General features: G+C 42.6%; 2 protein-coding genes and 1 long non-coding RNA gene across 3 annotated transcripts in view; 1 reads left to right on the forward strand and 2 right to left on the reverse strand.

The window, feature by feature from the left end:
- Positions 1 to 5,537, reverse strand: part of LOC135213804 (large ribosomal subunit protein uL24m-like) — a 12,219-nt gene extending 6,682 nt beyond the window's left edge. The window contains 4 exon segments of the mRNA XM_064247927.1: position 2,094; positions 2,289 to 2,461; positions 5,428 to 5,471; positions 5,474 to 5,537. Of these exon segments, the coding sequence (XP_064103997.1) occupies position 2,094; positions 2,289 to 2,461; positions 5,428 to 5,471; positions 5,474 to 5,522 (267 nt within the window). The 5' untranslated portion in view covers positions 5,523 to 5,537.
- Positions 5,538 to 6,655: 1,118 nt separating this feature from the next.
- LOC135213805 (uncharacterized) lies at positions 6,656 to 11,052 on the forward strand. The gene is made up of 4 exons (XR_010314205.1): positions 6,656 to 6,727; positions 9,039 to 9,317; positions 10,278 to 10,413; positions 10,969 to 11,052. It is a non-coding gene; the product is annotated as an uncharacterized LOC135213805 (long non-coding RNA).
- A 24,650-nt stretch (positions 11,053 to 35,702) lies between these two features.
- LOC135213780 (uncharacterized) lies at positions 35,703 to 36,996 on the reverse strand. Its single transcript, XM_064247907.1, has 2 exons — positions 36,885 to 36,996; positions 35,703 to 36,778 (listed from the first exon to the last, which is right to left on the reverse strand). Exons 1-2 carry the CDS (start codon positions 36,994 to 36,996, stop codon positions 35,703 to 35,705), a joined length of 1,188 nt encoding a protein of 395 aa, XP_064103977.1.
- Between the last annotated feature and the right edge of the window lie 35,093 nt (positions 36,997 to 72,089).

A 72,089-nucleotide genomic window follows, 5' to 3' on the forward strand; every position in this document is an offset into this window, starting at 1 on the left:
GAGAAGTAGGTTCTCTAGGAGAAATGCTTCTAGTAGGGGAAGGACTAAGTACGTCAACGTCCTTACAACTAGTAGACGCTTCGCACCTGACTGGATCATGCCTAGTCGGCGCCTCGCGCTTGGTAGGCTGCTCGCGCCTGGCTGGCGCTTCATTCCTTGGAGGCGTCACGCGTCTCGCGCCTGTCAGGATCCTTGTGCCTGGATGACGCTTAGCGCAAAACTGGCGTCACTCGCCTTGCTAACGTCTCGCGCCCAGCAGAATCCTCGCGCCCTGCCTGGCGCCTCGCTCCTGGGAGGCGTCAGCGTCTGGCTGGCGTCTAGCGCCTGACAGGATCCTCGAGCCTGCTTGGCGCTCGCGTCTGGCTGACGTCTCGCGCTTGGAAGGCTCGATGCGCCTGACTGGCGACTCGCGCCTCTTAAACTCTTCGCGCCTGGCTAGCACTTCGCGTCTGGCTGGAGCTTCACGCTTGGCTGGCGCTTCGTGCTTAGAAAGCTCGACGCTCTTGTCTGCCGTCTCGCGCCTAGAAGGCTCTTCGCGTTTGGTTGGCGCCTCGCGCCTGGCTGGCGCCTTGTGCCTGACAGGAGAAAGGATCTTGCTCGGTCTATGAAAGGCTGACGAATCTGATTCCAAGTCCGAAGATGACAAATCTTGATGGCGAGTCTGACCCCTCGACAGCCTAGACTTCTTTATAGGCAGGAAAGCGTCTTTCCTTCTAGGAGGGTCTCTTGACAGAACTCCCACAAGAGAAGTGATGGAATCCTGCATGGTACGAAGGATTCTATTCGTTTCTACATTCTTGTCCACCATAGGACTAGAAGAACGGTCTTTTACCGATTCCCACAAGTCTGTGGGGGAAGGAAGCACATTCTTTGCCTTCTTAATTACCGTAGGATCCTCCTCTTGAAAACGTTCAGGACTTGATGTAATCCTGGGTTCATTCCAACATCTTTTCGGGGCGGGCGAGAAAGATCCGCAGATCTCCAACCTCTTTTAGGAGAAGAATTCTCCGAAGAGGAGAAACACTCTCGAAGAACGCTTTTTCTGTAGCGTTTCTCTGCATTCTGTGGCGAACAGAAAAAGCCGAAGGGACGTCTGACTGTTGGGGATCCTCCACAAACCTCCTTAAGGCTTTTGACATTCCTTCTCCTCTGGGCTTGGGAGCTTGAAAGAGGTCTAGGCCTGGGGAGCGTTGTGGAGACAATCAGACACTTATATATCACTATCCACAGCACTTAATTCACACTGCTTACCTTCAATGGCTGCCATTTTGGTTTCCATTTTCCGAAGAAGGGCGGCTTTTAGATTAGCAATCTCTGATGCCGAATCCGTAGGTTCTAATAAAGGAGCAGATACTACATTAGATGGGGCAGTAAAAGGAGAAGAGGGTATAACATTACTGATAACCCCGCTAGATACAGAACTAGGCAAAGGTTTGGAAGAAGACCTCCTCACCCTGTCTCTTTCCAACTTCTTCAAATATGAAGTTAGAGATTTCCATTCTTCCGCACTCAAATCCTTGCATTCATCACAAGTATTATCAAAGAACATTCATACATCCTGCATTTCTTACAAATAGTATGAGGATCAACGATGCCTTTGGCATCCTAACTTTACACCCCACATTCACACACATCACCACACTTCCAGAGAATCAGACATCATGTTGAACAATCCATATCAAATCCAATAAACGGTCCACAATCGCGTATGCCAGTACAATCAATGCAAATACGTCACCGAGAAGTCCAAACGAAGATCAATTGCGATGCAAAATACGAATCCAGCCAGAGATACCCACAACGATGTTGACCAGTATGGGCGACAGAAAAAATATGATAGAACATGGGAATGGTTCCTAGTCCTGCCACCATCAAGGAGGCAAGGTAAGTAATCACCTGACCTACCGGTAGCGTGTGCGCGAAAATTCGAATTTCTGTCGGACGACGGAGTCAAATAGCTAAGTATATATCTGACAGGTAAGTGAATGTATAAAAATATTTTTGTTGGGCAGTAACCAAAATCTAATTTTTGCCATGAATATAAATCTATTTCAATTTAATTTTCAATATGTACTTAGGTGCCACTGCACCACACTAGTTACATTGTCATTTAATAAAAGTCTTCAAGTATGCATTTAGATTTCTTTATATTCTCTGAACCACCTTGTGGTAGACATGGATATGAAATTTGTAAGCTGCATGGTCATGATGTAATCATAATGATCTTAAAATCTTAAAACATTACAGCAATGCTTTAACAAAGCGATGAAAACCAATTCTAAACTTACTTAAAAAATGTCCATTCTGCTATAGGCTCAATAAATATTTTTTTCTTGTGTCTCCCTGGCATATTCTGTTGCCTGAACTCTTGGGTCCATGGCCTATCTACTGAGAAGGTGAACTTCTTCTTTCTTAATGAAACAGGTCGGTACTGAACACCTTTAGGTGGGTTCCACTCAACCTGTAAAACAAGTAACTTTAATTAGAGAGGGCAAAGACTTACTTTGGGGATGTAAGGCCTGGACTATATACAGAAGAAACAAGGGCACTGACAAGGTAAATGCAAGAAATTTTGAAAATACGTGACTATAGCATATGAATATACCTTCTTAGGAATGAAAAATTAACAGAGGGATATGGTGTCTAAACTGGAGTAAAAAATTAAGGTAATATTTTACTTTACCCATTGTTCAATATTGGAATTTTTATGCTGTGATTGTAAGCCTCCTTAACATGACTGGTTTGAAAGCCTGCTCAAATCTATTATAAATTTACTGAGATGTTTTTATTGTCTTTGGTTTATGAATCCACCCTGATGGGGCTGGTACTGAACATGGTGCTCATGGGAGTGGTGTTGGTATTATAAAATATAGTAGAAAAGAAACGGATGTCAGAAATGTTTAAATCATGCATTAAAATGTTATAATAGTTTAAAGTAAATAGAAAAAATATGTGTATATACAATACCTGTAGGAAGGGACACGAAATGACTGAAAAAAATGATTGATGACAATTTATGTCTACACTTTTAGTGCTTTAGCAAATTTACTTAAGCACACAGTGAATATTAAACAATGCAAATGATAAAACAACCTTAATGAAGCATTAATATATGGTGAATTACACAGCATAAGATCATATCTGAGATGGGATGACTGCACATCTACAATGGTGTCAAAAGAGGACTGTAATATTTTTAAATGACGAATGAAGCTTTTGAATTCTGAGACTGAGTCATACTAATCCTTTCCAAGAGACAGTCATAAGCTAATTATTGATATTTGGACTGAAAACAGCAAATACCTATGCAGAAAATATATGTGGAGCTGATGCAGAGTAGGGAGACCGGTAGTGTGAGGAATCCGACCTTGAAAAATGGGTCAAACCTAACTTATCATAAAGCGTTGAGCCATGGCCTAAAGAGACTTTTTTTCACTTAGGGAAACAACCGACTGGACTAGCTGATCCAGTTTTCACGGCATGTGGATCCACCTCCGAAAAAGTACTTTAACACGTCCTGACACCAGAGCTGGGCACCAGTCACAAGTCATTGGTGGTGAGAGCAACAGCTCAAGACCTCTACTATCCTTTCGAAGTAAGTATTTTCTCCAAAGTTAGAAATTAAGGTCATATTTTAAGATTAAACAGAGGTTAATGAAAGTCTAGTCATGCGCAGTGCAAACATACCTCCAGGACGCTTTCAAAATTTTTACTTTTAACACTAACAATTTAGAAGATTGACGCCATTTCGATTTTTGCGGAGTCGCATGTGTCAATAAACTTTCCATTCTATGTGCTAAATCTGTACACCACTTGTACCCATAGATGCTAGGACACTTTCTTCACAACAATCATCAACAATGACACCAACCGCGGCTTATCCAAGGAAACTACGATGGATGTTTTGGTAGAAGAAGAAGAACAAGAAGCGTGCACTAGATAATTATTTAAATAAACAGTTAAAAGGCAGTATAAGGTCATGAATTGTATAATTTTTTTACATATTCATGATTATTAATTTGAAAATATTCATTGTTGAAAGAGTAAATAGATTCCTGACTCAAATATCAACAGTTTTGCTGTGAACAGTACCTACGGCGTTGTTCGCGCTCTTCTATTGTTTATCAGTGTTGCCAATTGGTATGTGTTTACCCTCCAAACTGGGTATAAGACTTACACAAAACTGGGGAAATAAGTGAAATTAGCATATCTATTTGTAGTATAAATAGTACATATTAGAGCAATTTTATCATTATTGCATTACTATGACAACTAGAATTCATGGAAACAGTTTGTAAATTCATCGGCGTATGTGTGAAGTTCCACTAAATTGGCAACGATGAGATTTTGCCGTTGTCTACTCGTATCTACTTTAGAAATATCTGTAATTTTTCGGGGTTAATTTGGTTGCAAAAAAGGGATAATAGACAACCGTGTAGTCATCTGCTGCCCGCAAAAACTTAGGTTTTGTGGAGTGAGTGCATAGTTCAAGTGCAATTTGGAGTGAATTAAGACCAAAACACGTTTAATTACAATCAAATAAGCACTGTGGAGTTTCATTTGTGATGGCAGTGAGATAAAACCACAGTTTACAAGGTAAAACTGAATTTCAGTTCAAACCATGACCCAGGGAATAAGAAGTTTCATACTTTCACTAATATAGGCAACAAAATGTTGTTTTATTGTGCTGATTACAACTGCCATCTTGAGTAAGATCAATAAACGGTACATATATACGCTAACATTGTTTAAATGAGTGCTGGGAAAGATGTTCGATCCTTTGCGGTTACGAACGGCACCTCAGTCGGTGGACGCCATATTGGATTTAAACACTGCTGTGAAAACATATTTTACGAAGACCTCACATGCCTATTTTAGTTGGTATGGCACTTTCATATATCACATTATGTTGACGAAACTTCAATCTTTAGAACGGTATGCTTAAAGATGTAATTGTATTCTTGTTTCACTAATTAAATATCGAGTGAATAAAGCTGAGCCATGCGATGATGATGGATCCAGTGCAGTGTTTCCCCCTAATTGACTTAGCCCATGGCACTGTACCCTGATGTGGCTGGATGAGGCTTTCCCCCCCCCCTCCATCCCCTGGCCCAAGTAATGCTGAATGTCAGAAACAGATTGGCAACTAAATTTCCGTTTGGAACCAAACCAAAAACACCTAACCTAACCTTTCCTACAGCATCATGCTCTGACTTAACTAGAACTTACCTTCCTAACCTCACATAGCTAGGCACTGTGCCCTGACCTGGTCAGAGGGACGTCGTTCTCCCTGGACCCCGCAAGTACCTTAGGCTACCCCTTTGTACTAAGTATAAATTTCATTAACAAAAAAAATTGTAGCTAAAAAAGTGAAGAAAACAGCCTACGACAGTGGGGGCTACGCTTGGCTGCAGGAGGCCTATTTACCTCTTGCATAGCCCTTTTGATGTAAGATTCAGGAAGATTGGACGTCTTTTCGTCATATCTGCGACGCAGCGGGCCAAACTTGTCACTCGAGGCATTTTCAGAATTATTTAACCGTAAAGACGTCACCGGAAAGAAGTAGAAGGAGCTGTACTAGTAGTAGTAATAGATGGGTAGCGTCTTTGTAATGCCTCCTCGCCATTTCGTATTTACTTGTGATTGAGCTTGTTTGAGGTTAATTTCTCTACGACAACCACATTCTCTCGATGAAATCTTTTCCTGCCATCCATTTCTTCACTTATGTATTCTGTGATGAAACTTCTTTCCTTGTTATTTATTTCGTCATGAAACACATTCTTTTGATGAACTAACTGTTTCTCTGTGGTAACATTGTTCTTTTGACTAATTATTTTCCGTCATGTATTTCCTCATTAACATATTCTTTTGATGAAATTTTCATATTATGTATTTCGTCATGAACATATTCTTTTGATGAACTCCTTCCTGTTTCTCTGTGGTAACATTGTTCTTTTGACTAATTATTTCCTGTCATGTATTTCCTCATTAACATATTCTTTGATGAGCTCTTCCCTGTTCATTGCTTCCCCATTCACTAATATTTTTCGACTAACTAGAGAAAGGAGCTGCAAAAATAAAATATTGGCCATAATTCGTCTTCATCCACTTCCTTAGCAATGGCTTCTTTTAAGCACTCAAACATGCTCTTAGTATCATATGTTAGGCTTTAATGCTTTAAATTTCTATTTAATTCTTTACATTGTAATCATTCACTGCTCTTCACCCATCAATAGTTTCCTGTTATTTCTTCTCTAATGCTCAACTTATATTTCCTATTGATATTCATGAACTTTTTGCCCGAATTGTTTATGACTGATTTAAGTTGTTTTCCTAATTAGATTTAGTTCAGACGATTTTCATGTAGTACTCTTTAATTTGCATAATCCAAGAATACATGTATGAATATATGTTTGTATTTAGTTTTTTATATACTTATCTTTGAGACCGACTGAACGGAGATGTTTGTAACGCATTTTTAATGACAATGGAAAAATATTACGTTATTATCCTCTAAATGTAATTGTAATAAAATCTATGATAAAATTTAATTTGTCATTGTTGTACATTGATTACAATTATTGTTATTATAAACAGACATAGGTAATCAGTATTTTGTTTTGAAAATAAAAGTGAAACGCGTCCATATAAACAATAGGCAATGGGTGAAACTGACTGTCATCCGAGTACACGAACAAGGTCCATATCTTTCGCCGAATATTTACAGGTATTTTCGTATTCTACAAGTGTTTATATTAATATTAGAATGAATTAAGTATATAAGGTAAGTTTCAGCCGAATTAATTAACAAATAAGGCTGTAAGTATTAAATTGGGAACTTATCTTTACGTAGCTACCTAGCTACTACCTAGGTATATACTACCTACCTAGTAGGTACCTAAGGTATGGTTGTATATATTTTTGCGAATAAAGTAATATAAAAATTAAAACAATTTTTATATCTAGGATAATTGTCCTAAGAGTAAGCATCATGTCTGAAAGAATTTAACTTTTAGATAACCTAACATAGCATTGTTGTACCTTACTAGGCTAAGTAGCCTAACCTTGTTGCACTAACCCAACCATATCGTAGCCTACCTGACCTAAACTCCACTTTTTTACCAAAAGCTCCCCTCCCCCCCTTACAATACTGCGCATTTGTCTAAATATTCTTGGCAAGCTCGTTTGAGGTAGCTATTGTTTTGCTGTGCACGCTAGCCTCAGGGTTAAGATCAACTGGGTATTTAGGAAAAGTTACGTTCCAGCAAAAAAATTGTTGGATAGTAAATTGGTGTAATATGATGAGGCAAGTAACTTTTCAGGTAGATTTCACTGTGCTGTACAACTTTAAATCTATGTAATTTGTCATTTGGAGTCGTATTTTAGGATCTGTAACTGCTTACCGCGGATATACAAACTACCCGCTATAACTTCTGAGGTAAATTCTTGGTAAGCAACCAAAATACTATGAAAAAGTAAATTTCCAAGGTAATACCCTATGAAGAGCTGTTAGGTATGTAGTTCCTACGAAGTAAGTTAAATTAAATGCTGATGTCTATTTTAATAAGATAGGTAAAAAACCGCATGGTACAGGGGTGGACCATGTACGATCAACATGTACAACCCCAAAAGAAGTACATTATAACGCGTCCTGACATCGGAGATGGGCATCAGTCGCGACTTGTTGTGGTGAGACGAAACGGAGCTAAAGACCTCTACTCCGGTGTCAGGACGCATTATAATGTATTTTTCTTGGGGTTGTACACATTGATCGTACATGGTCCACCCCTGTACCATGCGGTTTTTTTACCCTATGTCCTAGAAAAGTCATCAAATTCAGGACAAATGACTAACCATTGCTTGCTGTTACAAGGATATGAGCTTAACTTGACAAACAGACAAAATTCAACACATGGAGGCGAAATTGTTCGAATGAAAATGACATAATTTTTGTGACCACTGCATGCTGCAAATAGAACTTAACATACAGCCAAGATAAATGACAATAATTCTTTGAAGAGGAAACTTGAAGGAATTAGGCTACTCGGCCTTATCTGTGGTGAACCAAATGGCATTATCTATCTTCGGGGTCAGGCTCACCTTCCATTCAACCACTACTAACAGATGATGGTCATAGGGAAAAGGCTGAGCATTTTAATCGAGCTTTTGAAGCTATGCAATCAGCTTAGGATGTCCCTCTTGCTGATAGTACTTGTCATTCTAACCTATTCTTACAAAATATGGCATTTTCGCTCCAGCGATGTTAAGAAGCTTCTGGACAATCTTGATGGCTGGGGTGAAGATCCTGATGGTTTCTTCCCATTGTTTTTTAAAAAAAAGTTTCTAGTATGTTGTGCATCTGGAACTTTAAAAGCAAGAGAAGATGCAATGCATTGGAACCATACTGCTATTCTCCTTGCATTATAATACATTTGTATCAATTTGTTAGTTTATTTTTTCTTTTTAATAAGTTGAGATATCCTTATTCTGTATTTCCCTTTACTTTCTCTTACTTCTAAATGAGCATCATATTCTTTGGAAACTTGAATTTCAAGTCAGTAGTCCCTGTGGGCTTGTTCCATGTGAATAGTGTTCATCTTCTGAGTAATAATAGTAATAATAATATTACAGGCTATGTAGTCTAACCTAACTTAAAGGGCTACATTCTTATTGTACCCTAATTTATTATACTTATTCTAACTACAATACTCGATGGGTTGTTCAGGCCCATTTGTTATGTGTGCAAACTCATTGGTTGATCAACTGTTATTTTTATTTTTTTGTTTTTCATTTTATCTTTATTTCATAGGCTAATTTTTGGGATTGATTTAGGATTTTATTACTGTGTATATGCACCATTAAGAAACACAGAATACTGATACTTTCTAATAATGAGAAATTTTGCTCTTTGAGCCATATATAGTAGATAGGGAAGTTATTTACAGGTATTGGTGAAGCCTTAACATCAGAGGTATTGTTATTTATAGTAAGAGTCCTGTACTTACTTATTAATTTATTTTTCCAACTTCTTATTTCAGGTCAGCGAGATGGGGATGCAAATACTTCATAAAATGATTTGCACACTACTATTCATTGAGGCCAAAGCAAGTTCCACGTTGAAAGATGACCAAATCGGGTATCCGATGGTAGTGATTTGAATCGTAATTACCATTGTTCGTCAAGAGAAAAATACCATGTCATGTCATCTGTCAAATGGATGAAGAATCATGGAGGGTACTGACATCAAGACAATGTAATGACCTGGAGAAAAATGGCTTTATTTATAAGTAGGAATAAAAGACTGAGGGGTTTAAAAGGTATGTGGTATTGTGATTTATGTAGCTGATGTGTGGTTGTCTTGTTCGTGTAAAAATATATTGAATTATTTGATTTCCTGGATAACAAATCATTATCAATAACAGTTTTATGTCAGCATTTTTATTTATACAGTTAGAAATGAATCTTCTTCATTCTCATGTGTCCTGTGCACTCTGTCTGAACTCCCATGAGGTCAAGATCTTTATAGGTATATCTACTTTTCATGACTTTCCTATACCTTCTGAAAGGTCTACCTGCTAATTCCATATTGACTGTTTTGTAGACCAACTGTTTCTCATCAGCCACTTGTTTCCCGTTGGACGAGTGGACTTCGTGCTCGGCTACCAATCTGGTGGTCTGAAGTTCGATTCTCGGCTCGGCCAATGCGGAACCAGAGGAATTTATTTCTGGTGATAAAAATTAATTTCTCGACGTAATGTGGTTCGGATCCCACAATAAGCTGTAGGTCCCGTTGCTAGGTAACCAATTGGTTCCTAGCCACGTAAAAATATCTAATCCTTCGGGCCAGCCCCAGGAGAGCTGTTAATCAGCTCAGTGGTCTGGTAAAACTAAGATATACTTAACTCATCAGCCACTTGATACAAATGTTCATAGCCCCACTTTTTCAGAAACCTCTCCATTTTCTTTGTCATTGCCTATGTCTCTGTTACATGGAGCTGCAAGTACAAGACTTATATACTGAATTTTATTGCCTTTACATAATGTTCTTGACATATACTAATAATGAATAGGTCATTTATGTCTACTTCTCTTGCCTGTTTCTCATGTGTAAAAGTAAAGACCATTCAGTATTAGGAATACCAGGCAACTTTGCAACTGCTAATGCCTTGTCACTACATTAAATATTTCACTTGATTATATTGTCATTTACCTATGTTAGTTTTCTCAGCCATTCATTGTAATTATATCACAATAAGAATTTCCATTTTTTTTTTCAGGTAAAGGCCTTAAAGTAATGAGATTGATCATAGAGACTGCCGGCAAATATATTCCATCAAGAGAAGCCAAGCTCAGTCAGTGAGAGACTCCGAGCAAAAGACAACTTCTTGATTTACTATTATCCTTGATAGAGAGGTATTGGTGATTGATCTTGGGGTGCCATACAAATTAAGAATCTTAGTTTTATGTATGCTTATGGTTAGGTTAAGGGCAAATTGAATAATCATGTGAACCAGTGTTTAGTAATGAATGAATGTCCCTTAGAAGGAAATCCCTGTCTCACCTGTCAAGTGCAAAGTTTGAGTGTTGTATATACTGCTGTTAGTGTCCAGAGTTATAAGGCAACTGTATGGTAGAAGGCATGCATGTGTAAACATTCACATTTTGATATTCATTTCAGTTTCAACACTTCATTATGCGTCTGGGGGAATCTGGGTTTGTATGGATGAAATTGGCTTTGTATTTTAAAAAAAGATGCTTTGGCGAGACTTATGATGAATAGGAATTTAGACTCCTTAACCATATGAAATTACTCATAAATAGTATGGTATTATTATTAAAGAATGTCAGAATATTTGGCTTTATGAATTTAAGTAATAGTTAGTAGAATTTTCAAGGTGTGTTTTTGTACTATCAGTCATATTTAAACTTTTTGTAATAACAATGCTAAGAATCATCTTTTCTTTACAGGTTGATGACTTTGTTGTACTTTGAAGGCTAATGTTATGAATTCTGGATCTTCCAATGTCCAAGCTTGCACAAAAAGAAGAGGAACAGATTATATAAAACCAAAAACATATATTATCATCAATGTATTTTGATTATTTTGATTAGGTAATGTAACCACACCACCGAGTTAAAATCACTATTAAGGAATTCAAGACTATTGTTTTTTAAGAGGTACAGATGCCAGGAGTTTTAAGTTTTTTCATTGTGGTACTAGTGGAAAATGGAATTGTTTTGATCTTGCATTACTTTGTTAAAGTATGAACTTGACCCAATCACATTAGAACACATTCAAGATTTTATTTTTGTGGAAAGCCTCCAACTGGGTGGGGTTGGGAGCCTTTTCTTTTGAGGCCAAGGAACCTAATTTTTAACCCAACTTATCCTGCTTCTTTTGGAAATTTTGCCTCTTGCATGACTCCTCTTAATGTATGTTTTGTACCACTTTTTGGATCTGAAGTACCCATTGCATCCGTCTCATATTCCAGGTTTCGTTTTCTGCCATCTCTTGAGTAATCCTGTTTTCTAGGATTAGAACTTTATATGATGTAGGAAAGTACTGTTCAGATTCTGTATAGTAATTCCAATTACTTGTGAATTAGTTATTCATTTAATCCCATGAGTGATTGTGTATCTTTTCAATAGAAGGAAGAATACTTTAGATTCTGTAGGAATCTAAGGTTCATCTGTTGTTAGTTATCGATGAGGTCATTTGGTATGCAAATCTAGGTTCAATTGTTGTTAGTTATCAATGAGGTTCCACTGAGCATATTTATTTTTTTATGCATTTTATTGTATACAATTTGCATTAATTTCAGCTTCCTGCTAGTTACTGATGCAGTTCCATTGGTATGGTTTTTCTGATGTAGTACTTCATTGTATAGTTTGTATAATTTCAACTTCATGGCAGTTTAAGTTTGTTGTATATCATTGTTAACTAGCTGCATACATTTTACTTTTAATCTTCATTGCTTAAGGGAAAATCTAAGTAAGATTTTTGTAAAATTACTAATTTATTTCAAGTTTCTCAGTTACAGAATGAATCCTACAAGAGTTACAAGTTCAAGAAATTAGATTGTCTTTTTTCTTCCGGTTTTATTTCAATTTCAAGTAATTCTTACTAAGACTTACTTTTTGAAGCTTGTCATTAGATTCCAGTCAAAATGTTCTATTAGGCAAATGATCACATTTTAGTATCAAAGCAGTTGCTGACAATATTTTTTGCCTCTCAGTTCCTCCTTTTAAATGAAGACAAATTTGTGTCAAAATCTTGTGTTCAGCTTGTTAATGATCTTGTTAGGTAATACTACACTACAGGAGTGGCGAAACCTTTTACGTCAATTGAAAGTATTTTTATTTTTTTATTTTTTGGTGTGTGTGTTGGTGGATATAATCTCTAAAGGTTCATCCACATGGTCGAACAATGTCCGATGGACAAACATTGTTACCAATTAACAATTGTCTGCCGGTCTTTGCCTTGTGAGTGGAGTAAAACAGTGGTTTACAAACCTCATCTGGTACCACTGTTTGTTGCCAGATCTACTTCCATCGTTTCAACGCTTAGGACGTCATCCTACTTTGCCTATGATATGTTTGTCCGTCAGACATTTTCGACCGTGTGGACGCACCTTAATACTTCTGGCTGTACTGATGAGTCAAGCCCAGAGTTCAAAATTGCATCTGGTACTGACCCTTGTAACGTTACCTTGATGAATTTCTGCTCGGCAATGACTGTCAACAACCAAAAATGTCAGGAGCAATGACCCAGAATATAGTTCTCCAAGATTGTTATGGGACTTTTTAAAGACATCCATTTCAGTGAATGTTAACCAACTGGATGATTGTCCCAATGGGCAGAAAGCTTCTAGTAACGAGTCGTCACATACCACCATTTCCTATTCAGATGGAGACACACTACACATGTTAAGGGAAATTTGTTAGAACTGGTAACTTTTCTATGTTCTCTGGTAAGCAGGGCAGTAAGGGAAGGCTCCTCAGTGCACCCCCTAAAGTTTCCTGTTTTGCTTATGGACAATAGAAGAATCTTGTAGTCATTTTTTATTGGTCTTTGAGTACACATGCCATTTCATACAATGCTCTGCATAATGATGCAGTATCCTGTAATTATACCTTAAAATGTTTGCACACACAAAGCTCTATTTACAAAAAGTATTCTTGCACCTTCAAAAGCATGTTTGAAGCTCAATGTTTACATACAGAAAGGTTCAGTGGGTGTTTCTTATGCAGAAAATTGAGGATTTAAAAACGCAACTCCTACAATCCTAGAGAAATTCACAATATTTAATTTAAAAGTTGGATTGGCAATACTTTGGCAGTTAGTCCCCATCATCCCAGTTTATGACATCCTGGTTGTCTTTCAGCAATCATCCATGTTCTTCAGGATTCAGGTCTAAAGGATTTCTATTTGAGGCATTCTTCCACAAGTAGGCGATGTAGTTTGCATTTTGCACTAGGGTGACCGTTGGAGATTGACAAGGTGGTATGTCACTTAAGCCTGTCCACGACGACGGGCCTGATCAGCGGACCTCCCCTCTAACGGGCATACTTGACGGGCAAACCATCAAATTGCCTGATGGGTCTTGTAGCAAAATCACCATGGTGTGCGCGATGGCTTGAGCTTCGACCCTGGCAGACGTACATTAACCATATACATTTCTTTTTCTGTGCCATTCTTTGCACCATATTATCTTCTTCTTCTTCATCACACACAAAGCAATTATCATGCTACACAATATCTCCCTTTCTGCAGAAGGCACCATGTTTATCGTACCGCACTGAACACACTACTGGCATCGTCGGGAATGCCAGCTCTCCATCGCTTCATCCGTGTGGACACCCAATCACGGGCAAGCTCGCCAGAATTTGCCCGTCAACCCCGGAGCACACTGATCAGGCCCACTCGTGGAGGACAGGCCTTTAGTCAAGAGGTTGGACCGTTGCCTTGCTAGCAAGTGCATACTTTTGGTTAAACAGAACCTACCTGACATCACTGACTTTAGAGAGCTTTGGCATCAAATACATGCAGCACATGAACTTTGTCACTACTGCCCTAGGGAGAAAGTGTCACTCCTGCCCAGGGAGGCAAAAGTACTAACAAATCGTTGATTCTTCTTCATCAGGTCAAGTGGTCTCACATCTTTCACTTGTCTATGAAGGTGGCTGTGTAGTCAAATCCAGTGTAGGCAAGGAAAGCAAGACTTCCTTGTCAAAATGATCAACCAGCTGGGAGACATTGATTGTGTGCCTTGTGCTGTTGGCACTCATAGACCAACATCCATCCACATCAATGGTTTAGTGGTATTATCCACCCACATTTGTGAGATGTGATATAACAGGAGTACAAAAACATCTGTATCGGAACACTGCACAGCAACGGTGGGGTTGTCATTTGTGAACAGGCTTGCCTGATGAAACACATCCGTGTCCACTTCCTCATAAATGAGCCGAGCCTTGCTGGACGTAATGATGACACACATCAATCTACTACTAGGTATGCATGGTGGCCAGCAATTGTGTTAGGATCTGCATGGCTAGCCAATTCTTTATTTATGGCGTTTTGAATGCTGGTGATTTAAGGGCCATCTACCATTCTTTTGGTAGTTTGTTGGCCAGACCTGGTGATGGAGTAGGCAGTCTCATCATCTGATCATCTGGTGTGTTCAAGATCCTTAATGGATGGATTCTTGTAAACATCACATATATCCATTCGGGCTGACATTTCACTTAGTATTCGGAGATTCAGTCAAGCCACTTATCCAAAAGGTGACTTCAACAGAACTTTTAGTGTGTGCTGTGCAGTTCATTCTCAAGCTTGTGCAGAAGTCTACACTTGTCTTGTTGAGGCTGCCATCAATGTGGGCCAAAAAAAGAGGCACAAGTGTCAAGGAAATGAAACTTTAAGATCATAGTTGTACTTTGAGCTGAGGTTGAGAAAGCATCCAAACAGCTCTCATTGTCCTTGCAGCTCCGCGCTCCACCACCTTCTTATTGCTCTTCACACAGGCCTTGACAGCAACTGAGGTAAAAGTTTCTTCACCTTACCTCTTGGAATTGCCTTCTCAAATCTTGCAGGATCTAGTTGATGTCCATCTTTAAACTCCTGGCACCATGCTTCTTTAGTTCTTGGTAGTGCAGTAGGTCAGTCTTGATGTCATTTTGGTACACTCTTCCCCTCTTGATAAACTGTACAGGTTGCCATCTGCCTCAATTTGGAAGGGTTTGGTTTGTATGGTGTTTTACGTTGCATGGAAAAACCAGTGGTTATTCAGCAACGGGACCAACGGCTTTACGTGACTTCCGAACCACGTCGAGAGTGAATTTCTATCACCAGAAATACACATCTCTCACACAATGGAATGACCGAGAATCGAACTCGCGGCCACCGAGGTGGCAGGCAAAGACCATACCAATCGCGCCACTGAGGCGCCCTCAATTTGGAAGGGGTTTTCATGTGGGCCATGATGGTGTCAAGTACCTTGCTCGTGTCTTCATAGCTCTTTCTTATTCTATGATCTTGCAGGTTTCTGATGCATTCATCTGGGGCTTCAAGCTTGTTTTCTCCCCAATGGACCCGATGATGGCACTCTGGCAGACGTATGACAAGTCATCTACATCTTGCGTAGCCGAGGTTGTGAAGGACGATATGCTGGTCTGCCTTGATACAGTTAAAATCTGCAGCAGTTCTTGAGAACTCCTTGTCCTGCTAACTGTGAATGCCATTCTCTTTGATATTCCTCAGCCACGCAATGTTAAACACTGTGGGCGATATCGTGCATCACATTCGCATTATTACACCTCAGCAAAACTTACCATGCAGTACTGAAATATTAATGGGCAAGATACGAACATACCACTACATATGAAAACAAAATGGCTAGTTGATACTTTGTGTGGTAACTTCTGAAACAAAATACTTTTGCTATCATTTAGTTTAATAGTTTATTCAGATACTTTGAGCTTATTTAAACCTTAAGGGACGGCTAAATATTATATATTATGTACAAACCCAGACTGGGCAAACTTTAAGGTTGGCCAATTTAAGAAACGATGCACATGGTGTAAAGAAGAAAAATTCTGTAAATTTTCTTACCCTACCATGGTTAGTTGCAAAAATGAACATTTACAACCCTGTGCAGGGCCCCTTTTCCAAGACACACTTACGTTTTCTCTAATAATTTATTTTATTTTGTAAAATAATAATTACATCTCGCACACTTATGTTTTTTCTAATAATTTTATTTTATTTTGTAAAAGAATAATTACATCTCGCACAATATCATACCAGATAACTAAAATCAATAACAAATTGAGTATATTTACTGTAAAATATTCACAAGATTTACCGAGATGGGGAGATGCAGTAACTTTTTTGAGTTTACATTGTTTCTATTATTTCTTTGCACTTTTTTTTTTTTTTTTGGAAAATCATAATTATAACTGACATACTATCATAAAGGATAACTACCTAAATCCAACAGCAATCCCTAGGTATAAGTCTCAAGGCTTACTGATCGCCCACCCTCTGTCCTGTGCTGAGCTACTACAGTCACACCGTCAGTCATTTATGGACCGTTGAAATGAAATGAACCCCTTTCCTGCAAATTCATCCAAATCATATGGCACATAATATTAATACTCATAATGAGTTAGCCCATCCATCACTCAAAACTGTATGGTGATGCCTGTCCATTAAGGGTTAAACAATTAAACTTAAATTAATATCATTCTTTTTCTGCATTATTCATTTAAATAGTATTAGACAATGGAATTAAATAATATTAGGTTACTTAGGTCTGTCCACACTAGAGGGCACTACCTGACTGGCAAACAGTTCCCATAACCTGTTCCACTATACTGACCAACCGAGTATGTAGCTAGAATGATGCAACTGTCTAGTAAAACTGCTTCAGAGTCGAGAGAAAATGTAAACAGCTAGATGTGCCCAACAAGTATGCCTGCTAGTGTGGATAAACCTTAAACCATCAGATAGTCAGATGGACTCTTGGACTGTGCTGTATGTCTACATTAGACATAAAAACGAGGAAGAACACTGAACAATGACATTGATTCACACTAATATAGTGAATTAATAGCAACCAACAGGTATACAAACAACAGATTTAAAATCATTTTAAAAAACTCCATTGAGAATGTTGGCATTACATTATGGTCAGGTACTGGAATTGTCAAAAGAGAAACCTTGCGTTTAGATTGGCGGCAAATTAGGGGGTTATAAAAATTTTTTAAGAGCAAAAAAAGTCAATTTGAAAAAGCACCATAAATTTATCATTGGAAGTCCACCAATTTCCTCAGTTTATATGGATTTAGGCTCAATGCTCATGTGAAACCAATCCCAAACAAACCTGAAAAAGAGATGAGCAGGTACCCAACAATTTTCTGCAAAAGAAACACCAAAACCTTGGTTCAAAAAACATAAATGAACCCCAATACCTCTGAGACTATATGGTTTAAGCTTAGTGTTGAGACTAGTATATGTTTTAAGCTTAGTGTTTACTTACAAAAAGTACACATACAATAAATGTTGAAGCTTAACGTTGACATACAAAAAGTACTCTTATAAACAATGTTTGAAGTGCATAACTGCACAAAATGTGTATTACTCCACTCCCTAAACATGTAAAGACTGGATCATGGGAGCTATTATCAAACTACCTGTGTCAAACAAATGCATGTAACGTAAAGGTGAAATTAACAAACTTGCTTCTGTATAGTAGCCCTATTTGACAAAATAAAATAGTAAAACTAGGCTGCAGACAGAAGGATTTTCTTTAAATACTTGAACCAAAAGACTTAATGATCTCGTTTAAATACCTGAAATAACGTTCACTTCTTTGATAAATCCATACATACCAAAATCATTTAAGAGAAAATACATACTCCCAAAAACTATGTTGCTAAAAAGAATGTGCTACTTGAAACATTTATATGAAACTGAAATCTGTTAATAGAATGTGCTACTTGAAACATTTTTATGAAACTGAAATCTGTTAAGTACTTGAATATGTTACCTAAGCATACTACTTGGCATGTTTAATAAAAAATTTCTTTACAAAATATTGGGAGGTAGCCTCTTATACAAATTTGAAGTATTTTCAAAATACAATATCTCTGGTAAGTACTTCATACCTTTTGAGTGTACAGTATTACTAGAATCTAGCGACTGTTGTGTTCAAGCACCCTTCAGATGTGACCAGGTAGGTGGGATAGCCTAAAGGTGTAGACCTAGTCTTGGGTGACCCCATAGAGTTTGAGTATAAAAATGATATGTACCAAGTCTGCCAGCCATTCGTTACAATATATATATATATATATAATATATATATCTATATATATATAATATATATACATAATTATATATATATATATATATATATATATATATATATATATTATATAAAACAAGTAGGCTTGGTTCTTCAGTCTTGTGAAGAGATTGACTTGCCAATTTAGCGGCTTCTATTATCTTTAAAAAAAAAAAAAAAGAGATGTCTTGGATCCCTCATCACAAAAAATTTCACTTAAAGGATCTGAAATATAGGAAACAAAATGTCAAAACTGTTACCTACTAGTTCACTTCAAGTTTGACAACTAACTACCTTATTACTGTATCACTTATTAATCGTAATTAAGTATGCATTATAGTGTCTGTCTAATTTTAAATGAGAAGAAAAGTGACAAAGCAGACAATAGTGATGATTAAAGATAAAGATTAAAGTAACAGATAACTCAACAAACATATGAATAAACACAAATATGTAGTGATAATAACCGAGACTCGTCAACATCTGCAAAACTACGTTTTTCTCTAGCACCCATTCTAGGATTGCTAACTTGTATATCCATTAAGGCTCAACTGATTGTCAGTTGTGCGTTCCTTTAAACTGTAGAACAACTTTATGTATCCTTTTCTAAGTACTGCATACATAAACATTTTTTAATCATTATAATAATTCTAAGCCTCTTGAAAATTTTTAAATATCATGTATAGTACCTTAAAATTTGTGGTTCATAAATATTTAAAATTTTCACTTCAACAATTGTTAACCCAGGGCATTATGAGGTTATTTGTTGAATCTTATGACATACCCTAAGACAGAAATAAAAGCTCACACACCCAACTGCACAGCAGCCTGTTACTCAGAAATTCTACTGTGCTGTCCTCTCACTGCATCTACAAATCTTTCTGAGACATACCTTAAACCTATAACTCCCCGTAGGGGGGTAGTGCCGTCAGTGGACCTCATGTGGTGCACTGTAGGCATTATTTAAGGTTCTTTGCAGCGTGCCTTCGGCCCCTACCTGCACCCACTTTTGTTCCTTTTACTGTACCTCTTTTCACTTTCTCTCTTCATCTGACTCTCCACCCTCTCCTTACACTTGATTCATAGTGCAACTGTGAGGTTTTCCTCCTGTTACGCCTTTCAAACCTTTTACTGTCAATTTCCATTTCGGCGCTGAATGACCTCATAGATCCCAGTGCTTGGCCTTTGGCCTAATATAACAAATTTTTTAAGACAATTAGTATTTTTCATAGCTACAAACCTGAGGTCTTAACAATAGGATAATTTCTAGCTCCTAGCTGGATCCGGTTAAAAAGCAGATGAAAGCAAGGAATCTTGTGATATCTGGCAACACATGCGTAGATCGGGCGAAGAATGGTCGAAGACAATTCACCTACAACAACGCGTCAGTCTTTCCCAACTTAGGATGACTTAACAAATAGAGGGGCGGCTAGAGGTGGGCAGTATAACGTTAATGTGATGACAATAAAACACTTGGCTGCAGCCTCCCAAGCTTTACTCAACTTAAACCATTACTACAGTCTGAAACAAATACAAATTCCTTCCTTAATAATCTACTTCAGTATATTTACAATGACAACAGTAAATGACAATATCCCTTACAATGCTAGTAATCCTTACCCTATAATGTTCCTAATAATTACCTAACAGATATGTTGGTATGGTGTATTGACCACCATTGTCTCTCAGAGTCCCGTATGTAAACAAAGTGAGATAATGCTTCTTGATGGGACAACTCTCGTATTAAACTAGGATTACAAAACAGAGAAGGAGAAGGCAGGAGCAAACATAGTACATCCTTAAATAATAATATACCATATTCTCCACTCCTAGAATAAAACACAGAATAGGAACTAATAAAGTCTAGTCCCAGCCATAGCGCATAAGGGTCTAGAAGCACGAGTAGACCTTCTCAGTTCAGGCCCAAGATCATTGTTCATTTGTTCTGGGTGAGTTGAATCTGCTACAGTCTGCTCCTGTGACACTGGTTCTGGTGGAGCCTTGATTGTAGATTCTTCAGCAGTGTCAAGATGAACACACTTGTTCCTTCAGTTGATGGGTGATGGGAGAGATGACCTTCAGGACAAGGAGCTAGGTCACGAACAGACACAGTAGATTCTCTTCCATCAGGGTACCTTATATTGGCACAAGTTGAATTACTATTCACAAGTTCGACCTCATCTACCAAACTCATTCTTATTTCGTACAAACCTTCTTAACAATACAAGTCCAGGATCAATTAGCCAAGAAGGTAAGGAGCTTCCATGACTAGAACGACGCTGACATAAAGAAACCGCTCATGAGGGGTGGTATTCTTAGACTGACAACAGCAGCGACCTTTAAGAATGTAGTGCTTCTGGAACTTGACTAGTTCCCATTGACTATCAGGCAAGTTCCGGGACCTGAGAGGTAGCTTGACTGCCTTCCATATGATGCCATTGAATCTCTCTACCTGGCCATTTCCTGCTGGGTGATACAAAGTTGTACGGCTTGTTGCTACCCCTTATTACGAAAGAAACGCCTTAAGATATTTTGACATACAAGATGCACCTTGGTCTGAGTGGATATAACCTGGCATCCACACAAGCTAAAAATCAGCTCCAGGCATCTGATTACAGTCTCGGTACTCACGTTAGGACATGCAAAAGCAAATGGAAACCGTGAATACTTGTCAACAGCTGTAAGCATGTATGGATTACGTGAAGCAGTAGGTAGAGGTCCCTTAAAGTCTATACGTACTGAGTCTCTCCATTGGTTGAGTGGCCTTTATGAGAGTACCTGCTGGAGGCTGGCAGTACCGAGGCTTTAACTCTGCACAAATCCTACAAGAAGCAGAGGCCCTCTTGACATTATCTGTAGAAAACGGGAGGTTCTTTGATCTTACAAAGTGCAAGTCGGGTAACCCAAGGATGGCAAAGTGTAGAAGTGGAGAAGGTTGAGCAGCAGGAGGCTCGGGAAAGGGCATCATTAACCACATTCTCCTTCCCTGGGCGATAGTGTATTGTATAGCTGTAAGCTGCAAATTCCACCCTTCACTCATGTATCTTGTTATTTATCTTAGTACGCTTTCTATTGTCAAACATGAATGCTACAGCCTGCTGATCAGTTATTATCAATAGCGTCTCGTAGCTAAAATTAGAGGTGCTGCTCCAGAAAACATTTAGCCTTTGTTTTAATATTGTGTAAAAGGAAACGAACAGACATAAAAAGAAAATTTATTCAAAAACCTAATTGTTACACTTCAGGCTTTATTTGGGCTGGGCTGTTCTTCAGCAAGGAGTGCCCCTTCTGACATATTTCTGGGTAAAACTCAGCGATGCAGAGCAGTGCCGGAGTGGAGCACTTGTTCTCCCTTGACAAGTATTGTTCCCAAGTCTTATCTTAACAGTAAATGCTTGACTTTCTCAGGGCAGGCTTACGCTATTTGAAAAGGAAGTCCATTCTCCTGTTCTTGTTTTGTGCAAACAGATCAATAACTTTTTCATTTAGACCTGGCATATTACCGATAGAAATCTTCTCTATTGAAATCATAGCAAGTGCATTTAGCCTCTCCTGCTTCATAGTGCTCCTTAAGAAAGTTTTAACCCTCTTCAGTGTTGAAAAACAACGTTCGGGCTTTGCTGTAGTCATTGGAATTGTCAAAAGAATTTTTATAAGTTTTGTCATTTCACAGGGTACACCAAAGTTATTTTCATTCACAATCTTCAATAGTTCACTCAATTTGGAAAACTCTTGCAAATCACATCTATCATAGAATGCTTTAAGTTCAGTCAAAAGTCTTTCTTTGGCAATCATTGGGTAAGCTTCAGTGGCTACTTCAACTTCTTCTAAAGTAACTTTTTGCTTGAAGTTAGTGAAACAGTCTTTAATGAACAGTTTAGCAGCTACTAATTGTTTAGTGAAAGAAAATCTCTCGGCTATGTCAGCACACACCCAGTCACACACTTCTTTAGCTTCAGCCATGAGTGTTTCTGTGGGATTTTCACAGTATTTGGAATTTCTTATTTCAGAAATGGCCCTTTTGAAGTTTGTAATGAACTCGTGTGCTTTAGTCACATCAATGTCTCTACACTGCATTTGGTGAAAAATCACTTCTACACGAGGCATTCATTACCTGGTGGAAAAGCTCCAACCAAAACTTAAAACTTTCATCTTTCAGGGTGTTCAGAATACCTGTTGCTTCTCGTATGGTTATAGTAGCATTTGATGTACTCTGTATTTCCTCCATGCATTTTTTTAAGGGTTCAAAATGTTCATAAACCTTGTTGACAGTGCGACTATGAAAGTTCCACCTTGTAGAAGATGGGCGTGGAATTCGGCTAGTCATGTGCTTTGTAAGAACATTTAAACGTAGAGGCGACCTTGAAAAAAATGCTGCTATGCCCGAAAGGTTAGAGAAAAATATTCGTGAACCCAGTGTAACACTTGCAGCATTTTGCATAATAAGATTAAGTTGGTGGGCATAACAGTGAATGAAGTGGGCGTTATTGTACACTGATTTTAGCCTGAACCCCACCCTTCTTACCTTTCATAACACTTGCACCATCGAATGTTTGAGCAATCAGTTTCTCTGCATTCCCTTCAAGGACTGTGTTTAACTAATCGAGGATGCATTTCGATAACCCATCTGCTGTTCGATTTTCGGGAGTAAAAAATCTCCAAAATCTCTCAACAACCTCTTCACCTATCAAGCATCTTAGAACAATAACCATTTGAGTGTGTTCTGAAACGTCTGTAGTGTCGTCTGCCATAACAGCAACAAAGGGAGCTTCTTTAGTTTCTATTCTGATCTGATCATGATATATTTGCAGCAGACAGTCGAGAATTTCATTCTGAATAGTCTTGGAGACACCTTTGAAGACAGCATTACTTTTCTAATGGGCCCGCCAAGTCTGGTATCTAATTGTGATGCATGATTTATCAGTCCTTTAAATATACCTGGATTAGCAGTCATCAGTTTCATCATGTACACGCAAAGGTAGCTCAAAATGTCCCAAAAATTTCATGCAGTCTATAATCTTGGACAAAATTTCACGATTCTTGGTAACCTTATTATGTGCATTCACTGAAAGTCTGTATGCCTCACTAAGTCTTTGTTTAATATTTACACTCCCAAGAACAGATAGAGAAATGACATTATCTATATGTTTCCTGGAATTCTCGTGTTTCTCTGTTTTTTCTTTTAAGTTCTTTATGTATGCAAAACCATCTTTGGACCATACTGAATCGCCTCCAAACAACAGACATGGAAAGCAAAATAGTGCATTCTTAACTTCACATCCACAAAGCCATGTTTTCCTTTGGTACCAATCACAATTAAAACTGCGAATATACTTTTTGTTGTGGCTTACTCCTTCTTGAACAATTTTAATTTCTGGTAATGGGCGACCTGCTTGTTTAATTGCTACCTTCTCTTTAAGTGTTAACCGTGAAAAAATGACAATTTGTCGAAAATTGCATTTTTCCTAACTATACAAACCTGAGGTCCTTTAACAATAGGAAGGTAACTAGCGGCAGCTGGGACGGTCGTAAGCTTCGAACAAGGGGAGAATGGTAGTTAACTGCTTGTCCGATCGTGCGCGCGGGCCCGAGAGGTGAAGAATCACTTTTGCTTTAGGCCCATGCAAAAAGTTGCAGAGTGAGGGGTGGCATGAGGTGGGACTATATGTAAAGGACCTCAGGTTTGTATAGTTAGGAAAAATGCAATTTTCGATAAATTGTCATTTGTTCCGATACGTAATACAAACCCTCGGTCCTTTAACAATAGGAAGACTCACTTCTTGGTGGGAGGAATCTGAGTCTTTTTGGTGAACAGACTGGTGTTCGTCCAACCCTGGAGTGCCTCCCTGGTCGTAAGAGCAAGGGAGGGATCCAAACCTCTGTCCAATTGATCGGGGTGTGCACCGCAGGATCAATGGTCAGACCTCTGGGCCAAGTACTAAGAGAGAGGCAAGCGATCTCTTCGTACCAGCAAGCAAGAACTTGTTCCTGTTTGCAAGAGACAATCATAAAATGATGGGTTTGTCTCAAGTTGGCATCCACTTCCTCCCCCTTGTTGGAGGAAGTGGTGGATATTTACTCCTATCCCTACTGAAAGGGATAGGATGGTGCTCTATTGAGTAGCTCACCTGCATCTCGTCCTTACCCAGCAGGGTGACGACCGTGTCCCTCTACCCAGAGGTAGAGGGAAGAAAAAGATGGGAAGAGGAGCCAGTCACACTCTCATTCACTCATCCATTCTTACGGTCACACCAGACTCGATGCTGTTCAGCCTGAGAGGGTCTGGGTTAACTACACAACGTGTTGAGCAACCACCCAACGGTTCCCAAGGAAAAAAGATTCCAAGGTACTGTGGGCAAATCCCGAAGGTAGAAGGAGGTGCATGCGGTCCCGGTTGGACCAGGTCCCTGCCTTCACTACCTGCGCCATGGTGAAGTTCTTGCGGAACGCGAGAGAATGATGAAGAGGCGTCCACTCATCCTGGGTGTCGAGTTTCTTCAGAACAGCTCCGTCGCGCCTTCACAGGACAAAGCAGCATAGCCTTCGTATTGGAGGCGGTGAAGTCCATTAGGGAGGGTATTGTGAAGGACTCGAACCAATCGTCAGTTACCGAAGGGTTCTGAGTCTTCGCTACGAAGATCGGTACGAAATCGAGCGTCACAAATCCCCATCCCTTTGTGCTTGACTTCTCAAGAGAAGTCATGCAGTTACCTAAGACGAAAAGAAGGGAATAGTCGTATGACCTATCCCTCTTCTCGACTTTGGTTATGTACAGTACTCATACTGACAAGCTATTAAGACGAAGTAATGATTGCTCTGGAACAACCGAACTAAGTCCACAGCATAGTTCGTAAACTGACTCGGGCGCTCTGACAGCTGCCGACTGACTGGTTCGGAATCGGTAGAGGCAAGTTGTCCAAGCATCCGGGTAAGTCACGTGACCTTCGCCCTTTAAAGAGTTATGCTGAGAGACCAAACAAATAATATATTTGTTAGTCACCGATGCCGGACGGCGCGGTGATGATTCTCTTAATGCATAAGCTCAAAAGGCGAAAGTCATAGACGTTGAATCTCAGTTTAAGGAGAAACAACACTATGTGACGTTGAAGACGAAGGTAGGCAATGAATGCAACCTACGTCTTCCAGCTGAATCGAGAGAAGTTATCTCAAGATTCTAAACCTGTGTTTACAAATGACTGAAAACGCTAACCGCTATTTCATTGCTGTCCGGTGTGCAATGAAAGCGGGGCGTTCTTCAGTAATGAAACACAGGGGAGAGCCGCCTGAAGAACTGCTTCTCATGGGCTGAACGTTTGGAAGTAGAGCTGGCAGGTGTGGGAGTAGGCGATGTCTTTCAATACATCTGCTAATCCGGGGTGAACAATGAACAATTGCACACCTCCGAATACAAGATATTTTGAGGACAAACTCAGATTCCGCAACAATCATTAGCAATACGAGATACGATGCAGTAAGAGACTATTACAGAATTCTGTTACCGTGCGGTAAACAGAAAGATGAGAGTCGAATAGATATCTCTGTTTAAAATTCTCGCAATACCGAAGACGATGAATACTAGCGTCACAGCAGTAGATGGTCATTCATGTATGCGAGAATCCCCGTTAATCAGAGACTTAAGTCCGTGATTGTTGGGCAGAGATATGGTTGGTATTCAATCAAAGCAGGTGAGAAAGACATAGCCAACCGTGCATCTCGAAGCGCCAGCTGGTACTGAAATGCCTCGGGCAATTCGATACGCAGTAGCTGTCGCTGACTCGTCATCCTGAGTTGCCAAGTAATCCTTTCCACGAAGGAATGCGTTCGGCTAGAACCACCGAGCATAAAAAGATATGCTCGAGCAATTATATTTATGCGAAACGAATTTCGGTAATATAAAAGCTTAAATGGTGTTGTTGTGACACACCCATCAAGTATATAAAATTGAAACTGGAAACTCCTGGGAGGTTGCAGGCAACCCCGAGTTGTAGTTCAATTAGAATACTCAGTCTAAGTCGCAATCCGTAGAGTAACTAGGATATGCGCCTACCCCTCGGACAATTCAACTGCTTAGCAGAATCATGTCGCGAGGTTAATATACGTAGTATATTTGTAGGATTCTGAACAACGATCTCCCATCCTAAATTCTTTCCTTCAAGAAAACAAAATAAGGATTGGAGATCGACCTCCTTCGATCTCTATCAAAGAGAGTAAAGAAGTCTTCCTCGAAGGAAAGCTTCAATGGTGAACAGAATACTAAGACATAGTTCAAGCTCCTGCCCGTTCTTCTCTATTCCAGGTTGGTCGCCTACTGTGAGATAGTCTTCTTTCAGCAGCAGTCTTCTTCCTAATGCTAGAAATTCCAGGAATTCGAGCATAGGCGAGGTTCCCGATTATCGTGTAACATATCGGGGATTCTCGTCTCGCTCACTTTGGACCGTGGTCTCGCCTAAGTGTTTGGAGATCGTAAAAAACTCTAACACTCTGAATGCGCTAGAAATTCCGTAGAATTCTAAGCAGTCTGCGAAACCCCCACCGAATCGTCAAACGACATCGGCTGGTGGTCCTCTCGATTCCCGTAGAAATTGAGAATGGGAATTGAATTTATAAAATTTGTGGCCATTTGCCACGCGCCGGAGCCAAAGGCCATTCAGCGCATATATATCAACGGGATATATTTACTAATAGAAGATACACTTATATAATTAAATCAATGATTAAACCAAATTCAAATTAAAATACTCGATTAAATATCATAAAAACAAATGGATTTCCTTAAGAAATTTAAAAATCTCCTCTGTGGGAGCACCCTCTCCTAAAATATCTGACAAGGTTTGTTGGTGAAACCAAACCGACGTCTATGATTAAAATAAAGAGGACAGTCAATATATGCCTCACTGTAATGCCAACATTACAATTGGAGCATTGAGGAACCTGCCTCTCTGCTCCACTAGTTAAAAGATACCGGTGAGTTAAAAAAGTATGCCCTATACGCAGGCGTGTTAAAACTATACTAGATCTTCTATCCATCCCAACAGAAGGGGACCAGGGATGAACAGAAGGTCTGATCAATTTCAGCTTTAAATTACTATTCAAGTTGGGACCAGTGATTCTGCCACTTAGTCCTACAAAATGATTTAATAAAAAGTTTAAAATCTTCACAGGGAACCCTCACAGAGTGGAAGCCCGGGAGGATGCTGCCTGCTTAGCGGCTGTATCAGCCAGCTCATTACCACGAATTCCCACATGCGAGGGAACCCAACAAAACTTCACACTGATGTGTTTTCGAGAATGCAGGAGGACCAGCCAATCCTGCACCTCTTGAATTATTGATTATTAATGGCATCAACTTCTGTAGTGCAGATAGAGAACTCTGGGAATCACAATAAATAATATATGAGTCCCCAGTGTGGCTACCTGTACTAAAAATAAATTTTAAAAACACTAAAAATAGCATAAATCTCAGCATTAAAAATTGAGAAGTTAATAGGGAGGCTTTTTTAAATTGTTCTCTCACCGATGATGACAGAACATCCAACTCCATTTGCTGATTTTGACCCATCTGTATATACAGCAATCGAGTTACTATGCTCAGAAACATGGGCCAAGAAGCTACTTTTAAGCTGAACACTTGAGCTGATCTTTTGTGTCTCTAATTGGCTATATCTAAAGGAGGCCTACACCATGGAGGGAATTTAGAAAATGTTGTTTCCATAACCAGTGGAGGAATAAGGCCTACCTCTCTCGCACTGATGTTTAATCTAACTTCAAGGGCTTAGGTAATGTAGGTTTAGTTGGTGCTCTGTCAACAGGATGTTTTATATACTTAAAATTTGGATTAGACTGAGAGGTTAGTGCTCGTGACAAATATCGGAGACCCTGTTCCTCCCTCCGAATGAAGATAGGAGGAAAACCAGAATCTACATAAAGGCTCTCAACAGGAGAAGTTTTAAAAGCACCTGTACAAATACGCAATGCCATATTGTGTACTACATCCAGCTTGCCTAACAAGGTCTTACATGCCGGACCATAAATCTGAGATCCATAATCATCTTACTCAAGCATAGGGCCTGATAAATTCTTAATAAAGTAGTACGTCAGCTCCAAATTCAGGTTACTAACAACTTTAAGAATATTGCACCGTTGTTTAACATTAACTGCAGTCTCATTTATATGTTCAGCAAAAGTCAATTTTTTGTCAAAAATAATTCCTAAATATTTGACTTCATCTTCATACAACAAAATACAACCTTCTAAAAATAAGGTTGGAATCTCTTCCCCCCTTCTACGTGTTCTACAAAAACGTATAGCTTTAGTTTTCTCAGCAGAAAATTTGAAACCTTTACTATTAAGCCCAGGTAGTAGCAGCATTAATTGCAATCTGAATTTTAGTACAAGCTTCAACTGCAGTAGCTCTACTACACAAAATAACAATATCATCGCGAATGCTTGACCAGTTACTCCAACAGGGAGATGTCAAGTAAACCATTAATGGCAATAAATTTAAAAAAGGTTGGACTAAGCACACTCCCCTGTGGAATGCCTTCTTCCTGAAGATACTCTGATGAGAAGGTAGACCCAATTCTTACTTTAAGGTACCGGTCAGACAGGAAGTCTTTGGCAAAATTAAACATATTGCCACCAATACGCCATTCAACCAGCTGCATTAAAATACCTGCCCTCCAGGTAGTATCAAACGCTTTTTCCAGATCAAAGAACACTGCAATGGTTTTGATTTTGGACAGCAAAAGCATTCTGAATCTCACGTGTGACATAATAAGGGATCCAAAGTACTACGATTCTTGCGGAAGCCAAATGCCTCTTCGACAACAGGCTCTTTGTTTCTAATAACCATATCAGACGAAAAATTCACCATTCGTTCGTAAATCTTGAAGACACAGCTGGTAAGAGCAATAGGCCTATAACTTTTGGGATGACTAGGGTCCTTTCCGGGTTTTAAAAAAGGAACTATGACAGAGTTTTTCCACAACTTGTATGAAGTCCCTGAGCACCAGAATTCATTTAAAACATCGACAAAGAATTTTTTTGACTCCAGAGGTAAATGAGAAAATCATGGCATAAATAATATCATCTTCTCCAGGTGATGTTGGAGAGGACAAAGATAAGGCATATTCGAATTCGACAATACTAAATAGGAAAGTTATATGCCTCAGAGTTAGAACAAACAGGCGGATTAACTATAGTCATGTTTCTAATATTGCGAAATTCAGGGGAGTAGTGACTGGGGCTTGAAATGCTGGAAAAGTGCCGAGCAAAAGCCTCTGCCACCTCTCTTGCATCCGATATAACTACCAAGTTGATTTTCAAAATCGGTAAAGGGGAAGGGGAAAATTTGCCCTAGTAATTTACGGATTCTATCCCAAACCAGAGAAAGTGGCGAGTTATACTTTAATTCTGATATGTACTTGATGAAGGATTCCCTCCTTGCTTCTTTAAAGACTTGCTTTTGTTTGGCGAGGTTTCTCTTGTATATTATTCTATTAACTAAGACAGGACGCCTTCGATAATCACGCTTGTAACTGGCTCTTGCAATTTTCCTACTCAAGGCACATTTACTATTCACCAAGGTACCAGTGGACGACGGGGTTTCCACCCTGATGTTTTAGGAATTGACATCATTGCCCCTCCAATCATTATACTAGCAAGATATTCGTAGGCAGCTGAGGGGCAAGGAAATTCATTGGCCTTACGATTGACTTGGGTAGATTTTTCATACAGCTGCCAATCTGCCTCCTTTATCTTCCACTTGGGTAAAGATGGGGAGGGTATATTTTGTACATACTTAAGATGGATGGGATAGTGGTCGCTTCCATAGAGATTTTCATCCACTGACCACTTATAATCTAATCGTAATGACGACGAACATATTGTAAGATCAATTGCTGAACTAGAGTTATGGGCTACATCAAACCTTGTAGGAGAACCGTTGTTCATTAAAACTACATCATTGCAATCTATTAATCTTTCAATTATAAGTCCACGGTGATCACACCTACCTTCCCCCCCACAGCATGTTTTGCATTAAAATCCCCCATCAGAATGAAAGGCTGAGGTAGTTGGTCTAAAAGTGATTGCATATTCAACCTCTAATTGTCTTGGATTGCCAGCTCTGTCCACCATCGAGTTTCTAGGCCAGGTTCTAGATAAAGAGAGCACAGAGTGACCCATTTATTGATGAAAATCTGTGTTGCACAAGCTTGCAGTATGGAGTCTAATTTGATAACTTTTTGTGGTAATGACTTGGCCGCAATAATACATGTACCACCATGAGAACGTTCACCTACAGGTGGTGGAGATCTGTGAAAAATAAAGTTCTGTCCACAGTTAGGAGAAACATTACCAAGTTTAGTCTCTTGCAAACAAAGGGCAGCTAAATTATGCTCCTTGAAAAGGACCCGGACCTGTTCTCTGTTTGAATGGAAACCTCGTATGATCCACTGACATAGAGCCATTATTTACTATTAGATTTTTTTTTTTTTTTTACTTTTTGGACTTGGATTGGGCTGGTCTGGAAAGACTTGGTCTTGGTCTTTGTTTCATAGAAGAACTTGGCAGATCCTCAAGAGACCTGCTATTTCCTCTCTTGGGAACCCTACTATGGTGTGGGGATATAGGTGGAGATGATGAAGGAGTGCGGGGTCTCTTATTTCTAAGAGGCACCGTCTCTGCAGCGTGCACCTGAGCCTTATGAGGTGCACTGATCAAGGTGTCATTCTGGGACATACCCAGATCAGGCAGTGAAGCTGCCTGTGAGGCTTTCTACATCAGAAGCCCGAGAGACCCCTCCCAGAAGCCCAGAGGAGGGGACAAGGGGCCTCTTGGGTGAAGGCGGAGATGCTGAACGTACTTCGAGCTCAGAAGGGGATAGCTGAAGCTTTGGCTTTGAAGTTGGCATCCTAGTTTGATCATTTTTATTCGATTTTCCAATTTTCACTACATCACTATATTGAGGTCTTGGGAACAAAAGTCTTTTTGCCAGGCCAATACTTAGATGTTCAGCATGAGCTTTCTCTATGGCTGCCACTTCTTTTTTAAATGACTCACATTCCTTATGCCTTGCATTGATGATTTCCCTTACAATTTATACATAATATTGGATTAGAAACATTCGCCTTCATGCTTTTGTAAAGAGCAGGCAGCACATAAACTGGTTTCGAGTACACACCTTTGACGAGTGGCCATATCCAAAACATATGAAGCATTGGAGTGGTCTATGCTTAAAAGGTCTAACATGAAATCTCTCCTTGTCAACATATACATAATCAGGAACTTCATCATTAGTGAAGTGAAAATAATCATTCTTGACCTTGGAACCTTGAAAATGCTTCCACACTTTATCATCACACATTTCCAGCAATTCCTCGTCAGACAGTTCATATAGGTCTTTGACTAAAAACCACTCCCTTAGCATAACTAAAACAAAAACTATAGTGTGGTTTGACCTCTTTTATCATATTAGTATTTTTCAGTTTAGAGATCATGTGGCCTTGTCTATAAGACTTTGCATGGACCAAAAAACTGTTCTTTTATTTCAAATCTAGTAATATCTGAGTTGGTCATTGCTCCTACCAATGTTCTTAAATGTTTCCTGAAGTGGAAAAGATTACAAAAGTCTGATTTTGTTGAAACAATCAGCCACCTGGCAGGTAGAGGTGTCCTCACCTTACGTTTCCCATCTGAAGTTTCCTGACTGACTCTAGCTGGATAAAAGGAATCTACTTCAATATTCTGGGGCATTTATGTATTAATACACACTTTAATTTTTCCTTATGTGAACACTTGAAAGCATTCATGGCATTTCTTATGAGTAGTAAACTCAATCCAAACCCTCCAATATGCAAATCTTCAGTTTCACAATACTTAATAACTTTTAATTTCACCATATCTTCCAAACATTTCCATAAATGCAACACAATTTAAATCTGAGGAGAGAGAATCAACATAGAGGATTCTCTCACCACTACTAGAACTTTCCATAGCCACATCCAAGGTCTTGCCATGGGTCGTCTTCTGTACAATTGAATTTTCTATAGGATTGTCCTTGTCCGTGCCAGAGGTCGAAGAGGAGGGTAGTGTCAGGAGGTCGCATTGTCCTGGGGAGTTTATCATAGGGTCGTTATTCATTAATCCTTAAGCAGAAATTTGAAAAACCTACTGCAAATCAGGCAGAAAACCAGGCCCCCCCGCATCAACCCCTCTCTCACCAAAGACACTCAGCAGAGACTGACTCCCATATGTCCACTCCCTACCCTACCCGAAGAAGGGATAGCTCTACCATAACATGAGTGGCTCAAGTGTAAGCAAAACCCGCTTGATAGGACTGAGGGCATAACTAGTATGCAATCATCCCCATTCATGTTACAATAGAGGGCACAGCGGAAGAATGCCGAGAGTCCTACCGTAGAGACTATACCTCCCCGGATTCCGCAGGCAAAGTCCCCCATAGGTAGTTCCGCCCCGATGGATATTGCTATGAAATCATATCAACATCCTCAGGGTCCAAACATACTCGAGAGGCGGACCAAACCTCTACAGTCTCTGCCATTTGGATCAAGAAAGAGCCAATGCGCAAGAGCCCAGCCCCTGCCCAACCCATAAGAAGGTTTTAGTGAAGAAGGGGGGGACAGCTAGGTTGAGCAACTGAGTTAAAGATAGTAGAGAGAGGAAACAAATTTAAGTAAGAGGAAAATTGAGACTTTTGGATTCGAACTGGGAGATATTTCTCCCAGTTCGAAAGCCCTCTTGCCCGCTATGCATTTTCAGCAGTCAGCTGAAAATGCATAACTTCGTCAAGGCAGTCTCAAATCAAGAGGGAATTGAGAATGGGGCAGGATCCCTCCTCAATGACCGGGGCTTACGTCAGGTAGGACCCGAAGGTCCCCACGGTAGCGCAGTCCCCAACATGGGATCCTACAGAGAAATCTCTGTAGGATCCCTCCCCTTTTCCTCGTAGCCGTAAGGAGAGAGGGAATGGGGGAGGAATTGGATACTCGCTCGCCTTCCCAGTGGAACTAGCAGTTGGAGAAGAGTAGGAGCAGCCATCGCCTTGCGGCGATGGCCTCTCAGAGTCTGGGAAAACGTATCGTTAGGAGAAAACGTTTTCCCGAGGAGGGTTACGAATTCTCAATGTAGGGTAAGGGTCCTGCTGCCGACTGTGAACGTACTCTGGGTGGGGCTGATCGACACCTGACAGGAGAGAGCCGATACCATCCTCCGACTCATTCCAGTCCTCGTCGAGGTCGAAACCTCTCAGGAGGACCGAAGGAGTATTTAAATACGGTGTCCGAAGACGTAGAAACCCCGCTGTCGCAGTAGAGGAGGTGGAAGTAGCTTGATCGACGGCCAGAACTGAGAGAGTGCGCCCGCCCTCGGCACCGAGACATAATTCAAGTCAATTTCATGAAAAGAGCGGAAATCGCCGCATCTACGGCGATAGCTCCATGTTGATTCATAATTAGGTAATGAAAATGAAAACAGTGTACTTACAGTTTCATTTTCAAGGCAAACAAACCATTAGTAGAAAACACAATATAAACAAAGCATACGACGATGAAGCGGGCAGAGAGCGATGACGAACACGTCCTTCACACCCGCGGCCGAAAGCAAAAGTGGTTCTTCACCTCTCGGGCGCGCGCACGATCGGACAAGCAGTTAACTACCGTTCTCCCCTTGTTCGAAGCTTACGACCGTCCCAGCTGCCGCTAGTTACCTTCCTATTGTTAAAGGACCGAGGGTTTGTATTACATATCGGAACAATTTAGTTCTTTCAGTGCAGAAAAAAAAAGCCGTCTTTGCTTCTTGTGCCATTTTGCAAATAATGAAAACTAATGCTAGGCCAACCTGTGAAAACAAGAAAAAATTACTATTTTATACTGTTTCTGGGATTTTTACACCATATATGATAATTAAAATTGAGCACAAGCCATCACTGATCAATATTTTAAAATCATCCCTGGCAAATTGAAAAACACTATCGAAAATAAGAGCGACGCAAGAACGCTCACCCATTCACAACAACAGCTGAGACAAGACTGCGTTGGCGGCAGTCCACGCTCTCCTTTCCGCCCTCCCCCCTTTCTCTCCGCATTCGTATAATTATGTTGCATTTGTTTCACTGTGTAATGTCAAGTTCAGCACTCTGACGCAGTGATGAGTTTCTTCACATGCATGTCCATGTGTTTGTTTGTGTTATGACGTTATGTGTGGCTGGCGTCTGATGGGGGGGCTGCAGTCTCTCAGTCCCTATTGACAAGACGCCACTGGTTATTATAGTAAAAAGACGCCGGGCTGCTTCTATGACAGCAGTAGCTTCTTTCTCAACAATGTGGTAGCGAAGTTCACTCCCTTGCAGTGTTCTGGACATAAAAGCAACAGGTCTACCACCCTGGTTTAGAACTGCAGAGACAGCGACATCAGATGCGTCACACTCAACTTCAAAAGGCACGTTTTCATCAACTGAATACAGGGTGGCATTTTCAAGTTCCATTTTGAGTTAGTTAAAGGCATTGAGAGCTTTTGCATCTAGAGGAAACTTCTTTGTAGCTGCAAAGGGCTGAATTTTATTTGAAAAATCTTGAATCCATTTGGATAGTAAGCAAACATACCTAGAGTTCTCCTTAGGGATCCCAGATCTGTTGGAGGAGATAGTTCCTGCAGTGGACGAAGTCTCTCAGGATCTGGTTGTATATGTCCATTCCCCACACAGTAACCTAGAACTTTTATGGAGCGCACTGATTTGATGGTTTTGCATTCATTTAGAGTTAGCAGCCTTTGTTCCACAACCTTTAGAAAATTATCTACATTGCCATCATGCTCTTCTTGTGTAGTTCCAGCAATTGTGATGTTGTCAAGATAAGGAAAAGCACCCTGCAAACCTTCTTCCTTTACTAATTTGTCCATTGCTCACTGGAAAGCAGCTACTCCATTCGTTACTCCAAATGGAATCCTGCAGAATTGATACAGACCACCATTTGCCTCAAAAGCAGGGTACTTCCTGTCTGACTCTTTAATTGGTATCTGATGATATGCACTTTTCAAGTCAAATGTAGAGAACACATGGTACTTAGCAAGATTATTCACCATGTCATCAATCCTTGGTAATGGGTATGCATCCAGCTCAGTATACTGGTTAATTGTCTGTGAGTAGTCAACACACATTCTCTTCTTATTCTGATACCTGGGTTTTTCACGATAACAACTTGGGCTCGCCATGAAGATAAACTTGGTTCAATTACGCCCTCACGGAGTAGCCTATTTACTTCCTTTCCTATAAAGTCTTGGTCATCCTTACTGTAACGTCTGGATTTGGTAGAAATTGGTCGGCAATTAGGTAATAAACTATGAAAGAGTGATGGTTCCTCTAGTGCTGCAGCTGTAAGAACACAAGTTATTGCTGTTTTTCAAAATTAACTGAGATTTATGCCCACCAAATTCAAATGTTACACTTAGATGCTGTCTCTGGAAATCTAGCCCAAGAATTATGTCTGCACACAGGTCCCTCAGTACACCAAGATGTGTATCAGGATAAGATTGATTGTCAAGTCCCAGCATGAGGTCGGCGACAACATATCCGGGAGAACTAGTATTTAAAGATTTCTGAGCCATACTAATTCCCTTACTACTTGGATGCACTTTCAGTTCTAATTCTTGAACAACTTTCTCACTTATATAACTCTCAGTACTATATGAATCTATTAGGGCACTCAACTTCTTGCCTTTAACTGTTACGACAGTAGCAGCCTGTGAAAGTCCATGAGGAACATTTGTCACTGTAGTCATAATATGAGAAATAAACACAGTTGCTATGGACGCTTTTGTAGATTTAGACTGGCAAACTCGAGCAAAATGTCCCTTCTTAGAACATTTATGACAGGTAGCTTCACGTGCTGGGCATGTACTTCTAGCATGATATGGTCCTCCGCAAAAGTAGCATTTCTTTCGTACATTGTAGAAAGTGGCAACTGCTGACTTTTCAGAAGCATCAGGTGAGCTGTGCATGGCATCTTCTTCCGAAGACTTGAGGTTTACCACTGCAGTTGAGTGAAGAACTTGTGATGTCAGTGGATTCTGAGGGGTAACAGTAACAGCAGTGTGTGCAGTCAGAGAAGCGTAGGCTTCAGCATTCCTTTGTGCAAGATCCAAGGAAGCAGCTTGATTGTAGGCACCTTGTAAGTCAAGCATGTTGTTCTCTAGGAGGCGTTGGTGTATGTGAGCTGAAGAAAGACCATTGATGAAGGTATCCTGAATTAATTCCTCACGATATTGATCAGCACTGACAGCTTTTAAATTACAGTCTTTACTTAACTTCCTTAATTCTCTCATGAATTCGTCAAGTGATTCACCTGGCTTCTGCTGCCTTGTTGCAAGTAAATGCCTAGCAAAAATCTCATTTGGTATTTTCACATACAGTCTTTCTAGTATAGTTATAGCAGACTCAAAGTTTGCACACTCTTCAATATACTCAAACACTGTATGACACGCAATTTACAAGTGTCCTGAATTTGTTAGGTGCATTCTCACCACACTCCTCGATGAAGTTCACAAAGGTCCTATGCCAATGTCGCCACTCCTTCGCTGCTGTTGGGGAACTTGGGTCGACATCCAGATGAGCAGGTTTTAGCACCCTCTCCATGGTTGTGGTTAAGTTGAGTAAACTGTGATGACAATAAAACACTTGGCTGCAGCTTCCCAAGCTTTACTCAACTTAAACCATTACTACGGTCTGAAAAAAATACAGATTCCTTCCTTAATAATCTACTACAGTATATTTACAATGACAACAATAAATGATAATATCCCTTACAATGCTAGTAATCCTTACCCTATAATATTACTAATAATTACCTAACAGATATGTTGGTATGTTGTATTGAACACCATTGTCTCTCAGAGTCCCGTATGTAAACAAAGTGAGATAATGCTTCTTGATGGGACAACACTCGTATTAAACTAGGGTTACAAAACAGAGAAGGAGAACGCAGAAGCAAAACATACTACATCCTTAAATAATAATATACCACAGTTAAGACCTCAGGTTTGTAGCAATGAAAAATACAAATTGTCTCAGAAAATTTGTCATTTGTTCATATGCGAACAAACCTTCGATCTTAACAATAGGATACTCATACTTGGAGGGAGGTATAAGACATCCTAGACCGGCTGGGGGCCTACCCACCAGTCCAGCTCTCAAAAGAAATGGTTCTTGGAGAGGGACTAAAGCCCTGAGTGACGTACAATATATGGGATAACCATTGTATAGGGAACCAGAGAAACTTTGACTGTCCAATAACAAACCAAGACACCAGGGTTTGTATTACTCCCAACTCCTTGCCAAGGAGTGGAGCATATGCTACCAAATAGCGGGTAAGATATTGCATGACCACACTACCAGTATGACTACCTTACTCACCTGTATCAGACCAGTCCAGCAAATGACGTGTCTATTCCTTAAACCACCCGAAGGAAGAAGGAAAGGTACAAGAGAAAGAAGGAGCACCAGTCAACTGACTCATTCTCTCATCCACACAATCAATCATCTTAAGGAAGATACAAAGGTGCCCTGTTAAGGGCAACTATGAGTTACATAACTTGTTGGGCAGCCACCACAGGATCCAGGGAAAACGTGTCCGTAGATCTGTGGGCAACATCCTTAAGATAGGAGGTGAACGTGGAATGGTGTAACCAAGTACCAGTGCTCAGCACTATGTACAGCCAAGTTCTTTTTGAAAGCCAGAGAGGGACCAATACCTCTGATGTCATGCGCTCTAGCCTGCACAGACGTGGTGGTGAAATCATCAAGAGTCAAGTATGCCTGTCTGATGGTTTTCCGTATCCAAGAAGAGATAGAATTCTTAGACACCTCTTTCTTTGTACGGCCTGTGCTAACAAAAAGTCTGCGGCAGCCTGGGCTAAGGTGCCGAGTCCTTTTAAGATAGCAACGCAGGGCCCGGACAGGGCACAACAAAAGCTCTTGAGCATCACCACCCACAAAGTCAGTAAGTGATGGAACGGAAAACGAAGTGAACCCATACACCGAGGGATTTTGGGTCTTGGCCACGAATTCCGGGACAAATAGGACATCGACCCCCAACCCCTGGTGTGCTTCACCTCATAGCTCAGGCCATGGAGCTCTCCTACCCTCTTGGAAGATGCCAAAAGGAAAACTGTCTATGAGCGTCCGGTTTCTGTCAGATACGCAACGCAAGGACTCATATGGACTCTTAGTGAAGCCCTTAAGAACCAAGGAAACATCCCACATTGGGGGCTTGAGCCCTCTAGGAGAACTCGACTGCTCAAACCCCTTAAATAGCAGGGAAAGTTCCCAGGAAGAGATGTTGATACCCATAAGGCGTAACACCAAACTCAGTGCCGCCCTGTAGCCTCTAAGGCCGGCCACACACGTGCAGTTTTAACTGACAGTTACGACTGTTCAGTTATAACTGACACAGTTTAAACTGACGTCAGTTAAAAATGAAATGCACACACACACACAGTTCAATCCCTCAGTTTTTACCATGGATTCCGAGGAGTATGATCTTGCCGCTCTTGGTGTATTCTTTGTAATGCTACAAACAAATAGAAAAAATAAAAATAAAAAACGTAAACAGTGGTGCAAAAAGTGGTTACTAAGGCGAAATTAATGTTCTGATATTAAATTATTAAAGGAATTAAGTGAAGAACCAATTGATTTTCTCAATTATTTGCGCAAGGTTCAGATCGATAGAGTTCAATGAATTCAACAATCACTTCGTTTTGTTTACGTGCCATCTCAACAAACTGCACTCACCGCTACCACTTGTAGAAATGAGAAGTTGAGAACTGTACAGTTACGAATCCCCACACACGCTCAGTTCAGTTACTCCTATCAGTTAAAAATATGGAACATTTCATTTGTCTCAGTTTAACTGCAGTTTTGTTGAACTGACGAGATGAGCAACTGAGATACCCACACACCTGCAGTTTTAACTGTCAGTTAAAACTACATGTGTGTGGCCGGCTTAATAGCAGAAATGGACAAACGTTTCTCGTCTCTGAGGAAGGTTAAAAAGCCTGCTTTTCGCTGAATAGAGGTTGCGAGAAGAGAAAAACCCCATTTAGATTAGATTAGATTATAAAATTTTTGGCACATAGCCAAGCGCCGGAGCCGAGGGGCCATTCAGCGCATATATATCTTTAGGAATAAAAAAGTCAGTCGTACAAACAAACATACACACAACCAATCTAACATACAAAAAAACCAAACAAGAAACCTAAAACAATTAAGAGAAAATTACAATTCATAAAAAAGACCAATATTTTTTAAAAATGTCATAATTTGCTCTGCTGAGCACCTTCACCTAAAAATTCCGGCAAGAGACTTATTTGCCAGCAAACAAGCTCTACGTTTGTTTTTCAAAATGAGGGCACTCCACCAAAATATGCACCACAGTCAAATCCACATGACAAGTGGAACAGCGAGGAACCTACCTATCCGCTCCACTCATCATTAGATACCTGTGAGTATATTTAGTGTGGCCAATACGTAATCTAGCTAAAACTATCTCAGACCTTCTATCCATCCGGCTATGAGGCCAAGGATGAACAGAAGGCCTAATAGACTTTAATTTAAGATTATTATCTAAAGTAGACCATGGGTGCTGCCACTGGTCTCTACAATAAAATCGAATGGTACACTGGTCTCTACAATAAAATCGAATGGTACTTTTAAAATCGGATACAGGGACGCCCATGTTGGAAATGTGCCTAAGCCTAGTTGCAGCCTTAGCAGCAGCGTCTGCTCGCTCATTCCCAACAATTCCAACATGGGATGGAGCCCAACAAAACCTAACAGAAAATCCTCTTCTATTTATTAAAAGATAAAATGAAGTTTTTATGATAAAACAAAGTTTCAATGTATACTTACCCTGGCAGGTATATATATAGCTATATTCTCTGTTCCACTGGCAGAAATTTTCAAGACTCGCGGCAAACGCTAGTAACCTATTGGTAGTTCAGGCAACCACCACCCCGTTACCGTGGCGCTAGTGCTAGGAACCATTCCCATTTACATCAGATTTTCTCTGAACCCTGTCCTCCTGAGGGAGGAGGGTGGGAATTTAATTATATATACCTGCCAGGTAAGTTATACATTAAACTTGTTTTTTTATCATAATAACTTCATTTTAATGTATGACACTTACCTGGCAGGTATATATATAGCTAATTGACACATTTGGAGGTGGGTCAAAGACAGCAACATTGTTAGAGTACAAATAATTAAAACATTATTATATTACCCTAAGTTTCTTACCTGCTAAGGTAGCTGACTTCATAGGTCCTGCCTCTGAGCCTGCTTAAACCTTAAGAGCTCTCAACTAGGAAGTGTCCTGTATGTTGAAGAAGCTAAAACCGGGTCTGACAACTGGGCGTGACCAAGGTGTTGACAGAAACCCCAAAGCCCTCTATGATGCCACGGCATTCAAGCTAGGAATTGCTCATTCACTTGAACTACACACACACCACAAAAAGAAAACCACAAAAAGGTAAAAAGACTGAAAAAGTAACAAAACCAACCTTTCTCAGACGACCACACCATCACCTGATAAAAATTACCTCGCATATTAGAAGGTTTATGTGGTAACTCCTTTGCCCAATACTGTACCAGAGGACACGTATGGACCCAATGTCTGACAATTGTCAAAGGTTGTCTTAATATCTGAGATAATGAGGTGCAAATACTGAATTCATTCTCCAATATGTAGTCTCAATAATCTCTTTGAGGGCTAAATTCTTCTTAAATGCTAAGGAAGTCGCTACTGCCCTGACTTCGTGAGCCTTAACTTTCAGAACTCCGAAACTGTTCTTGGCACAGCATATGCACTTCTCTAATCAATTCTCTCATAGAGAAAGCTAGAGCATTCTTTGTCATGGGCCTACTGGGGTCTTTGACTGAACACCAAAGAGAATCGGAAGTCCCTCTGATACCTCTTGTTCTTTCAATATAAAAGCGTAAAGCTCTCACTGGGCAGAGAACTCTTTCCTGTTCATGCCCCACTAAATCAGACAGACCCACGACATCAAAGGATCTTGGCCAAGGATTAGAAGGGTTCTCATTCTTGGCCAAAAAACCTTCCTGAAAAGAACACACTGCGTTGCCATGTCTCCAGCCCACTGTCTTAGATATGGCCTGAAGCTCACTAGCTCTTTTAGCCGTTGCCAAGGCGACTAAAAAGACAGCCTTCTTTGAAATGTCTCTTAACGAAGCTTTATCTAAAGGTTCAAACTTACTAGAAGTTAGATGCTTCAAAACGACGTCCAGATTCCCAAAGCAGGGGGTCTGCATTGAGGCTGCTTCTTGGTACCAAATGATCTAACAAGATCTCTAAGGTCCAGATTATTAGAAATATCCAAACCTCTGTGTCTGAACACCGAGGTCAACATACTCCTATAACCCTTAATCGTAGAAATCGACAATCCTACCTCCTTCCTAAAATAAAGGAGGAAGTTTTGCGATTTGTTTGGGTCACAGAGGTACTGGATGAAGACCTTTCCTCTTCTTACACCACTTCTGGAAGTTCTCCCACTTCGACTGGTACACCGTAATTGTGGAGGTTCTTCTAGCTCTAGCCACTGCACTGGCCACCTCTCTAGAATATCCCCTTGCTCTGACAGACTTTCGTAGTCTGACACAGTCAGACCCAGAGCGAGGGTATTCTTGTGAAACCTGTTCGAAGTGGGGTTGTCTGAGTAAATCTACTCTTAGGGGCAGTGTTCTTGGTGTATCCACTGTCCATTCCAGTACCTCTGTGAACCAACTTTGGGCCGGCCAATACAGAGCTATTAGAGTCATCCTCGTTCCTTGACTCTCTCTGAACTTTTTCATCACTTTCCCAAGACCTTGAATGATAGGAAAAGCGTAAGCGTCCAGGCCTGTCCAATCCATCAGGAAGGCATCCACTGCGACTGCTTCCTGGTCTGGAACTGGAGAGCAGTAGTTTTGGTAGTCTTTTTGTTTTGGCGGTCGCAAAAAGATCAACTACTGGACGGCCCCACAAATTTCCACAGGCTCTGGCATACCTCTAGATGCAAAGTCCACTCTGTCGGAAGAAGTTGCCCATTCCCTGCTCAACAGGTCGCTCTGACATTCTTCTCCCCTGGATGAACCTGGTGAGCAGAGAAATCGTTTTCCTTTCTTCGCCGCCCAAAGCAGAACTTCTTTCGCCAGCATGTAAAGTGAATGAGTTCCTCTTGCTTGCGGATGTATGCCAGAGCCGTGGTGTTGTCCGAGTTGATCTGCACTGTCTTGTCGCGTCCACCAACTCCCTGAAAGACTTCAAGGCCAAGAAAATCGCCATCAGTTCCTTCCTGTTTATGTACCAACATGCTTCGTCTTCGTTCCAAAGATCCGACACCTCTTGAGGGCCTAATGTCGCTCCCCAACCTGCGTCCGACGCGTCGGAGAACAAGATGAGGTCTGGGTTCTTCTGCTGGAGCGACATACCTCTGCTAACCTGCCTGACATCAGCCACCAACTCAATTCCTCCTTCACCTTGGTCAGAATTTGAAACTGGAAGGAATCTGGTTGCGATTTTCTTGGCCATGCTTCTTTCAGGAAAAACTGTAGAGGTCTCATGTGCAGTCTTCCTAGAGAAATGAACCTCTCTAGCGAGGAGAGCGTGCCCAGTAGACTCATCTACTCTCTTGCCGAGCATCGGTCTTTCTCTAGAAAGTCCTGCACCTTCCGAAGGCATAGGGCTTGCCTGTCGGGGGAAGGAAAAACCCGAAAAGTCGCTGACGATATCTCAATCCCCAAATAGATTATCTGTTGATTGGGGTTCAGCAGAGACTTTTCCAGGTTCACCAAAGACCTAATTCTTTTGCTAAATCTAACGTCTGTTTCAGTCCTCCAGACATTGACGTCTTGACTGGGATCTTATCAGCAGGTCGTCCAAGTAAAAAAGATACTCTGATCCCTAGTAATTTGTAACCATCTTGCTACGTTGGAGGCATCATCCTCGTGAACACTTGGGGCTGTGCAAAGGCCGAAGCACAGGGCCTTGAACTGAAAGACCCTGTTCTGGATCACGAACCTTAGGTACTTCCTGCTTCCTGGATGAATTGGAATATGAAAGTACGCGTCTTGTAGATCCAGGGTAACCATCCAGTCCCCTGGACGTACCGCTGCCAGTACTGACTCATTCGTCTCCATGGTGAATTTGGTTTTCTCCACGAACACGTTTAGTTGACTTACGTCACAGTACTGTCTTCCAAACCTCCCGAGATTTCGCAACCAGAAGAGCCGATTGTAAAACCCCGGAGATTCGTGATCCAGAACAGGTTCTATAGCTCCTTTCTCTAGCATGGAAGAGACTTGATCCCAACAGGGTGCCCCCTTCTCTTTCACTAAATCATCGTATGTGCCCCTAGGGCTCTCGGAGATGTTACGAGAGGAGGTTTCCTTAAGAAGGGGATTTTGTATCCTCTAAACATGCCACCTGTATCTGACATATCCAAAGAATAATCAAAAGCGAATGCCAAGCCAACGTTCCAAGTACAATACCAAATAATCCGTCCAAAATCAGCAAAAACAAAAAGTCGGCAACGAGATCGAAAATCTTAGCATGGGAACCACCACAATGTTGCCGGGGGGGAGTTCGGCTGGCAGAGAAAATCTGACGTAAATGGGAATGGTTCCTAGCGCTAGCACCACGGTAACGGGGTGTGGTTGGTTTTGCCTGAACTACGAATAGGATTACTAGCGTTTGCCGCGGAGAGAAAATTTCTGCCAGTGGAACAGAGAATATAGCATATTATATACCTGACAGGTAAGTGTCATACATTAAAACCAATCTTGTACTTCTTGCACTAAAGGGTGGCAAGAGACTAGGCTTTTTAGAGAAGATAAAACACTCAAAGAGTCGGTAAAAATGGTAAAAACCTTGTTCGTACAAGAACTATAAAAAATATATTTAAGAGCAGTCAAAACTGCCAGCAGTTCAGCTGTAAAAACAGAAGAATTAGAAGGAAGCTTCTTTTTAATGATATTTACCACTAGTCACTACAAGAGCAACCAACACCATCAGAAAACCCTTCGAGCCATCAGTATATATATGATGAGAATCTCCATGTTCGGAAGCATGGTTCAAGAAACTTGCCCTCAACTGATCCCCAGAGCTGTTGCTCCTGCTGTCCCTAATTGGGCAGATTTCTAGGCATGGCCTATTCCAAGGAGGACACTTTGAGGGCGAAATTTCAGCTACTGCAGGGGGTAGTAATCCCACCTCCCTGGCAGAGCTTGCTAGTCGAACTTCAAGCGGCTTTGGTAGTCTAGGTCTATTTGGGGCTCTATCAGTTGGTTCTCTAACGTACTTATAGTTGGGGTTCAGCTTTGACATAAATACTCTTGATATGACTCTAAAGCCTAATTCCTCCCTACGGATACATAGTGGGGGAAAACCTGACTCAACATATAGGCTTTCTACTGGTGAAGTTCTATAGGCTCCCGTACAAATACGTAAAGCCATATTATGGACATCATCTAATTTCTGCAGTGTTGTCTTGCACGCACAACCATAAACTTGGCAACCATAATCAATTTTGCTTAGGCATAAAACCTGATACATCTTCAAAAGGGTGATTCGATCTGGCCCCCAATTAAAATTAGACACGACTTTAAGAATATTAAGACCAAGCTTCACGTTACATACAACATCATTAACATGTTGAGTAAAAGTTAATTTTTTGTCAAATGTAACACCTAGATACTTAATGCTATCTTCATAAGGTAAAATCGAATCGCTTAAAAACAGTCCCCATTTACGACGCCAATCACAGTAGATCACCCATTTGCCTTGGTAAACTGCGGAGGTCGACTTTTCAAGACTGCTGGACATGTGCTCAGCTGTTCTGAGAAAAGCCTCTCGCTCGGAGGAGATACTTGATAGCCTCCAACCGTGAAGAGACGGGGATTCTACTGACTGGTGGAACTTTTCTGCATGGGGCTGACACAGATATCGCCAAGGGGGAATCTCCCTCGGAACCTCTGACAACAACGACAGTAGATCTGGAAACCATTCCGCCTGAGGCCACAGAGGGGTTACCAAAGACATCCTGAGACCTTGTGAACTCATCAGCCTGTTCAGAACCTGACGGATCAAACAAAACGGAGGGAAGGCATACACCTCCAGGTTGCCTCAGGGATGTTGGAATACGTCCTCTGCCAATGCTAAAGGATCTGGAACCACTGAAAAGAACACCTCCAGCTTCCTGTTGAAGCGTGTCGAGAAAAGGTCCAGCGTGGGTATCCCCCAAATCACGAAAAGCTTGTCTGCCACCACTTGATGAAGGGACCACTCTGTGCCTAGGATCCAATTCCGGTGACTGAGTTTGTCTGCGACCACATTCAGTTTCCCTGGGATATACCTGGCTGAGAGTTCTACCAAATTGCTGACCACCCACTGGTGAAGCTCGATTGCCGAGGCGTGAATTTGATGTGAAACCAGGGCTCCCTGTTTGTTCACATAGGCTACCACCGTGGTGTTGTTCGACATGAGAATGACAGAATGACCCTCTACCTTCCCCCAAAACTCCTTCACACGCTAGGGGGCGTCCGAGAACAGAAGGAAGTCCTGTGGGAGAGAACGCAGAGGGACATCTTCAACAGATTCTGGTCGTCCAACCACCAACAAAGGTCTTCTCTCACTTCCAGAGACAGAGGAACCTCAAACAGGGGAGAGTCCCCCGCCGGAGACCAGAATACTCCCAGTCTCCATTGCAGAGACCAAAGATGAAGACACCCATGAGGGACCAGCTTCTCCAGGGAAGATAACTCCCACAAGAACCTGCCGCTGATGAGCTGACTGATGTGACTTTGACAGGAAGTTGCGCGCTACCGTCCACAACTTTTCCAATCTCTGATTTGACGGGAAAACCTTGTAACTGTCGTATCGATGACCATGCCCAGGTAGAGAATCCATTGAGTGGGTACGAGGTTCGACTTTTCCTGGTTGACTAATATACCCAGGTCAACACAGAACCGAAGTAGATGACCCATCCTGCCGCAGCTTCTCCCTGGAAACTGCCAAGACTAACCAATCGTCGAAGTACCTCGGCAAACAGATCCCGAGCATGGGCCCAACTTGACACGAGAGAGAACACCCTTGTGAACACTTGATGGGCTTTCGTCAGCCCGAAGAGAGAAGCGAAGGAACTTCCGGGAGATGGGATGAACAGGGATTCGGAAGTATGCGTCCCTAAAGTCTATCGACAGCATGAAGTCGCCTTCCCTCATGGCTGCCAACACTGAGCACGGGATCTCCATCTTGAACCGTGTCTTCCTGATGAAGTGATTCAAGGTGGATAAGTCGATCACAGGTCCAGCATTTTCTGCACTTCCTCCTGAAGAGCCAAGAACTTCAGAGAATCTGGAGGATATGCCTTCCTGAGCTGCGGCTTGTCCGACAGAGGAGGAGAGAAGTTGAATGGTAGTAGGTAACCCACCCGAAGGACATCTACCCCCTAACTGCCACTTGGCCCAATGGCCAGCCAGGCAGCCCCCCAACCCGTGCCACAGGAGAGGGAGAGGCGCCTAACCTACCGACGGCCCCTTTTACCTCTGCCCCTTGAGCCTTTTCTTGGCTTAAAGGAACCAGAGTGAAAGGGGCGTTGATCTTCAGGCTTAGGCTGTGTCGAACGGGAAGGCCCAGCCGAACTCAAGGTCCTCGATGGCCTACCAGGCAACGATCTCCTCGACTGCTGCTGGAGAGATTTTTCCAGTGTCAATCATTGACAACTCAGCCTATGAGATGAGGTAAACTTTCTAAGACGATATCTCCTTGGCATGTAGAAATCCATCATTGTTGACTTGCTGCAAGTCATCTGCAAATATGGCAATTTGTCAAAAATTGCATTTTTCCTAACTATACAAACCTGAGGTCCTTTTACAATAGGAAGGCAACTAGCGGCAGCTGGAACGGTCGTAAGCTTCGAACAAGGGAGTTCGGTAGTTAACTACTTGTCCGAAAGTGTGCACGCCGCGCGACTGGGAGGTGAAGAATCACTTTTGCTTTAGGCCCAGGAAAAACACAGAGTGAGGGGTGGCATGAGGTGGGACTATATGTAAAGGACCTCAGGTTTGTATAGTAAGGAAAAACGCAATTTTCGACAAGTTGCCATTTGTTCCGATACGAAATACAAACCATCGGTTCTTTTACAATAGGAAGACTCACTTCTCGGTGGGAGGAATCTGAGTCTTAAGAACAGACTGGTGTTCGCCCAACCTTGGATTCCCTCCCTGGTCGTAAGAGCAGAGGGGAGGGATCCTAGCCTCTGACCAACTGATCGGGGTATGTACCGCAGGATCAATGGTCAGACCTCTGGACCCAAGTAATAAGAGGGAGGCAAGTGTACCTCTTAAAACTTAGCAAGCAAGAACTTGTTCTATTGCAAGAGGCAATATGAAGTCATGGGTTGTCTCTTGTTGGCCTCCACTTTCCCCCCACCCCCCCCTTGTTGGGGGAAGTGGTGGATAATCACTCCTATCCCTACTGAAAGGGATATGATAGGGCTCGGTCGAGTAGCTTACCTGCATCGCCTCCTGATCCAGCGTAGTGATGACCACGTCCCTCTGCCCACAGGTAGAGGGAGAGAAAAAGATGGGGAAGAGAAGGCCAGTCACATTCTCATTCACCTCACCCTTCAATGCAGTCCAGTCACACCATAGCGCCCTCACAGGACAAAGCAGCATCTCATCCGCCTCGATGTCGGTGAAGTCCATTAGGGAGGGGATTGTGAAAGACTCGAACCGATCGGCAGGGACCGAAGGATTCTGAGTCTTTGCTACGAAGTTCGGTATGAAATCGAGCGTCACAGATCCCCATCCCCTGGATGCTTGATGTCAAAGGAAAAGCCATGCAGTTCCCCTACTCGGATGGAAAGAAGGGAATAGTTGTGATGACCTATCCCTCTTCTCGACATAATCTTCGGTGATGTCCAGTACCTATATGTACTGGTCTATCCGTCTGCAGCGAAGTGTCTCGCATTCTCGTATCCCATTGCAGCTAAGTCTCTCGCGGTCTCGTACCCCACTGCGGCGAAGTCTCTCCGTCTCCGTAGTGGATAGGACACCGACACTCCATGGGTGTCGATGGTATGGGTACTGGAACCAGCTAGTAGGACGAGTAATGGTTTGATCTGGAACAACCGAACTAAGTCCCACACCGTAGGTCGTAACGGACTTGGACGCTTCGACAGCTGCCGACTGACTGCGTTCGGTTGTGTAAGGCGAGCTGTCCAAGCATCCGAGCATAGTCACTTGACCCTCACCTTTAAAGGGGGATGCCGAGAGAACATACAAATTGTCTATTGTTGCTACCGATGTCAAAAGGCGAGGTGATGATTCTCCCAAGGCATGTGCCCAAAAGGCGAAAGTCAATTGCCTTCTAGAGACCGAGGTCCCTGATGGCAAGACAGAAGTTCTCATAGTAGTTGAATCTCAGCTAAGGAGAAACAACACTATGCGCCGCTGAAGACACGAAGGTGGAAGGTGAATGCAGACCTACGTCTTCCAACCGAATCGAGAGAAGCAATTCTCAAGATTCTGAACCTGTGCTTACAAAGGACTGAAAACGCTAAACCGCTATTTCATTGCTGTTCGGTGAGGAGTCGTAGTTGCAATGAAAGCGGAGTGCTTTTCAGTAATGAAAACACAGGGATGTACTGCCTGAAGAACCAACTGCTTCTCATGGGCTGAATCATATCTTCTTCTTTCAGGTTATCCAGGGAGGACATACGTATATAGTATACTTAGAAGTAGAGCTGGCAGGGCGGGGAACAGGCGATGTCTTCCATTATACATCTATAATTCGGGGTGAACAATGAACAATTGCACACCTACGAATACGATATATATTTAGAAGACAAACTCAGATGTCTGAAGAAATCATTCCACATTATCGCACAGCGGCAGGTGCGATGCAATGGGAGACTAGGCTACAGACTTCTGTTACCGTGTGGTAAATAGAATGATGATAGAGTCTATTGAGATATCTGTGTCTGAAAATTCTCGCCATGTTCAGGCAATGCAGTGGAGATGGTCATTCACGTATGCGAGAATCCCAATCAACCAGAGACCTAAGTCTGTGATTGTCGGGCAGAGATACGTTTTGGTAATTAAACAATGGAGGGGGAGAGAGACTTAAACGAACGGGCATTCCGGAGGAGCAGCCTGTACTGGGCTGCGGCAGGCAGCCCAATACACCGACAGCTCGCACATCACTCGTCATCCTGAGTTGCCAGGTAATCCATTCCAAGAAGGAATGTGTTCGGCTAGAACCATCGAGCAAAAAAAACAAATAAATAATAAAAAAAATAAAATAAAAAAATTGCTCGATGCATTTGCATTTAAACGAAACGGATTTCGGTGAATACAAAAGCTGAGGTGGTGTTGTCGAAACAATACCATAGTATCTCAAAATTGAAACTGTAACTCCTGGGAGGTTACAGGCAGTCCCGAGTTTGCAGTTCAATTAAGAAGATACTATTCGTCTCGGTCACAATCCGTAGAGTTAGCTATGGTATGTGCCTACACCTCGGACAATTCAACTGATTAACCCCCAAAAGAACGAGGAGCCACTTTTCTGGCTTTCCAACTCCCGACGTCTGGGCCACTTTAGTGGCCCGATTTGAACCGCGCGCCAATACTTTCAGAGACAGATGTTTCTTACACCAGTACTGTGCTCTCTGATGGCCGTATCATACTTCAGTGTCATTGGCTAATGTTATTACATCACAATGACATCATTAGAATCCCGTTACTTAATTGGTTAAAATGGTGTATGACGTGGAAAAAAGCAAAAATGTCCCAGGGAAAACTTCAGTCTCGGCGTTGGTTTTGAGTGTTTCGTAACGGCCTCTCGATAACTCTTATCTTTTATCGTTATTTTTGTAATTATTACAGGTTAATATGGGATAAAGACATGATAGAATGATGATATAAGTTTTTAGTGATAACAGGAATTACCAGTAATGGAATAATTCGTATATCGTATAAGTGAATTCGTAGCAAAAGCTAATATTTTTTTGAATGAACATTGAGATATCATGGTTGGCGTCTTGGTTTCGAGTGATAATCTTTATCATAATTCTTATTTTTCGTTATTATTGCATGCTGATATTGGATAAAAAACTAGATATAGAGAAAATGGAGTTAATACGAGCTGTAAGTTATGTAATACATCGCATATCAGTAGTTGCAAAATGTTTTTTACCTTATTTATTTTAGGTTGAAAGTTATGGCGTCCCCTTCAGTTTCAAACGAAATCACTGACATTTCATTTTATGAAACAAGTGATGAGGAACTTTCAGATTCTGATGATACTGATAGTGAAATTGAAAGCGACAGTGATGAGGATGACGGATCATCTTCAGAAAGTGAAACAATACATGTGTATCAGGTGGTGTGTGGGTGCCTCTCATTGTGAGGAACGCTGGCCCTATTCCAGTGCCATTTAGTGCCACCCCAGGACTATGCAATTCTCCACAGGCCGACGCCCCCACCCCCCAATTGCTTATTTCAATTTATTTTTCCTGATTCCTTTATGCAGACTATAGTCAATGAAATAAATAGGTACAGTGATTCATTTGTATCTAATAGAGGGAGTATTTGCAGTGCCATCCACGAGCAGCCGTTCATAACTTGGATAACAGATGGGCACACTAACATCAAAGAAATGAGAGCTTTTATTGGCATAGCTCTCATATGGGAATTGTGAGATTACCAGAGATAAAACGATTACTGGGACACTTGCCATAAACCAATCTCCCAAACTTGGTTTCGGAACATTTGCCAGAGACAGGTTCAAACTCCTCTTGAAATTTTTGCACTTTGCAAACAATGAAGAAATGCCTGCCCAAGACTCTCAAGATTATGATCCGCTTTATAAGATCAAAACAGTTATTGATCATTTTGCACATGTCTTCAAAAGACATTTTCATCCCTCGCAAAACATTGCCATAGATGAAAGTATGGTAGGTTTTAGAGGTCGCACACCTCGTCTTCGACAGTACATGCCGCAAAAAAGGCATGCAAGGTTTTGGTGTCAAGCTGTGGTGCCTTTGTGATACTGAAACTGGCTATACTCATACCTTTGAGGTGTATAAGGGGGTCAGGTCAGGAAGATAGGAGGGTGTGGAGGGTTTCACTTACAATTTAGTGATGCGTTTGATGAGCAGGCTGACCTTTCCATATCAAGGTACCATCTAGGACTTGATAATTATTTTACCTCTCCCCAGCTATTCCAGGACCTGTACAACATGAAAACTACTGCTACTGGGTACAGTAAGAAAAAGTAGGAAGGGGCTTCCAAAGAATTGCGTAAATGCCTCCTTGGCAAACCAGAAAGTGTGTGAAAGGAGGAGGGACCTACTTTTGTGTGTTGCATTCAAGGATGGTAAAAACCCAACCAATTTTTTCTTTCAACAAAATCAAAGGGGGGTTTATTCTGACTATACAAATAGCAGGGGAAGGTGGTAACAAAACCCATTGTTTCATTGATTATAACAAATATGGGGGCGTCGACCTCAAAGACTCAAAGCTGTACAAGTATTTGGCTGAGAGGCGCACAGGTCAAATGGACAACAAAGTGGCCTTTGCTCTTTTTGGACTGCTGTTCTAAACAGTTATATACTGTACATAGCATACAAGCTCCCAGAACAGAATGCCACGAAAGCACTACATGCTTTCAATAATTGAGGCTTTGGTTGAGGACTACAGACCGAAAAGGCCATCACACAAAAGAAGAAGCAATGCAGAGATTGCTGCAAGCAGGGAAGCTCGAATTGAGCCACCTTCACATGAGATTGCAGTTCCTGAAGATGTTTCATGAGTTACATAAATTGCCCAAAGGTAAGCTGAGAATGTGTCGCTGGGCATGAAGCAGGAGTACTCTACTGGGGAATGCCAAAAGTGTGATGTTGGGCTTTGTGCTGCATGCTTTGCTTCATATCATAAGAAGAACTAAGAGTAATTACCGACTTATGGATGTACATAATTTTTCCTTTCTTTTGTTTAGTATACTGTATCACATGTATATATATGAAATGAACATGTTCATGCACTCACGTTCTTATATATATATATATATATATATATATATATATATATATATATACCAATGCTTGTTTGTGCTGTGTTACTGAACAAGGCATATTTCACATACGTTCAGAGGTGTTTTGCGTTGAGTGCCAGTGTGTTGAGTAGTTATGAATTATACTCTAAAAATGTTCCGAAAATGTTGATATCCATCTGCTTTTGCTTTCCCCTGATGACAAGTAAATTTGGAATATTATAGCAATGAGTTTACGTAAATTGATCAAGCAGTAATTGTTTATGAAATTAGGATACAAAATTTGTCTTCACTAACGCTGGGAATATTGACCAAATTTTGGGATAATAAGGAAAATCTAGAAAAAATATAGAGAAGGGAATAATACAATTTAAAAGGTGTCCATTTCATATAGAAAGGTTTCTGTCTTGAACTTGCAATTTATTTGAAGTGAAAATAGTAAGTAATAAAGATATTAACAATAAACTACAAATAATGAACTGTGCGTAACCTGTGCGGATCAGCGTATCAATTTTAGCTACGTACGTACCACCCGCCGTTCAAATTTTACCGCGTCTTGCGGGGGTTAACAGTCATGTCGCGAGGGCAATATACGTAGTATATTTGTAGGTTCCTGTACAAAGACCTCCATCCTAAATTCTTTTCCATTCGAGGAATGAGAATAAGATTGGAAGCCGACACCTTTCATTTTTCTAATGAAGAGAAGTGAAGAGAATTTTCCCCGAAGGAAGACTTCAATGGCGATAACAGGATACCGAAGACGATAGTTCAAGCCAAACTGGATGTTCCCACCCGTTCTTCTCTATCCCAGGGTTGGCCTACTGTGATATTTTCTTCATTCAGCAGCAGTGCTTCTTCCAAACGTTAGAAATTCCAGGAATTCGAGCATTCGGCGAGATTCCCGATTATCGTAGTAACAATTATCTGGGATTCTCGTCTACCCACCCCTCTTGGACCGTGGTTCGCCCAAGTGTTTATAGATCGTAGAAAACCAAACACTGAGAGTGCTACAAATTCCGGGAGAATTCTAAGCGCTCGGCGAAACCCCCACTGAATTCGTCAGGCGATCATCGGTTGGTGGTCCTCCTGATTCCCGTAGAAATCGAGGATGGGGCAGGATCCTTCCTCAACGACGGGGACTTACATGCGGTAGGACCAGAAGGTCCCCCAAGGAATGCAGTCCCCAACGTGGAATCCTACGGGGAACCCTCTGCAGGATCCCATCCCTCCCCTTTCCTTCGTAGCCGTAGGGAGAGAGGGAATGGGGGAGGAAGATTGGATACTTGCTCGCCTTCCCAGAGGAACTAGCAGTTGGAGAAGCGAGTACGAGCAGCCATCACCGCAGCCGCTCAGAGTCTGGGAAAACGTTTTCCCGAGGAGGGTTACGAACTCGTACTGTAGGCTAAGCGTCTGCCGCCACCGTGACTGTCGTTTGGGTGGGGCTGAGTGAGCACCTGACAAGAGAGAGCCGATACCGTCCTCCAACATGTCCCAGTCCTCGTCGAGGCCGAAACCTCTCAAGAGGACTGAAGGGGGAGCGCGCCCTGTTCACTTGAGTGCGTGGTCCAGACGGACCGTCACGTGAACAGCGGTGATGGTCCCTCCCAGAGTCTGGGAGGTGTCATTCGTCCTTGCCAGCCCCCCCAGGATCTTCTCCAACCACTTGAGGGAGGATCTGTTGATCCCAAGACCGAACCAGGCTCGTGGCCGTATTGTGAAAAGAGCATTCCTCACGGTCACTCCTGTTCGCCTCGTTCCTCCTGGTGTAGCCTGAGGAAGTTGAAGGGACAGGTGAGGGAGAACTGATGCTCCTACCCTGCCTACTAGCAGAACTAGTAGGCTGGGAGGACTGCAGGCGGGTGGCAATCGAGCTGCAGGTCTGGACCAGCGGCTTCTTGCGGAGAAATGCTGGACCAAAGAACGGGTTAACCTGTTGGGCGGCATCGGATCCTCGGATGGCACATAGAATTTCTCTCTGTCGCAGTAGAGGAGGAGGAAGTGGCTAGACGACCTGCCAGACCGAAGCGAACCCTCCTGTCCGGGGACGAGCGAGTTCATCTGGCCTAGCACTGAGTTGGCCAGTTGTGATCGCGGCAGACCCACCGTCACCCTGGGTTCCTTTTTAGGCCCCCAGAATGACTCGAGCCGGGACATGGGCTCAGAAGGTGGGCGCGGCGATCTTTCCCCGAGGTCGTTGTGCTGACGAATCAGCGCAATGACCTCAGCAAAATTCCTCTGGATCTCAGGAGTGACCGCATCTTGAGGAGTAGGACCGTCAAGCCCCTCCAGCAAGAACGGCTCCCGAGACTCTCCTCCTTCAGAAGGCTGAACAGCGACAGACCCCTCCCGGTCTCCTCCTGCCACTTGCACATACGACCTGGTCAATCAGAGGACCGTGCCTGGCACGTAGGATGTCGTGGTGGGATCAACGATCACTCCTTGTTGTCTCGCCCTTCCCGGTGTAACCCGAGGAAGTTGAAGGAACAGGAGAGGAAGACCTGATGCTCCCCCCTCGCTCACCGGCAGAACCGGTGTGCTTGGGGGCCTGCAGGCGATCGCCAACCCGGGGTGGCGATTGAGCTGCAGGCCTGGTCGTGCCACTCCCCTGGAGCGAGCGGCTGGACTGAGAACAGCAGCCCCAGTCCCGTGTGTCAGAGGAGCTACTGCTGGTGCCTGTTCTCACGGCGCATCGAACCGCTGGGCTGGTTCCTGCGATCGAGGGGACCTCTTACCAGCCTCAGCCCGTGGCCGGTCTGGGACCGTCACGGTAACCCTGGTAACCAGCTGTTCGCTACGAGAGCGATCGCTGGCCTGGAGAGTCCCCTGAGTGGCTCTCACCAGCCTTCCGCTCCGTGCCTTGGTCCTGGCGCCAAGGGAACTCTGACGCCTGAGCCTTGGCTGCACGGTCGCCCTCGGGAGTCCGTACACTCGGTACCTCTCGCGAACGAGAGGCCAAGCTGGAACCTGGTGTAGCGGCAGCCGCCCCCAGCACCAGGCGAGGAAGTACCGGTGTTAGCTGGTACCCCTCTGGTCCCCGTCTTCTTCTTCCTTGCGGAAGGAGAGACGGGGCCCTGCTCCCAAAGGAGCAGGAGACCAGAACGGAAGAAACCCCCTTCCCACCGAAGTGAGACGGGCCCTTAGAAGTTCCCGAAGGAGCCTTCTTAGAGGGGAAGGAGGCAGCCTTCCTCTTCCTCGGCTTGGAAGCCTGGAAGTCGAAGGGGAAGAGGCGGCAGCAGGCGATGAAGAAGACACGACGACACCTTCCTTTTCTTCTTCTTCATTAGCTCCCTCAGGACAGACATCAGGTCCTCCATCCAGGATGGAGCCAGGGCTGCTGTTACCGAAGCAACAGGGCTGGCTGCACCTGTCCGGAAGGACCAGCGTCTGGGGCAGCAACACAGTGGGCTGGAACGACGTCGGCAGGTGCGGGAACAGCAGGAACAGCAGCAGGTACGGCAGACAGGGCAGGTACTCCAGGAGCGGGGCAGCAGCCAGTGACATCGTGGGTACCGGCGGCAGGTCAGGGGCAAGCTCTTCGAGCAACGGAAGACCGAGCTGGCCGCACGAAGAACCCGGAGGGGGAGGCACGCCCCTCCTCGGCGTACCCTGGAGACGAGATTGTGTAGTGGTGGTCATCGCTCCCATGGGTGACCGGCACAGCTCCTGCCAGATGCTGGAGCAGCCCTGGACGCTCGGCGTGCCCTGAAGTCCAGTGACATCCACACCTGGCCCAGGTCATCCCCCGCAGCAGGAGCCCTGAGGAAGCATAGAGGAAGTTAGGGGGGGGGTCCCCCTCGCACGGGGGAGGAGCCCTACCCCAAGCGAACGGAAGACCCCGAATACAAATGCACGTCAGGTAACGAGCGCCCTCCTCTACGCTCGACGGATCGGGCAAAGAGAAGGACCTCAAAAACCAACTCCCCCCACCCCCCCCACCCCCCCCAAGGGGAAGGCACCATATGTGGGAGCTGAGCCAGGGGGGGGGGGGGGGAAGAAGACGAAGTATCGGTTACCAAGGGAGTCGCGGGAGAGCTTTCCGACGACTCCTTGGCAGGCCTTCGTTTCTCTTCCCGCCCTCGTACACCCACTGTACCTCCGACCAATTAGAACAATGAAATATTGTTATAATACAATAAAGCTTGTTCATACTTACCTGGCAGATATATATATAGCTGTATTCTCTGAAGTCCGACAGAATTTCTAAAACTACGACACATAGTGGGAGTTAGGTGGTTAGTACCCATTCCCGCTGCTGGGAGCGGGTTATCAGGAACCATTCCCATTTTCTATTCCAGATTCTCTATTCCCACTGTCTCCTGAGGGAAGTGGGTGTGTACTTTAAATATATATATCTGCCAGGTAAGTATGAACAAACTTTATTGTATCATAACAATATCATTTTTGTTCATGAAACTTACCTGTCAGATATATATATAGCTGAATCCCACCTTTGGGGGTGGGAGAGACAGAATAGGATTGTTTTAGGAAACTTATACATGCAGATGATTGACATCTTGGTTCCTTACCTGTTAGCATAGCTGACTTCGTGATTACTGTCACCCAAGTCTGCCTCTGCTTTACTAGAGTTGCCTGCAAGGTAGTGACCTATGTAGCTGGTGTTTCGCTCTAGATGATCTGTCAACGGGGACGTGACCACAATGTGACTAGACCATGACCATACTTATGAGGGCAACGAAGCAAAAACCACCACCTGAACTAGCCTAACAAAATTAAATCCCACATATTTAGGCTAACGGAAGGGAAGTCCGCCTTAGGCGGTCGACCCTACAACCAAAAACACAATACAAAATATTAAAAAACTCACCTACCCTTTTCTATGGGAAAGGATGAGTGCTACTTCCCTGCCCCAAAATAGTGTCTGCGGCGACGTATGGCCCTAGCGAATAACAGTTCTTGTACGTCGTCCTCACCTCCCGCAGGTAGTGTGAAGCGAACACAGACTTGCTCCACCAAAAGGTGGCACTCAAAATGTTGTTGAGAGCCATGTTTTTTCTGGAAGGCTACCGAGGTCGAAATACCTCTCACTTCGTGGCGTTCACCTTTAACAGTTTCAAGTCACTGCCATTGCATGATGAGTGCGCCTCCTTGATGGTGTCCCTCAAGAAGAATGCCACGAGCATTCTTCGACAACGGCATATCCGGTCTCTTGACTGAACACCACAAGTTCTCAGAAGGACCTTTACATTCCTTCGTTTTCCGCAAGTAGGTTTTTAGAGCCCTGACAGGACACAGGACTCTTTCTGGCTCCCAACCAATGATCTCAGCCATACCCTTAATTTCAAAAGACTTAGGCCAAGGGTTGGAGGGATTTTCGTTCTTTGCCAGGAACGTCGTACACAAACAAAGAACAAACTGCATTATGTCCCTTGAAACCGACGTGTTTGCTGATAGCTTGTATTTCGCTAACTCTCTTCGCCGTCGCCAGAGCAGTTAGGAAAATAGTCTTTCTTGTTATGTCTCTTAGAGACGCAGCGTGAAGTGGTTCAAAGCGGCCCGACATCAGAAACTTAAGGACCACGTCTAAGTTCCAAGAAGGCAACTTAGGGTGAGGCACCTTGGTAGTCTCAAACGATCTCAAAAGATTGTTGAAGATCCTTGTTATTGCCAAATTCCAGCCTCTGTTACAAAAGACTACAGACAGCACGCTTCTGTATCCCTTAAATCGTCGGGACTGCTAACTTTAATTCTTGTCTCAGGTAAAGAAGAAAGTCGGCGATCTGGCTCACAGAGGTCGTGGTGGAGGAAATGCCATTCTTCTTGCACTAACTCCTAAAAGCTGCCCACAGCAAGTGAGGAAGCCCTCCTTGCGTTGGCAATAGCTCTTGCCACAGGTCTTAAAAAGCCTCTCGCTCTGGCCAACTTCTGGATAGTCTGAACGCAGTCAGACTCAGAGCAGGGAGGTTTTTGTGGTACCTCTTGATGTCGGGCTGTTTGAGTAGATCTCTCCTTGACGGAAGCGTCCTCGGAAAGTCTACTATGAAGGACATGACCTCTGTGAACCAGTCTGCCGCGGGCCAACGTTAACCTCGTTCCTTCCGAAGCTGCGAACTTTCTTAGCACTTCTCCTAGGATCTTGAACAGGGGAAAGGCGTACAGATCCAGACCCGTCCAGTCCCAGAGAAGGGAGTCTATTGCCACTCCTCCTGGATCCAGAACAGGGGAGCAATAAAGCGGAAGTCTCCTCGTCCTTGACGTCGCAAAGATGTCTACTAGAGGACGTACCCAAAGACTCCACAGCTCCTTGGCATAACCTCCTGGTAGAGGGTCCATTCTGTAGGCAGCAGTTGCCCTTGCCGACTGAGGAGGTCTGCACGGACGTTCTCAACTCCAGCGACGAACCTTGTTAGGATCGTGACTTCCTGTGCTTTCGCCCATAAAAGAATCTCCTTTGCAAGAGCAAACAGGGACTGAGAGTGCGTTCCTCCTTGCTTCTTTAAGTATGCCAGGGCTGTGGTGTTGTCAGAGTTGACCTGGACTATGCGACGAGAGACTTTGTCCCGGAAGAACTGGAGCGCTAACTGGATGGCTGCCAGCTCTTTGAGGTTATACAGCCAGGTACCTGTTTCCCCTCTCCAGGTGCCTGACACTTCTTCCCCCCTAATGTTGCTACCCCACCCCGTGGTGGACGCGTCGGAGAACAACACTAGGTCGGGGCTCTGAAGCTTGAGGGAAAGTCCCTCTGACAGCTTCAGCGGATCAAGCCACCATCTTAGAAGGCTTTTTACCTCCTCCGAGACCCTTAGGATCATATTCAGGTCGTTCTTGTCTGTCCAGCTGTCCGACAGGAAGAACTGAAGAGGTCTGAGGTGCAGCCTCCCCAGGGAAACAAACTTCTCCAACGAGGAAATAGTCCCCAGCAGACTCATCCATTCCCTCACCGAGCATGAATCTTTCCCTAGAAAAGCTGATACCTTAAGCCTTGCTGCTGACGTTCCTGGGACGGAAAAGCTCGAAAAGTCACTGAATCCATCTGAATCCCCAGGTACACGATGGACTGTGTTGGGGTCAGTTGTGACTTTTCGAAGTTTACCAGAAGTCCCAGGGACGTAGCTAAGGTCAAAGTCGTGTGCAGGTCCTCCAGGCACCGGGTTTGCGAAGAAGCTCGTATGAGCCGTCATCTAGGTAGAGAGATATTCTGATGTTTGTTGAGATGGAGCCACCTCGCCACATTCTTCATCAAGAGGGTGAAAACCAAAGGGGCCGTGCTCATCCGAAACAAGAGCCCTGAACTTGAAATAACTTCCCTTTCAGGATGAACCGAAGGTACTTCATTGATTGGGGATGTATCGGGACGTGAAAATAAGCGTCCTGAAGGTCGAGTGATACCATCCAATCTCCAGGTCTTAAGGCCCCAAGGACTGACTGAGGTGTCTCCATCTTGAACCTCTGTTTCTCCACAAAGAGGTTCAGACGACTTACATCTAATACTGGCCGCCAACCTCCCGACTGCTTTGGCACCAGGAACAATCTGTTGTAAAAGCCTGGTGACTCCAGGTCCAAGACCTGTTCTACTGCTCCCTTCTTGAGCATCTGCTCGAGCAGATCGAAAAGGATTCGCCGTTTCTCCTGACGATAAGAGGGCGACAAATCCCTGGGAGTCGTGCACAGCGGGGGCGGCTTCAGGAAAGGGATCTTGTATCCTTTCTCTAAGATGTTGAGAGACCAGCTGTCCGCCTCTCTCTCTCTCCAGGCTTCCACGAATAAACGTAGCCTGGCTCCTACCGGCGACTGAAGGACAGGGTTCTCATTTCTTGCCCCTGGACTTAGCAGGGGCTCTTCCTCTGGGAGGTTCCGCCTCGAAAGGGCTTCTGTCTCTTAACAGACTGAGGTCCCGAAGACGTTTGAAGGACCTTGCAGACGTCGTGAAAGATTTGGGCCAAGGTCCTGTGTGGCCTTTTCTTGCGGACTGACAGCAAGATCTTTTCACCATAGCCTGGGGGAAGATATGGCTCGAAAAAGGAGCAAACAACAGTTCCACCCTCTGCGAGAGAGAAACAGACTTTGCTGTGAAGTTACAAAACAGCGCTCTCTTCTTCAATAGCCCTGTGCAGAAATGAGAGGCTAACTCCTCCGAACCATCTCTGATGGCCTTGTCCATACATGCCAAGACAGCTTCCCCAGGCTAATCGAATCCGGCTTACGCGACTGGTTGTCAAGAACGCCCAAGCACCAGTCCAAGAAGTTGAATACCTCTAAAGAACGGAAGAGGCCCTTCAGATGGTGATCGAGTTCTGAAGGCTTCCATGTCACTTTTGCCGAAGCAAGGAGTGACCTTCTAGGTGCAGTCCACCAGACTGGCGAAGTCCCCTTGTGCAGAAGCAGGAACTTACAGACCCACGTCTTCTCCTGTTTCATACCACATACCTGCCTTGCCGCTAAGTCTCGACGGAGGCAGGGCAAAGGTGTTCTTTCCTTGAGCTTTCCTTGACTCCATCCATTCGTGAACTTTACGGAAAGCTCTCTTGGTTGAAAGAGAGGTCCTCATCTTGACGAAACCCGAGGTCTTGCTGGCTTTCGAAGACGAAAATTGCGAAGGCAGAGATGGAGGAGCAGAGGGTTGAAAAGTATCACCGAACGAGTCACGGAGAAGGTGAGCTAGGACTTGATAATCCGAAGAAGCTGAAGTCGCAGGTTGCTCTTCGTTAACATCATCCGAAGAACAGCTCAATTCCCCTTCTTCCTTGTTAGACTGAACCACCGAAGGAAGAGGCAAAAGACCTTTAGGTCCAAGTCTCATAGAAGAACGATGCCGAGACGACGAAGGCAAAGCACTAGAGAGAGCATCCTCTAAAGGCATTCCAGCAGGTTCAGGAACCGAATCAACGACTTCCCGAAGTGAAGAAAGACGAGGTGCTCCTTGCGGGAGAGAAGCGTCACGAGCGGCATCGGGAAGAGCGTCCGAGCGTCGACGAGCGTCCGTGTCAGCGTCCATCCGAGCGTCTCTACGAGCGTCCAGCGAAGCGTCACGCCCCGCGTTCTGACGAGTGTCCAGCCGAGAAGTCCGAGGCGCAGCAGAATGGCAAGAGTCCATCTTGGTAGCTTGCGGGGCAACATGCTTAGCAGCACGAGAAGCAACCTTAACAGAGTGAGAAACCTGAAGGCGATGTACACTACTGCGCGAAGCAGCTTGTACTGAAGCAGACTCAACAGGAGCAACGTCCTCGTTAGCAGAAGAGCGAACGTCATGGTCGGAATACCGAGCATCACACAGCAAAGAGAGAGGAGCGTCCAAAGGAGCCGGAAAACAGTCCTTGCCCCGAAAGCGGTGATGTTGCTCTCTCTCAATGGAAGAACGTGCAGCAAGACGTTCATCGTCACCTCTAGAAAGGCGCTGGGGAGCAGAACGAAATCTAGAGGGCGACAAAACAGGAGAGAGAGACGAGCGAGGCGAAGGCGAGGGAGACTGTCTGGTCCTCTTAATCGGCAGTCTGTCATCCTTCCTCCGACGTCGGGGCACTGCCTCTTCCTGAGCAAGCAATGCAGCAAGCTGTTGCTGCATAGAGCGGATGATCTTCTCGGTATGAGAAGACTCCTTCCTAGGAGAAGGGCTTTGCTGTGAGAAGACGAGGGGCGAGGGGACGCCTTCTTCCTTCTCACAGGAACTTGCCTAAATCTAGAGTGACTGGGGCGCTCGAAGGCGTCATCGTCGGATGACGTCTTAGTCCTCTTCTGCGGCGGAAATGCGGCGAAGCTCTCTGGCGAAGACCGCAGATCAGACGCAACAGGACGTGAAGCGTCCTGTTCTCGGAAACTCCTCTTCAAAGGTCGCGAATCCGAACGAGACTCCCGCACGAGCACGCTCCTTAGCAGCCTGGGAAGCGTCTACAGGTACTGCTGAAGGGACGTCAGATCGGTGGGGGTTCCCCGTAACCCTCCTTCGGCCTTCGACATGCCCTCTCCCTGAGTCCTGGGAGTCCGACAGAGGTCCCAGCCTAGAGGCGCTATAGGGCCGATCTGACGCCCCCTCCACTTCCCACACTAGGGGCACTATCACTGCAACTATCCTTATTCTCCAAGGCGAGCACTTTGGATTCAAGATTACGAAGCGAATCCAAAATTATAGAAAGAGCATTACCCTCCGCAGACACCACTTGAGGGCCTGAAGGCAACACTACAGGATTAGGGGTTGCAAACGCTACAGGAGGGTTAGCAGGAGAAACATTACTGCCCTGTCTACTGACTAACCTGCTCCTGGAGGAAGACCTCCTTATCCTATCACGCTCCAACTTTCGAACGTAGGATTCATACACCTTCAGTCAGACTTTCACACTCCTTGCAACGATTATCATACATACACAATTGTCCCCTGCAACTCTTACATATCTAAGTCTTATCGCTTGGCGATAGACTTTTTGTTTTCTCCTTACGACTGTCATTCGTAAGTAATTTTTGGTTCCTCTCATCTCCCTTGGATATCTTAGTAGAGAGGTTCTTCCTTGACCTAGAGATGTGAATTCAAACAGGCAAGTTGACAAGATAACAACTTTATTCTGTAACTCCATACTAGGAGATGCAGCTCGGTCGGACGACCGATATTTTTGATCGTTGCGTGGAACTGCCATTCTAAAGCATCGCGTCGATAGCGAACATTAGCTATCTCAGCAATTCATATAAAAACACATACGTAGTCCGCCGGCTCGGAAGTTACAAGTTTCCGGCGTAGGTTAACAGGTCAACCGCTTCCCATGGAAGTTGTTGTGCAAAGTTATCATAAACATAAAAATGTTGACAAAGCTTTGAGATAGATCAGGCTACTGCAGACAGCGCATAGCGTAATCTAGGTCTGCTTTGGTCACGTAGAACCCTCCTAATGCCATGACGCCAGGTCATTGGTTTATATTTACAGATCTTGTAAATTATATATATATGTATTATTACATTAGGCTCGGACTGCTACCTATTCAAGCCTTGAATAACAAAAAAAAAAAATTTACTTTAAACATTGTTCATAGGAGCGTGCTCGTAACATACGTCCTAAGTATACATAATAAGTGATTAAATGCATAAAAAGGTTCTGTTACATACCCTTGTTGACATATTCATAAACAAGATAAATGCATGGAAAATATAGATCCATGTTTGGTAATAATAATGATTATGTACCCAAAAAATAATAAAAAGGTAAAAATCAAACATGTATACATGATTAATATGAGAACAGGTAACCTGATTAAGAATAATGGTTTACTAAATAATGATTATAGCAGATCATGGATAATTGTTAAAGAGTACTTGACACTCTTTGTAATAGATAAATATAATTATAATAGTATAACAATGTAATTCTGCAGAAAATTCAATATATAGGGCTGATATTTTATTAGGTGCCCGAAAAATACCTTTAGAATATATTAATGTATCAATGATTGGGCTATAATGCTTTATTAGGCGCCCTGGAGATACTTTAACTGTTTCAAATGCAAAGGCGTGAGTCTTTCTTGTCCTACATTTTTGCCAGCATACGGACCGCTTTTCACACACACACAATTCCAGACAATTCCCTAGGCACGAACTGAAGTGGCCAAGTTCAGGCGGCCCTAAACGCAAACGACTTGAGTTTAACGGGTACGTCATCTAGACGGGCCAGTACGTTCCCTTGGAGATCCTTCTGTTTAACGCCTCAGCCTACGCCAAGCAAAGATGTTTGACGGCGATAACCAATATGGCCGTCACGCTGAACACGGCTAGCAGAATGTAGTAGCGAAGATTTTCTCCACCTGCATAAGTCGATGACGCGTGGGTCATCTCAGCCAGTTGCGTCAGACGATGAGCTACTCGCGCGTTGTATGGGAGAGGTAGCGATGGGACGATTGTGGAAGCCCACCGTGTAGTTCGCGAAATACGCCTTCTCACTATTATCGTGTTGACCCCTCTGACGGTATAGTTTGTAGTTGTCCCCGTACAACCATCGGCTGCTACGAAGATAGGGGCATGGGCGGTGGTACTGTCCTGGACACACGACGTCGAATCCGGTCCTTATCATAACGGATCCAAGACATATTCATCCTGTAATTGAATTTATTACCGTAAAATGGGATAAAGTTTCCTTTCCCCAGACCAACCTTCGCTTGTATGAGAGAGAGAGCCGTTTAGCACTATGTCTAACTCACATGAATCCGTTGATATAGGATAGAATTCAAAGAGTCAGCTGTACAAATTTTATTATTCATGGCTTCTGAACAGTGAGTGAGTTTATCTAAGTCTTTAATGACTGTAAATGATTTCTTATCAGAAGAAATCAGTACATGCCCCGTTAATTGGATATTACTGGATTTGAGTTATTCGTCATGAAAGTAGAAACGGTGCTATTTTGTATGATTGCCAAGCATCGGAAGAATCAAAAGGAATCGTGATCATAATTCTATAATTTTCAACGCTGACTGATATTAGGCTATAATAGAATTCTACTTTATGGGCATCTAATAAGGAATATAACCTAGCTTCTCCCGTCCGTTTTCCAAAGTTAACGTCAGATCTTTAATAGGCATGAGGTGAGGAGATAACACACCCTTTGTTGCTAACGTAATTGCTTCTACGTAATCTTTTGACTTTTCAATAAAATGTGATATTTTCACACGGATATGATCTATTTTTCGAACTATAGTAAGCTAAAGTAGCCAGCAAATGTTGAACTTCCATGACCCGATCGATATTATTTGAATGTTCATTAACGATATTCATTATTTGATTGATCGAAGATAACTGGCTGCGAAGTTCAAGAATAAGGCCAGTTCTGTTTTGTGTTGCAAAAACTCAATTCTTTTATTTTGATTATTTATCTTGAGGCGATTTGAGATTCCGAAGCCTAGATTTGCACTGATCCTAATAATGTTTAGTCCAGCCTAGAATAAGCGGGTTGCGGCGTTCAAGAGTTATGCCGCACAGACCACATCAGCAGGTCACGAGCGAGTTCTTCTGCCTCGGCTGGTTTTATTTTGTATGTCATAAGACAACATTCCGCGACGCTTAGTGTTTGAGCTAGTGAAATCTCTGAGTTAGCATGAAAATTACGTTCGTGCATTTCCTTAAGGGAAATACCAAACCTCATCAGGTCATTCTTTAGTTAAGGACGTCATCTTCAGGTAAGAAAATAGCATGCATATCTACTTCTATACAATATTACTTGACGAATACATCATCGATTCTCTCGATAATCGAGCCATGATTAATTCTATTTCTTTCGTCCTAGCGCTCTTCCATACAACAAAGATGTCTGAATACACAATATCACTCCTAACTCATTTGAAACCTGCAATGAGTAAAACATATGTAATAACTCGCGTAAAAGAATAGGTTTACATACAATATGATTAATAGATATATATATCTATATATAAATTATTATACAAGTTTCATAAATACAACCATTTTTTCCCTCACTTCATTTCTACCCTTCTTTAGATTCTGATATGTGCCAATGGGACTATTCTCACCATCAGTGGGTTTGGATACATTTTGAACCCTAACTCTATTGGCCGTTAAATTTTCTAAAATGTTAAACGGGTCCTTCAAACTTAGGTGTCAGTTTATAATTTAAACTCTACGTACGTATACTTGTATGTATACCTGATCGCCCACGGCATATGTTTCTAGTTGGCTTAGCTATTTTATCATGATTTTTTTTCATTATGATCTGTGCTTCTTCTAAATTCTTACGAATTATATTTATATCGACTTATGCTTGCATCCATAACATCCTTTAGAGGATTTGATAAAAAATTAGTTGTAGGCTTTAAGATGTGGAAAGGCGTTCGGGCCGGGATACCGTACAGTGCCTCGTGCGGTGTCATTTTAATAGACACATGATACGAGTGATTAAGTGTTGCTTAGTAGCCGCAGGTATGCAATGTCCCAGTTGGGATCTGCCCCCCCTAAGGTGACCCTTAAAATGTTTAAACCTTACGATTTGCCCTTTCCACTAGCCCATTAGACTCTGGGTGATAGATCATGGTATTTGATTTTCTTTATACAAAGGAATTCGCACAAGGAGTTAAGGAAATGATTATTGAACTCCCCGCCCGAGTCTGAGATTTTTAAAATGATTGTGTGGAATTCCAATGTTTCATGTCCCTCGGTAAACAATCCTGCGCCACTCGACCGCGGTGTTTTAAGGCTATAAAGTTCTGTATATCGAGTCAGCTCTAATTACTAGGAGGTTGCCTTATTCCTCTGTCTGACTCGTAAAAAGTCCTGTTAATATCTAAACTGTACTCTTTCCAAAGGGGTGATTTGGCACGGTTTTTAAGCCCCCTTTTTAGGCTGACTGTCTAGATAATGAATGTGAATTCATGTTTACATGTACACTCGTACGTTCCTAGCGCACTCGACCGCGGTTTTTGTTTTAGCGCTAATAATTCTGTATATCGGTCCAGGCGTCTATAATTTACCTAGAGGTGCTGTCTATGTCTGACTCGTAAAATCCTGTTAATAAATCTAAATGTACTCTTTCAAAGGGGTGATTTGGCACGGGGTAAGCCCCTAGGCTGACAGGTGGTCTTCGTGTGCCCTTTGTATTCTGACAAGTGCGACAATTTGCTATGTGCTTTTTTATATCTGTAGCCATCGTATCCAATAAAATAGGATTTGGCTTTCTGTGACAAGCAGGTATGTAACCCGGGTGTGCCCTTTGTCGCAGTGGATTTTCATGCAACACCACTTTGAAGACAGTGTATGAGTGAGATAGGCACCACCACCTGGTTGTTATTCAACTGCGGTGTGTTGCGGGTTTTCCTCGTCACGGATCTACACAGGATATTGTCCTGTAGGATATAATTCTGCTGCTTATACTTTAGGTATTCTTTTTCCTTCGGATTTCCGTTTAAACGCAATGATGATTTTTTCTATTCGCGGATCTTTTCTTTGTTCCGTCTGTAATAGTTCAGCACTCCAGCCCAGATCTTCCTGTTCAGATATAGTTTTAACAATGGGCGTGGAGGTTGAGATATCTATTAATTGAGCTAATGGCTCTGTACAAGATGAAGAGGGTTGCGTGATAATGCGTCAGCAATGATATTTGCTTTCCCAGGTAAATACCCTATCCTCGCGCCAAAGTCCTGAATGATCATGTGCCACCCGAGTTTTCGCTTGGGGCTGTGACTAAAGCCTTTAAAGAAGTCGGTTAGGGGCTTATGATCAGTGAGAACCTTGACGGGGTAACCGTATAATTATGAATTTAAAGTGCACGAGTGAATTAACAATAGCGAGCCCTTCCTTGTCTATTACTGCATATTTACTTTCGGAAGGTCTCAGTTTTACGTGAATAAAAAGCTATAGGGAAAAACTGTTTATCATATTGTTGAAGCATACCCCACCTACTCCTAGATCTGAGGCGTCTGTTGCTATGAAAAATTCCTTACCGAAGTCAGGAAATTTCAAGATAGGAGAACTACACAGTTCATCTTTCAATTTATCGAACGCCTGTTGATGATTTCAGACCATACGAAATCTACGCCCTTTTTTATAAGATCGTTAGGAGCGGCTATGATTGAGTAGTTTGCGGATGAAGCGGCGATAGTATCGCGCTGCATCCTAAAAATTGCTGTATTTCCCTTGACGTTAGTAGGTATCCGGAAAGTTTACGGATAGCCGACACCTTATCGTGGACGACTTTAAGACCTTCACTAGAAACCGTGAAACCTAGATAGACTAGTTCTGTTTTAAAAAAATTCACACTTACTTATCTTTACCCTTAAATTATGCTGCCTTAACCTTTGTAACACTAAACTCCAATTTACGTAAATGTTCTTCTAATGTGTTGGAAAAGATTACTAAGTCATCCATGTAGCATGTAGGATATCTCCCAACAAGTCTCCAAACACGACGTTTATCATACGAGTAAAAGTTATAGGAGCACAACGTAAACCAAAAGGCATACGCAAAAAATTCTATGTTCCCCTGGCTGTGCTGAGGCAGTGTATGGGATACTCTCTTGTTCCAACGGAATCTGATGAAATCCTTTTAGTAAGTCTAGGCTTGTGAAATATTTATTCTGGCCTAGTAAAGATAGGATATCATCGGTACATGGTACTGGGAATCTGTCAGGGATTGTTTCTTCATTTAAACGACGAAAATCTACGCATATCCGCCAAGTTCGATCTTTTTTCGGTACTACTATTACGGAAAATTATAAGGGCTGTTTGATTTCCTAATGACTCCTTCTTTAACATTTTAACCTACTTCCTCTGTTATCTCATTCTGAAATTTCATAGGAAGTCGGATACGAAGGTACATAGATTACTTTCTGTTTGTCCTTGAGCCTTATTTTGATGCTCGATGACATCCGTTTTTCCTAAGGTTCCATCCGTAGTTGGAAAAAACATCATGATATTTAGTTTAACAAGATTCAAAAATTTCTGCTGAATTTCTTCTTCTTGAATGTCCTTATTGATTTTGTTCTTTATAGATTGCAACAGGGGTTCATCCGCGACTGATTAGCGTGATTTAATCTCAGCTACGGTAAGAATGCGATGTTTATAAACTCGGCATCCAAGATATGTTGATTTTTGTGGATTACTAAAGTGGTATTCGAATGATTACAGACTTCGATGTTACATTGTTGTTGTGAGCCGACGGTATAAACGGCTTGTGACGGATAATCCGTGTGTTTTCAGAGTTTTCGGAAAGGATTAATGTTTCAGATCCTGGCAAGGTTCTCTTTACACGCACTAATATATTTGAAGTTACGTTAGCTCGAGAGTTTTGCGTGCAAGCTGATATTACGGGTGAGCGAGAGTTCTGTTGGGTTGCCTGTATTATTTCTTTGGTTCATGAGACAGGTGATTGGTTCCGTAATGTAAGTGACAACTCTGTCTGTCTCTTTATTATCTAAAATAAACTGATTTTAGGGTATTAGAGACCTATAGAATTTCCCTTTGATATACAGCGTGTTTTGCAGGTGCTAAGAGATAATATTTTGAGTGCCCATAGACGGGTATCCGATAATTACTGCGGGATACATATTAAGTTTTGTACAACGACAAAGGTATCAGCAAACGTGCGCTTACGACCTTGTACTGTACATGAGTTACGCCCACAACATTTAATTCATTATTCCCAATGCCTGAGAGCCTTATTCCGGACTTTTCTATAGGGAAATTTGAAAAAGAGTAAATGATGAGTCCTTAAATCCATTATATTACGTGGACTACCAGAATCAAAGAACAAAGTGAATGACTTATGGTCCAATTTACTGCATGTAGGTTGGTCGCAACTCGTTTTGACTAATAATTGCATGAATTTGTTGCAAATCTACGGAACCTGCACAGATTTTTTTGATTCGGCCGTGTGTTTCATAGGAAAATCAATTGTCTCACATGATCTGATAAATGATTAAACTGATTATTTGATACAAAGATGTTGATATTGATGACCCTAACATCGCCCCTCTCCCCCCTTGGAGTGAACTACGTGGTATTTGTTTGTTTATCACACCCTGAAAATTCGCTTGCCCTTGCGAGTTCTGGCTAGACGGCCCAGGAACAGAGGTACCTGAAGCACGATTTGTTTGTTTCTGCTGTTGTGCAGAATTTCCGTTTGGTTGTTTCTTCTTATAGTACTGAGGACCCTTCTTTTTATTTGCACTGGCAACTGGTTGCGCGTTTGTAGCGTTCTGCTGTTGATTCCTCGAGTAGCAACGGTTATATGAATGAGTTGAACTATTGTGTATTGAACAAAACGCGTCCGACAGTCTGAAATCATGTGACCTGGTCGTTTACAGTTATAACAAACCATCCCTGCAACTTGATTATTATTATGTACCACATTTACTTGTTGTGGCTTGTTCTCATTTTTTTGCAAAAACTTGAATGAGCGAAGGATCTAGGTCGGTACATTTAGACATGTGTTTTTTTGATTTGTTTATACACATCTAATTCCGTACTGTCGGGCTGCAATTTTTTATCAAACACCGTACTAACGCTTCAGGCAACATTGCAGTGATAGACGTAAGGTAGATCAAACGATGAAAATCTTTCACTTTGATTTTAGCACCCGCAACCCACCCGGAGTTACTTAAACTATCCTGATATTCATTTAGCCTGTCGGCAATTAGCGCCGCCCGCGCATCACAACATTGAGCTGAGTCATGGAGGCTTGGTTAAGGATGATTTCTCAATGCCAATACTACATCTAAGCCTCTTCACCCCCATACACGGCACGTAATCTAATTTTGAACTCGTCCCATGTAAGCGCCTCTTGGAAAGAAACGCCCCCCTTAGATACGCACACTTGCGTCTCCTTTCGCAAAGTCATGAAGCTCTTGGCCTCCTGTAATTGTACTGCTGGGTCTGTGATGCTTTTTGCATTTAAATGAGCGTCTACAGATGAGATCCATGCCTCAACATTTTTGAGGCAGGAACCCATTGACCCGACCTTGAAAAGGGACTATCGCTGACCTCGCGCTAACAGAGTCACCACGTTGGGGTTGCCAGCCGGAGTAGTTGCCATTTCGGCTTTCACTTTTTTCTTATCACTTCTATTCCTTGCAATCCTATCAAAATATCTATAGAGTACACTCGACCACTACGTAAACGCATAAGCAATGTACTGTATAAGTGTGTTATAATAATAGGAAAAATCCCCAAAGATACAAAAATACAGATAATATGATAAAATATATACGAAATTCTGCAAGAAACGGTTTAATGACAACGAAAAAGGAAAAAAAACGAAAAAAAAAATTAATCTGCGGGCGAGAACCTCGTAGTTGAAGATTGGTTCTGTAATGAAGGAAGATTAATATGGCGAACAACTCACCCCCAGAATACTGGACGATCGACTCTTGATGAACAACACTTCACTGAGGAAAAGACCTGAATAGATAAAAATGGTACTTAGCTCCAGATTATATTGCGAAGGATTGTTGACATGGGATGACGTTCTCAGTTCCTGTCTACGTCTCGCGTCGGAAGTCGTGATGACGTCACGGTCTTCTCTCGGTGCACGATGCGCGGGTAAGTCCAAGATTGATGACGTCACAGCCTCCGTCCTCGCTCGTGATCGGGTGATGTTCCCTGTGTTTGTTTTCTTCTTTCCGTTGATGTTCGATGCTGCCCTCGTCCGGTGTAGATTCTCGAAGATAAGTGACAACAGTTTGCTCAAACGTCAGTGTTAAATGCTTGTATTCCTCTCGATGAAGGACATAGTTGCGTCTTCATAAACTGTTGCGTTGATTGAAGATCCCGTTTCCTTTCCTCTGTTTTAGTTTGATGTGGAAGGTGGAAGTTAGTTCTTGTAGACCTTCGGTCGGCTGAATATGGGTCTTGTTAATTATATTTTCCGTTATCGCTGCCACCACATCTAGTCTTATCGCTTGGCGATAGACTTTTTGTTTTCTCCTTACGACTGTCATTCGTAAGTAATTTTTTGGTTCCTCTCATCTCCTTGGATATCTTAGTAGAGAGGTTCTTCCTTGACTAGAGGAGATGATTCAAACAGGCAAGTTGACAAGATAACAACTTTATTCTGTAACTCCATACGAGGAGATGCAGCTCGGTCCGGACGACCGATATGTTTTGATCGTTGGCGTGGAACTGCCATTCTAAAGCATCGCGTCGATAGCGGAACATTAGCTATCTCAGCAATTCATATAAAACACATACGTAGT

Source organism: Macrobrachium nipponense, chromosome 43, assembly GCF_015104395.2.
Source record: "Macrobrachium nipponense isolate FS-2020 chromosome 43, ASM1510439v2, whole genome shotgun sequence".
NCBI lineage: Eukaryota > Metazoa > Arthropoda > Malacostraca > Decapoda > Palaemonidae > Macrobrachium > Macrobrachium nipponense.

Excerpts from the sequence above, each read along its gene's own strand:
- LOC135213780 (XM_064247907.1), bottom strand. The coding sequence starts at position 36,996 with ATGGAGAGGGTGCTAAAACCTGCTCATCTGGATGTCGACCCAAGTTCC. Across the intron at positions 36,779-36,884 it reads GAACTTCATCGAGGAGTGTG|AAAGACTGTATGTGAAAATA; the intron begins GTGAGAATGCAC and ends TAACTATACTAG.